Source organism: Artemia sp. Qi Xiang Cuo, chromosome 3 (genome assembly GCF_049724085.1).
Source record: "Artemia sp. Qi Xiang Cuo chromosome 3, ASM4972408v1, whole genome shotgun sequence".
NCBI lineage: Eukaryota > Metazoa > Arthropoda > Branchiopoda > Anostraca > Artemiidae > Artemia > Artemia sp. Qi Xiang Cuo.
In genome coordinates, this window is record NC_142796.1 from 67,728,252 (window position 1) to 67,800,340 (window position 72,089).

General features: G+C 36.1%; 1 protein-coding gene across 1 annotated transcript; it reads left to right on the plus strand.

The window, feature by feature from the left end:
- The first annotated feature begins 3,020 nt into the window (after positions 1-3,020).
- Positions 3,021-53,067, plus strand: LOC148954450 (GATOR1 complex protein DEPDC5-like). Its single transcript, XM_089087097.1, has 7 exons — positions 3,021-3,107; positions 24,711-24,828; positions 35,764-35,943; positions 41,004-41,164; positions 42,957-43,113; positions 50,056-50,348; positions 52,765-53,067. Exons 2-7 carry the CDS (start codon positions 24,771-24,773, stop codon positions 52,927-52,929), a joined length of 1,014 nt encoding a protein of 337 aa, XP_088943223.1. The 5' UTR covers positions 3,021-3,107; positions 24,711-24,770; the 3' UTR covers positions 52,930-53,067.
- Positions 53,068-72,089: the final 19,022 nt, after the last annotated feature.

Below are 72,089 nucleotides of genomic sequence, written 5' to 3' on the forward strand. Positions count from 1 at the left end.
ACCAAACTTTCCCCATTTTTTTTTAAAATAAAATGGGAAGTACACTGAAGAAGTACTGCTTAATGCTTAATTAATTAGCTGTCTTGTTATTGAACTGCTGAACTGGATAATAAAGCAATTATTACTATTGCTTGACGATACTTGTTTTGTTTTTTCATTTGTTAAGAAAGATCATTACTCAAATTACTAATGAATGATCATTACTAATCAAAGATTTCATTACTCAACAAAGATCGGTTGTAGTTTCGACATTTAGTGTGCAGAATATTGTTAATAAATAGAATATCTTCTATTTATTAAAGTGAGTTCCTGAACAATTTTTTGTCAGGCAAGTTTTTCGTCTTTGCTTGGTTTACAAAGTTCCCTTTCCTCAATCCATCAATGAAGTTAGGGTAATATCTTCATTCAATTTCGCAGTATCCTCATCTTTACTCAATTAAATGAAAAAAACAATTTTTTTTTAACTGAAAGTAAGGAGCGACATTAAAACTTAAAACGAACAGAAATTATTCCGTATATGAAAGGGCCTGTCTCCTCCTCAACGCCTCGCTCTTTGCGCTAAAGTTTTTATTGTTTTAAAAAGATAAAGTTGTGAGACAGAGTCAAACTTTGGAATTTCACATATAGTGAAAGTGGCTGGAACGGCCGTATCATATCTTCTACATGAAAGGAGATTTAGGGTAAAAACCCCCCAGTGCTTGGACAGTGTGTGATTTGGACAAATGTGTTGACTTAAATGTATCTTCCCTAAACTAGGACAGCAGGTTCTTAATCTTGGAACTGACGCAGATAGTTGAGCTTGGCTGACTACAATCTTATAGCCAAGCCTATTTAAATATGATTACTCTTTTTCACAACACATGTTAGTGATCGAATCTGTCCATGAAATACTTCAATTTTGATATTCTTTGTCCAAGATTGGGCTCAAGATAAAATTTGCAGTTACAATTAGGCCTCTACTATTAACTGTCTGTGCATTGAAAATAGTTACCATTGTATATTGGTGAAATATTCAAACTAATGATGTGCTTATTAAGAAAGTTTAGACAGAGTAAGTAGAGAAAGATTACCTTTCCATGTATAAATAGATATAACTATTGAGATGGTGATTAGGGAAACTTTAGACAGAGTAAGTAGAGAAAGATTACCTTTCCATGTATAAATAGATATAACTATTGAGATGGTGATTAGGGAAACCTGCATTTATAGTTTCCTTCCTAATCATTACTGTTGATGTCTTAAATAGCTCCTGTAATTAGATACCTCCTAGTCAGCTCCTAGTTATTTCACCTCCAGTGGTTTGATGATAAACAAGGAAACACATTAATTGTCATCGATGTTAAATTCAGAATTTATCAGTTAGGAATTTGAGAATTTTCAAAACCTCCCGTTTCAAGTAATGCTGCTATGTCACGGAATCAAAACCTCCGTATTTAAAAACAACTGCCTATGGCAAGGAGTCAAGAAATCTTGATTCTTTGCTATACAAAGGTGTTTTGAAATAGAGAGGTCCTTAAATCTCATGTTCCTACCTGGAATTTAATCTGGTGTCTTTTTGAAAGACAATCATCTATTCAATCGATAAGATACAAGAACTAGTGCTGAATAAAAACTCACCCTGGAAACACAAGACAATTCTTGCAAACTATTTGTGTGCGCACTTGTTTGTTTAATTTTGAAAACCGCACTTAATTTAACATTATTGCTCCTTGGACAATCCTTATACCAACTGGCCATCTAAATGTGATATATTATTATTAAACCCTTAACCTTGTTATTAATGCTTCTCCACCATTCTCCAATGGCTTGACTTACTTACTTTGACTTAAGGCTCCTGCCGAGGGTTCGGCGTAGAGAACGATGAGAGTAGGCACCACCACGTTGACCTATTGCTTGCCAAGCTCACTTCTTCCACCTGGATGAGGGCATGGGTGAGTAATTCAGCGGCTTTGCCTTTCCACCTAGTGGGTGGGCGTCCTCTGGGTCGTTTACAAAACTTTATTGTTGGGTAAAAGTCAAATTCAAACCCTGCTGGGGCGTCGCGTGGCATTCGAAGGAGGTGGCCGTACCACCGAAGAGTAAGCTGGGCAAGCGGCGTTGAGAAAGGAGTTTGAGCCGTACGTGATAGGAGAGTCTGGTTGCTAACGAGGTCAGTCCAGTGAAGTCTTTCGATTCTTCGGAGATGTTTCGTCTGAGCGACATCGACGGCGCTGAGGATAGATTTGGCAGCTGGCCACGTCTCCGCTCCATACAGTAGGACGGTGCTGACTGACGCATTGTAGATGCGCATTTTGGTAAAGCGGCTTATGTTTGGCTTTCGCCAGATGCTACTAAGCCTCCCAACAAGTGCTGAAACCTTGGCAATTCGAGATGTAAGCTCTTTTGTGATCAAGCCATCATTCGACAGAATAGATCCCAGGTAAGTGAAGTCTTCAACCACATCTACTCGGTTGCTTCCGATGTTGACTTCCTTTACAGTAGACCGGGACGTGGGGGGCTCAAGGAGCATAACTTTGGTTTTCTGCCAGTTGATCTTCAGTCCAACTTTCGAGGCTTCTTCTGAGAGCACCTGGAGAGCTTCGGTCATCTTATCGACAGTGCTCGCAACTAGCGCTATGTCGTCGGCGAAGTCAGCATCAGAGAGTACCCGGTCTCCGAACTGAAGACCGACTGGAAGGCGAGTCATCGTGCTGGCCATACCATGGTCTATGACGCAGTTGAAAAGCTCGGGAGCGGCGGCACAACCTTGGCGGACGCCAAGGTTGATACGCTGAATTCGGTAATGTACTTTACCGAATTACATTGAGAATCAAGATTCTCCAATGGGGGAAAAGTTTAATATGAAATTTTTGTACAGATGTTCCGTACATCCTTTGGTGATTTTAATAGTTTGCTTTCTTATTTACAGGTCGTCGAGTGAGCCCCCATAGAAGATAAGTACAGATTCGCCTCTATCAGAAGTTGCGGAGATACTCAAATGTTCGTTGTCATTTTTGGAAAAATTTGAAGATTTACTCCCACCTACTACATTTTTAAGCTATGAAGCCATACATTATTTAGTTGATGATCATGGTTTATCTAGAGCCTGTGCTGGGGAAATCTTGCAGGTATTTTAACTATTATCGATCTCACTTTAAAATTTGACTTCAACAATTTTTAGTTCGACTTCAAGACTTGAAAACACTCAAGAATCACTTCTGAAACGAGCTGTGTCTTCGATTGTTATGTTGCATTCGGAACACTAACCTGCCTCTTTAACCAACCATGTCATGGTGACAATTAAAAGGAACATTTCCTGGAACGAACTGTAAGTAAGGAACACCTGATACTAACAGTAACTGAAACTCTAAAAAAAGAATATGGTTAACTGTATATGCATCAACAGAATTTCCTTTCTATTTTGATTCTAAATATGTAAAATTTAGTAAGTTCAAAGTTGTACGCCTAAAGTTGTGACTAGAGAAATTTAACTACTTTTCGAAAAAAAGGGAAAAACACACCCCACAACGCGTAATGACCCTCATAAAAAGTACATTACCGAATTCAGCGTATCAAAGAACCTTATTGCCGTAGATTTCATACATCTATCTAAAAGTTGTGAAATTATATATATATATATATATATATATATATATATATATATATATATATATATATATATATATATATATATATATATATATATATATATATATTTTAAAAAGGATGAAAAGGCCGAGAAAGTCGGACTTGCGGTGAATGTCAATAAGACAAAGAGCATGGCCACATCTGACTCCCCGCTGATACTAAAAGGCATAGATAAAGCAATTGACCAGGTCAAAGAATTTAAGTATCTTGGGAGCTGGATTGAATATGATGGTGAAATAGCTAATGAAATTAAGAGGAGAATTGGACAGGCGACATCGGCTTTTAATAAATTGAAACCAGTTTGGCACAGTAGTAAATACTCTCTGTGCTTAAAACTAAGACTCCTAAATAGCAATGTGATGTCCATCCTCCTCTATGCTAGCGAATACTGGAAATTAAACGTCCAACTGGAGAAACGTGTTCTAGCTTTTGAGAACATGTGCCTTAGAAGGATCCTGAACATATCGTGGCAGGAAAAGGTCACCAACATAGAAGTCCGTCGGCGAACCGGTAAACCATTAGTTACTGACCTCTTGATGCGTAGGAGATGGACGTATCTTGGTCACGTCCTTCGTATGCCAGAGGATCGACTCCCAAGAACAATATATGAGTGGCGTCTCGTGAGGAGGCGGAAAAGAGGTCAACAAAGAGGCACCCTAAGACGGCAGTACGACCGGGATCTGAGAAGCGCAGAGTAGTCTTTTAAACCGCAGTTGGAGGATGTCACTGCTGCAGCTCAGTTCTGAGATGTCTGGAGAGGCTTCGTAGACGCCCTATGAGCCATTCCTGGCTCTGGAAGATCTAAGGTCAGGTCACGGATGTGTGTATATTTGCTTCTTTTTGTGTGTGTGTGTTTTTTCCTGGGGGTAATGGTATTAAACCAGCGGTCCGAGAATATCAGAATCTTATTTGAACGGAAATAAAAAGTTATAGCGCTATTTTTAAGTTTCAAAAGAGATTGCACCGCAGCACTAATATTTCTTGCGCAAATCAACAATTTCGGGCCAAGAAGGGCCAAAATGATTTAAAATTTTGAGATAGCCGATTGTAGCGATAAAAGAATTTATTTTGTGGTAATGGGAAGATTCGCTACTGTGGTGATAGAAATTTCTCCTATAGCGCCGCTTATAGTGCTGGAGATTGTGTCAACTAGGCTAGCGCCGCTCTCAATTAATGAGAGAAAATTGAATATGTAGAAATACAAATGTGGCTTCTTCTTTCTTGAGCTATCTGGAGATCAGATTCCTTTGGGAGCGTTTACATTGGAGACTTGCGAACTAATTACCCACTATCGGACTAGACTCAGACATATAAATGAAACAAACACATACAAAAAGGGACAACAGATTTATTGAACTTACATACTTAGTTGCACAGGAACAAGTCACTTCTATGACAATAACGGTGACCAAAATAATTTCGTACTAATTGTATCAGAGCTGAATAGAGATTAAAATTAAAAAGGCACATTTACCCCACTCCCAAACGCAGTTCTTTCGTCCTGCGCCCTAGGGACTGCCTGCCATTGGCTTACGTGGCCCAAGGACGCGAACCCTCGTCCAATAATCTCTTAAAGATTTTTCAGATGATTCAGGATTTCACACTGTTTTTTGCATTTTAAACTTCCTTGTAAATTTTATGCATTGCATTTTTTTTTGCTACAATTATCTTAGCGAAATTCGAACGACTATCGCCGTTGTCTGACTGAAGCTAGAAATGCAATTTCTCTTTTTGCTGATTAAGGACTTTTCATTTTTGCGACTAGATTTAGCTTAATTATAAGAAATCGGAATTATATTTATAAAGGAACTCTATTTTGGTATTTCAAATACATCGTTTTTTACTTCCGGTAAGTAACACCCTTCCCAAAAATTAATGACGGCCCGTAATTTTTAAAGGCTCGCCTTTGGGCTTTTTTTTTTTTTTAAATGTTCGCCATTTATTAACTATTTTTTTTTTTTTTTTTTTTACATAATTATTTTATATATATGTTATGACTTAATAAGGATTGCTAAAAATTTTATCTATTAATTTTATTATTTTATTATAAATCCCTATATAAAATTAATCTACCGTACTAATATTCTTCATGGTTCAAGTCTAGGTAATATACTAAATATTTTTTTTTTTTTTTAACTCAATTTTTAAAAGGCTTTTTTTTTATTTTTCTGTCTATATTGCATTCTAAATTATATATACGCAAAATTAAATTAATTAAATGATAATAATACACCAAATTATAATTGTGGTAAATAAATGAATGATTTATAACATACAATATTTGGTTCATCCTTTTCACTGATGACATTAAAACACTTTCACTATTTGGATTTTTGAATTGTCAAAGTTATTAGGAAGTAAAACCAGTAGATTCACATCTGTTCATCCCCTTTCGTGTCCTTAGTGTACTAAAACCTTTTGTTGTAAATTACTGTCCTTCATTCCTTTTGTCCTGGCAAAAATTTCGAAGCACTTACGTTATGGTTTCTTCATGGAACCGTTCGAGTCTAGTTGTCTTTACACGGTAAGTTTTCCCCAATAGTCAACTGGGAAATGACCGTTAAATATCATTCTAATAGTCAACTGAGAAAGGATTCTTCCCACTGCAGGTGTTGGTGTTTTTCTTCTCAGCATATCATTTTTTAGGATTTTAGAGGCACATAGAGAATGTATTCTCGCGTAAAATTGTTCATTTGTGCCTTTTGAAACGGGTTGTCGTCCTACTATAGTGACTATCTTAATATATTGTCTTTAAATTCAACTTCGAACCTCTTCAACTATCATTTAACTTCAAATATTGTTAAATATCGTTTATCTTGTACTGCTCGATGGGGTTCTCAGAGTTAAAGTTCAAATTGTCTTTAATTTCTGCTTCAAATATCTTCAAATGTCTTTAAGTGTCATTTAACTTCTAGTATTTTCTATCGTGTGCTTATCGATGGAGTTCTCAGACTTAAGCTTCAACTTGTATTTAATTTTTTCTTAATATATCTTCAATTGTCATTAATTATTTTTAATATTAAAGTATCTTTAGATATCTTCTATCTTGTTCTGATAGAGGGGTTTATAAGAATTAAATTTCAAAGAGTCTATAACTTAATTTTCAAATATCTTCAAATGTCTTTGAGTGTCTTTTAACTTCAAATATTTTTAAATATCGTTAATCTTGTACTGATTGATGTTTTTCTCGGAGTTTATCTGATTATATATTTCTTTAAAGCACTTTATACTGAGTTTCAAATATAGTGTCACCTGATATATAATATGGTTCATGGTCGAAGAGATAATAGTCGGAGGCAACTGTTGTTTTCGCAGACGAAGTTGGGATGAAGTTGCCTGGAGTTATGGTGAGTACTCTTCGTTGGTTGAGATATGATGAAACTAGATGTTACTGGGTCGTATCTGTACTGGGCAGCTTATTCTAATACTCAATGACCAAAGTGTCCATTTACTTTCCTGTAATAAAAATAGCGGGGCAGAATCATATGTTCTTTGAATTAATTAAATATTCAATAATTCACGCATTAATTGGGTTATAAGTTCTTAGCTATGAGACAGAATTAAATAAATACACTGATATTAGTACTCACAATTAAAATTTTAAAAATTTAAAGTAGAGAGGTTTTCAAATTTAATTTGAGAACGGAGACATTGATAAAGGGCTTATATACGTCTCCAATACTTATTAAATAAACTCTATTTACCCTACATTATTAAGTTTGAGGTCTAATTTTAAAACTTATTTCATGCCTGCATTGGTCGCGCAAGTCCGTGCTGTTTAAGAAACGCATGTGCAGCGTCATAACCACACGGTTTTACGCAAACGATACTACAATGGGGGAACAAGACATAACAAGGACTAGTGGAGACCTCTATACCCACTAGTTTTCTGATGTCTTCCCTATTTCTTGGCTTAGACGTTCTCATGGGGTTCCGGGTTTAACGGCTGAAATGCCGAGGTTCTTAGTCTCAGGATTTTTCCGTAATTGCAAGTCAACATTGGTGCCTCGTATTCGCCTTTTGAATAAGGTCATTAGATGCAGGATTCCAAGCTTGCCCGCGTAGATTCCAGTTGATGCTTGGCAAAGAATATAAGCGTAATGAAGAACTGACATCAATATCTTTTTAGAAGGCTATTGTTTAAGCAAATCCTTCAGCACTAAATAAATAAATATTATATTAAAGTCTTATTAGAATCCGTTAAGTGAAAGACACCTTAACATTAAAAGGGAATTCCTTGTGGGTTTTACTTAGTCGCCATTGGACATACACAGGGTTCCAATCCACATATCTTAACTGATTAAATGGTTTTAAAATTTTACGTATTATTATTGAGATATAATTTCACATCCGCCGTGAAATTCTACATATAAACGTACCATAGGTTGTTTGGTTATAGTTACCAATAGTTGGCTATTGGTACATATATTTCTCGAGTAAGAAACACATGAATAAGCAAACTTGCGGCGCATAATTACACTGGTAGGCCTAAAATAATTATAATCTGCACTAAGATAAAATATTTAATATAATTAGACGCTTCTGTACTGATAATTTCTTTTTTTTTTTTTTTGATAATTTCCATCTTGGTTAGGACATGGGTCGATTTTTCATAGAAAATCTGAGGGGACCTGAGTCAGTATAGGTAAGATATAACGTAACTGACTTGCGACAAAATTTAAAAAAAATTAGAGCACAATATATGTAATATTTAAAACAATGAAATTTAAGGACATTTTTGTCACAGAACTATAGAACGGTGATCTCTCTGCTATTGTGTACTTCATAGATATAAACTAATGAAATTAAATTTTTTCGCCAAGGAGCTAAAGACATTAATGACTTTGTTTCTCTTTGGAAGTAATGTTTAACACAGAGCTGTAGGACATCATACATAATTCATATAATATAATGAAATTAAAAAGCTTTTCTCTCTTTTTTTTTTTTTGCCACGGAGCTATAAGAAATTAAAATATGTTTTTAAATTTAAAATCATTATTATCAAAAAAAATAAAAATTATATAGATAAAAGAAGTTTATATTAAAACTTTAATTATTTTATTGACTAGCCCTGATTGGCATAAAAATAATAATTTCTTACACTTGAAGGACTGACAAATATCCCTTCCTACGTTCATTTACACACACAAAAATTACAAAACAATCATGGGCCTTGAGGTCCTCCTCAGGCGTCCCACAAGACGTCGTCCAACGCGAGTTGTCGTTCTCAGTAGACCACTAGCTTCCTACCTTTGGTTATTTTCTGTGATCGTCAACGTTTTGACATTACTCGTATTATTTTATTTTATTTTTTTTTTCATTAATATTGACTTTGTTAACTTCAATTTCAAAATTTTGAATTTATTAGTGTTTTAAATTAATATATTTTTAATTTTTATTTTAATTAATTATGGATATTTACATATGTAATGTTTTTTAACCGTTCTACCTGAGTGTGTCGTTCTTGTTTCCTCTGTTTCTTGTGGTTTTCTCTTTTTCGGGTGTCCTAACAAATTAGGGTCAAGTTTCCTGTATTGTTTTTTATAATTCAAGATCCATATTTATATCGCTTGTCACCAAGTTTCTGCGACTGAGGTTAGCCTAGATTTCCTTATGTATTGAGATTAGCGATGATACGATTTACAATCATAATTTTCTGAACAAGTTTCCGAAGAATCCGGATTAGACGTGTTAGAGGTGTCACTTTTTGAGGTATCACCTGCCATCCCTTTGTATATTTACACTCCTCTGGACGTAGAAGGTTTATTCCCTAAGTCCTCGCCTTGAGTTCTCAACTCGGGGGATTTGAAAGATTCTTGAGAGCTTTGGGAGGAATCAAAAGTTTTTGCGGGGTTCCTCCATTGTTTGAAGGCCATGTCTTCAGGGGGATGGGGCATTCTTTGCACAAAGGTTTCCTTCCATGAAGTCCACCTTTTAGGTTTGACCTTGGACACAGTTATATCATGATGTTGACCTTGCTGGTCATCCTTGGGAGTTTTAATCTCGGGCAATGTACTTTGACTCTTTTTTATGGGGAAATTAATTAAATCCAGAGCTTCTAGCAGTTTTGCTTTAATTAAATCTTTGATAGGAGTTTTCTTTACAGCAATGACGGGGGTTTCAACAGCTCTGTTTAATTCCTCCTGTAAATACAGGGGCCTTTCTATCGGTGTTGTAGGGGAAACCATATCGTCTGGAAATCTTTTGGGGGGACATGGGGTCGAGATTCTATCGGGTAATAATTTGGTTTTTGGAGATATTGTATAATCTAAATCTCCTGCGTTTGCCGATGAATAACTTTTTGGGCTTTTTGGCGTTCTTGTTCTTACTGGTGTTAGGGATTTTTTCTCTGGAATAACTAGATTTTCCATAGCTAAAAATTCTTCAAAGTTTTGTTCATCACTCTCATTTTCAAAATAATCTTGTTTAAAATTGAAAGGTTTTAGCTCTGCCAATCTTGACCTAGGGGGTTCATTTTCCGAATCTGACGAATCAGTAGAGGAGGGCTGTGATACCCATCTCTCTGGAAATTTGGCTCTTTTTATTCGGCTGACATGCGCCTTGTAAGTTCTTCCACTATCGGGGTTTTCCATTTTAAAGGTATATTCATTATCGTACTTTTTGACTATTCTGTACGGTCCAGAATATTTGTTGGAAAGTTTTTTTCCTTGCGTTTTCGCCTCGTTCCTTAGGTAAACGAAGTCTCCTACTTTGAAATCTATATTTCCCTTAACTTTTGGGTGGTATCTTAGTTCTTGGTTTATTTTACATTTTTCCAAATCTTGCCTAACTATTTTATAAGTTTTCCTCATTCTATTTATGAATTCTTGTTTATAATCCTCCGAGTCGTTATAACGCTGCCGAGACTCAATAATCTCATCATATGGGACTCTAAAATCTCGACCAAAAAGTAAATAAAATGGATTGTCTTTGGTTGCTTCGGAATAAGCAGTGTTGATTACGTTAGTTAAGTAAGGTAAGAATTTATCCCAGTCACTCCTATTGTCTTTATTATAAATAATTATAACGTTAGAAAAAATTTTATTCCTGTTTTCTATTTTTCACTTATCTTGTGGGTGGTAAGGCACTGTCACCAATTTATCTATATTAAGGAAAATCCTTAAATCTTTTGTTACTTTTGCAACAAAATTGCTCCCGTTGTCGCTCAAAATTTTATTAGGAATGCCAAATTGTAAAAATATTTTTGCTAATGCCTTACTTGTGGCATAAGCACCTTGATTTTTTAATGCTTTTGCAAAAGTAAATCCGGAAAAATGATCTACAACCGAAAGAATACAAGTATGGCCTCTGCTAGAAACAGGTAAACCTCCACTTGTCCCGTATAGGTCAAATGAGACAATATCGAAGGGGTACTTTGCTACTGGGACCCTTCGCATTGGAGGATTTGGATAAGCTGGGGGGATTTCTCTCAACTTACATGGTTCGTATGTACTTACAAATTCTTTAAGTTTTTTCAGTGGCGATTGTACGTAAAAGTATTGTTTTAGCTTATGTAACGTTTTCATAATTCCTGGATGTCCACCTGTGTCCGAATGAAAATATTCAAATGCAGGCCCTATCAAGTTTTGTGGTAATAGAGGTATTATCGAGGTTTGGTTTCTATTTGTCTCAGCAGTCACAATCCTACACAGTATTTCTTCATCAAGGTCGTAGTAAAAATTATCTATCTCTTTTCTAAGATTTTTGAATTTATCCGGTAACGCCTCATCATTCACAAAATAATTAATTAGTGCTACACACATTTCGTCCTTTTTTTGTTTTCTTTTTATATTTTCCAAAGATAAGGGACAATATTTAATCTTATTTTCTTCTATTTCGTCCTTGACTTTGTTTTTCTTAAATCCGTTTTTGCTTTAAGCATTAATAGTATTAACTTCATTTTCTTCGGTTTCCGGTGGAGTATTTTCTTGATATCTACTAAAAAAGTCGCAAGCTACGTTTTGTTTTCCCTTTAAATGTTCTAATGCATAATCTTTGTCTTGGACTTTCATAGTCCATCTAGATAAAATGCCCATGAGATTTTTAAATGTGCGCAGGTACTGCAAGCTTTTATGGTCTGATCGTAGTATAAATTTTCTACCAATTAAATAATGCCTAAATTTGTCCAGGTGGTAGATAATAGATAGTAATTCTAAGTTTGTGGCGGAATAACTACTTTCGCCTTTTGATAAAGTTTTACTTGAATAGCATATAACTTTTTCTATGTGTTTAGGCGTTCCCTGTAGAGGGTTAGAGTTTTCTACTGGGATTGTTTGAGAAAGGATAGCGCCTATGCCCTTTGAGCTAGCATCAGTGGTAACGATGAATTTTCCGTTTTCGAAATCAGGGAGCGATAAAATTGGTTCAGAAGTGAGCGCCTTTTTGAGTTGGTCTAGGGAAGTTTGAGCTTCCTGAGACCAGGTAACATTATGGGAGTTTCCTTTGGTTAATTCCGTGAGGGGTTTCGCAATTTGGGCATAATTGCGTACGAATTTTCTAAAGTAGCCAGTAAGTCCTAAAATTCCCCTTAATTCTTTCATAGTTCTGGGGGGCTTGAGGTTTTCAACACATCTTATTTTATCAGGGTCTGGGGATATCTCTCCCTGGGTTACTACTACTCCTAAAAATTTAATTTTAGATTGAAATAAATTTACTTTCTCAGGTCGGCATTTTAAATTGCCTTGCCTGAACTTCTCGAACACCTTAGGTAAAGTTGCTAAGTGTTGCTCAGTGTTTTCCCCCACTCATATAATATCATCAACAAAATGAATTATATTCCTTAATCCTATTAACAGGTGCAACAGGGGTCTACATAACGCGCTTGAACTAGTTTTAAGCCCAAATGGCACCCTTAAGTATTTATAAGATCTATATTCGGATGCTCAAAATGCAGTTTTATGGACGTCCTTTTTGGCTATTTTCACTTGGTGGTAGCCTTGGGTAAGGTCCAAAGAAGTAAAAATTTTGTTTCTGCTTGAAATTGAGTCAAGAATTTTGTCTATTCTTGGTAGAGGACATTTATCGCTAACTACTTGTTTGTTGAGAGCCCTATACTCCACCACGAGTCTAAGATCTCCATTCTTTTTTGGTACCAAGATCACTGGTGCACTATACGGACTTATACTTGGGCGTATGATTTCGTTTCTTTCTAATTCATGGATTTTATTTTTTAACCACTCTTTGTGCTTATATGGCACACGATATGGCTGTTTTGCTACGGGATTACCAGTCGTTAAAATTGAATTCTGATAAAATGGAATAAGCCCGAAATCATTTTCAGATGCAGAAAATACAAACTTAAAATTCCATAATAATTAGCATAATTTTTTATTAAGTTCCATATCCGTAATATGATACATTTTAAATTAGTTTAAAAACTGCGATTTAGTTAAGGGATATTCGTTATTTGAAGTTTTGATACAGTTAACTAGGTTTATTTTAGATTTTTACCATTTATTTAAATCATTTTCAGTTAAAACCTGGATTTGGACTAAACACTTCCCCCTTTTAATCGTAATTGTATCATTTTCATGGTTATTGACTACCCAAATAAAAACCTCACCTATGTCATAGGATATAATCTGTTCCTCACATAACCGATTTTCAGGTATTTCAGACGGTGTCGCAGACCATATTTCTGATTTGCTAATTATTGGCTCGATCAGTTGTGATATTTGGATTTTTTGCATCGTTTTGGGAGGGATTTTTGTTTTCCTTATCGCAATTCCGTAATATTTCTCTTTATTTTCATTGTTTATTAGATTCATGGTGGCGCGATTATGTGCCATTGTGGTATCTTGTGTCGTGATGTTGGGTGTTACTATGTTTTTCCACAATTCCACTATATTCTTAATTTAATTTGATATGTACTGTTTCATATCTACTATTTTTATTTCTTCGGCTTCAATACTGTTATTATTTAAATTTACTTCATTTCTGCGATATCTCTCAGGATAATTGAACAAATTTCAAATTATGCCATGTCTTTGCGAGACATGGGGTTCAAAATACTTCGACATTATACCACTAGAAATTTTGTTTACTGTTATGTTATCTTCGTAACCTCTGTTACGATTTTTTAAGGTAGAAATTTCTTCCCCCACCTTAGCTGGGTATACCAGCTTCTCGTTGGCCACGTCTAATAGTATTCTATTAGACCTTAGAAAATTTGCCCCTATAATAGCTTCATATGGGATATTATCACATACAATAAAATTTGTCATGAAGGTTCTGTTGTCTCTTTTTACGTTTAGGCAAATTGACCCTTTTGCATTTAATTTATGGCCTGTAACACTTGTTAAATTGGGATTATTTGGGTTCTTTTGTCGCCTAATGTGCAGAGGTAACGTATTAAATACGCAAGAGTTTATGATATTTACAGTAGCTCCACTGTCAACTAAGGCCGTAACGTAAACGTTTTCTACACAAAAACCATTAAATATAGGTAACTTGTTAATAATATCACTACAAGAAGGCACTAGTATTGTTTTGGACCTATTAAATATCCCTGGCACCCTCCGGGTCCAACCTATGTTTCTGAGGGGCCTGAAGCGTTTCCCTGAGAATTTATTTCATTTGTCGGTGCCTGTAATAGATATCTTTATCTACAACTCTTATTTCTTGGGGACGGGATGTGTCTTTTCTTGCATATGCTGATGATATTATCCTATTGAGCCGTTCTAAAGCTAGTCTAATTAAGAATTTTAATTCCCTTTCTAATCTGCTTAATGTTCGTGGCCTTTCTATTAGTATTAACAAATGTCAATATTTTCCCGTTAATGTTAATGACCGAGCTGAATTCATTTGCGATAGAAATATATCATTTCCGGTTTCTGATGCTGTTGTTTATCTTGGGTTACCTTATTCTGCTTCAGCTCGTGATTCTAAGTCGATGCTAATTTTACATATTCAAGAAAAAATTAGAAAGGCGTTTGGTTCCATAATACGGCTACGTGGTGTGTATCGTCGTGAAATTATAGGTTCTCTTTTTAATGCAGTTGCCCTCCCGCATGTTCTTTATCCTTCCCGTCTTCTTCGAGATTTTAAAATTTGTGATTTTTCAGCAATTCGCGTTTGTTATTTTAAATATTGTAAGTTTTTACTTGGTTTTCCACTTTCCTTTAGTAATACTGAATTAGTTTCAAAATTTAAAGTTAAAGAGCCGTTGGAAATAGCCAAGGTAAAAATAAATAATTTTTACCATAAATCTGAAAATATACTTTATGTTCATAATCTTTTTCCTTTTTTTCTATAGTTTAAAAAGTGCATGATTTCAGTATTATTATTTGTTGCATTTGATTAAGTTATCTTTTGGGCAACTTGTAAATTGTTGCTATGTTTGATGGTGTGTTATTTGGATTTTTGATGATTTATTTAATTATCTTTTATACTCCTCGTTTTTGAGGGAAATAAATAAATAAATATTCAGACGTATTAGGTTCCGTAGGCATATTTAAATGATTTACGTCTGCCTGTCTTTGCCATGTATTATTATGGCAACGTGGATGTCTCGTGTCAGTGCCGTTTGCTGGCGCTGACTGCCAGTGCCGTTGGCTTGTAGAGTTTTCGTGTTTCCTTAGCAATTCGTCAATATTTTCATAGTGCAGTCTCGCCTTATATTGTCCTTGGAGAGGCTTTGTGTTTTCAGACCGGTAATCCATGTGAAGGTTGGGGACCGGGTTGTACAAATTAGGTTGGTGCGCAGTATAAAGTACTGATTGGCGCAATCCCCCTGGCTATAGTCTATTGCACGACCGGTGCTAAAATTTGTTCTTCTGAACAAATGGTTACCGTAATTTTGCGTATTACCGACAGCATTTCTTGGTATGGGATTGGTGACGTAGTGGCACTCTCTTGCTATGTAGCCAACACGATTGCAGTTATAACACCTTATTATTGTAGGGTTAAAGGGTTGAAAACGTCCTGTTTTCTGCCTAGCGGGTTCTGGTGTTTTTTTTCTTTGTGTTACTGGGGAGTTATCCCTTGGAAAGAAATTGGGGGATGCTTGATCGCCCTTGAAGATTATGTTCGTGGTTCAGTTGCCTAAGTTATTTATTTTTTCATTAGTATGATTAGCACCCATTTTATCAGCTTCAATTAGTCGTTCTGCCTCTTGGACTGCAAGATCCAACGTCTGAATATTTTTGGATATTACTACTCTATATAGTTTTGGGGGTAACCCTTGAAAAAAGGTATTTAGTATGACTTTTTCATACAGTTGCCCCGAGCCACTTCCGTATTTTGCTTCTACAGAAATGCGTATATTATCCAGATATTCCCTTATATTTTGTGAAAACTCAAAGTTCACTACTCCATGTTTTAATTTATTTATTGAACTGGTTTCTATAAATATCTCTTTGAATGCTTTTAACAAGTCATCAACCGTATTTATTGGCAAGTTGGCGTTATTTCCTATGGTATGTTCGACCTGTTTTAGAAAGGTTAAGGCCTGGCCTCTTAATCGTAGAAGCATCATGTCTTTTAATGCTCCAACGTCTGTTTTTGTTAATTGTACAAACTGGGTCAATTGGATATTAAATTCGTCAATATCTGATTGACCATTGTATTCCGGGATAGATTTTGCAATCTCTATATTTTTGGCGACTAACTTTTGCACTATTAATAACTCACTGATTTCTTCCATCTTTTTTTTGCGTTTATATCAACTTAAAATTTTACTTAACCTATTTTGGGGGACTCTATTATCTCCTATGAGATATTCTAAAGGGTTTCCCTGTAGTAGCTTAGCGGCAATAGTCCTAATCACTTTATTTATATGTCTGTATCTCTCCAACAATTAAATTTAAGTTACAAAGTTTCTATAGCCCAACCAGTTCGCAGTTTTCCTCCAATTTCCGACACGCGCCATTTGTACCGATAAAAGAATTTATTTTTGTGGTAATGGGAGATTCGCTACTGTGGTGATAGAAATTTCTCCTATAGCGCCGCTTATAGCGCTGGAGACTGTGTCAACTAGGCTAGCGCCGCCCTCAATTAATGAGAGAAAATTGAATATGTAGACATACAAATGTGGCTTCTTCTTTCTTGAGCTATCTGGAGATCAGATTCCTTTGGGAGCGTTTACCTTGGAGACCTGCGAACTAATTACCCACTATCGGACTAGACGCAGACATACAAATGAAACAAACACATATAAAAAGGGACAACAGATTTATTGAACTTACATGCTTAGTTGCACAGGAACAAGTCACTTCTATGACAATAACGGTGACCAAAATAATTTCGTACTAATCGTTTCAGAGCTGGATAGAGATTAAAATTAAAAAGGCACATTTACCCCACTCCCAAACGCAGTTCTTTCGTCCTGTGCCCTAGGGACTGCCTGCCATTGGCTCACGTGCCCCAAGGACGCGAATCCTCGTCCAATAATCTCTTAAATATTTTTCAGATGATTTAGGCGTTCACACGGTTCTTTGCCTTTTAAACTTCCTTGGAAATTTTATGCATTGCATTTTTTTTGCTACAATTATCTTAGCGAAGTTCGAACGACTAGCGCAGTTGTCTGACTGAAGCTAGAAATGCAATTTCTCTTTTTGCTGATTAAGGACTTTTCATTTTTTGCGACTAGATTTAGCTTAATTATAAGAAATCAGAATTATCTTTAGAAAGGAACTTTATTTTGGTATTTCAAATACGTCGTGTTTTACTCCCGGTACACGATCAACTTGGAATTATCGGAAAACTCCATTACGAACTCCCCACTTTCAGAGGCCATAATACCACGCGGGGTGCACTAGTTCCTTCAGATGTATCCAGTCTGTAAAATAAACATTTGATAGAAAACTATTTCAAACTTTTATTTAACTGACTTGATGCATTTGAGACTTCGTAAAATTAAACGCAGTTGTATATAGTTGTGGATTGCCTTTTATGGAGGAGTGTCATTGGATATTTACTTGTGTGGGGGAGGGGGAACCTGATACTTCAAAAGGCATTTTTCTAACTTTCAGCGAACCTTCAGATAAATATAGAAGGAGAGACGGGGCGGCAAGAATTTAATCTCTTATCTTTGTTCGTTCTGAGGAACATTTTGGTTTACTCCTGCAATATGAGAGCCAAGGCTGATAACTCCCCTCTTAATGCAGAAATATTTTAACCAGAGGCAACGCTATTGCGTTGTCTTTAGTAAAAGCCTATTAGGCTTCAATGTTTTTTGTTGTTGTTTTTTTTTTCCAGAGGCGCTTCATATGGAAGAGGTTACTGTATAAACTTTAGAGGGGACTCATTTGATTGAAAAGTTCTAGTACCCTTTTCAAGAGTCAAAAGTAGTTTGAGGGCATATGCACCACATCCCCCCTCCCCCGCCCTGTTTTCCTAAAATTCACCTGGGCAAAATTTTGAGATAGCAATTTTGTTGGAAATAGTCCAAAGATCAAATAACTAGGTCTCCGGGTTTTAAAAAAAAAAATCACAGCCCCCAGGACAAGGGCCGTAAGTTATGCAAGTTGCCCATTGTTAACGTGTAAGGTTTTTATGGAAAGGGTCGTCGTATAAACTTTTGAGGAGGCTCATTCGATTTGAAATCGATAGTTCTAGTTCAATTTTAAAGAGTAAAAATTGACCGGAGGGCAACCGCCCACACCATTTTTTCCCCAAATGCATCCGATCAAAATTTTGAAATAGTCATTTTGTTCGAAATAGTCCAAAGGTCAAACAAGTAGGCCTCTAAGGTTCACATTCTTGGCCCCAGCCTCCGTTGCAAGGGCTGTAAGCTATGCAAGTTGCCCATTGTTAACATATAAGGTTTTTTATTAAGAAAAGAGGGCATTTTTGATCCTGGATGTCCAAAAAAGCTTAGATTATTTAGGTGAAACTTCAAGGAAATGTTGAGAGGGATGCCAAACACAATCATAACACACTTTGTCCTTGCTAGTTGTGAAAAGGGAATTAAAACAATATCTAAGAAACGGCTGATAGTACTAGGTTGAAACTCTCAAAATATGTTGATATTGAAGAGAGATAGCAGAGCCACCAGCCCCCCTCCTTTCCCTTTTTATGTGTCCCTTCTCCTCAACAATGGTCAAAATTGTGCAATTGTTATTTTGTTAAAACTAGTCAAAAGGTCTAATTGCTATACTTCCAGGGATGATATGCCCCCCACAACTTCGGGGCATTTGTGGTAAATTATGAAATTTTTTTATTGTTTACATGCAAAGTGTATTAAGTTGAAACTTTGTAGATTTTTTAGATATATCTGAAGCTAAACCAAACGACACTATGTGCATCCAGTTTATCAAAAAGGTGGATCTGCAATGTCTTAAGAACGGCTGTGGGTATTAAGTGGAAACTTTCAGGATATGTTTTCTGGGGGAAAGTTTTAAACTGTTCCAAGAGCTACCAGCCCCCTCTAATGTCCTCTTTAGCTGCCCTCTCTCTAAAAACATTCGATCAGAATTTTGAAACAGCGTTCTTGTTCAAAAAAGTCTAAAGGTCAAAAAACTATGCCCATGAGGATAAAATAACACTCTGTAGCTTTGGAGAGGAAAACCAAACACAATCAAAACGTATTATGTGTATGCTGATTGTCCAAAGGTCGTACCAGCAATGTCTAAGGAACGGCTGGGGGTATTAATTTGAAACTTACTGAGTATGTTAAGGGGGATGTTGAAAAGTGATTGTATGTCTACAGGCCCCTTTGCCCTTGTTGTGTCCAGGCCAAACTTTAGGGAATGTTGAGGGGCATGTTTAACTAAGTTAAAAGATAATACGTAAATCTAGTTTTTCAAAAAGGTGTATCTGCAATATTTCAAGAAATGCCGATGGTATTAAGTTTAAACTTTCAGGCCATGTTAATGGATAAGTTTTAAAATGATCGTAAGGTAACCAGCCCCCCTTTCATGCCCTTTTTAGGTGTAGTCTCTCTAAAGACATTTGATCAAAATTTTGGAATAGCCAGCTAGTTAAAATAGTCGAAAAGTCAAGTAAATATGTTCCAGGGATGACAAAACCCCCACAGCTCCTGGGGCAAGTGTTGTACGTTATATAAGTTGCCCATTGTGTAAAAGGGGAAAGGGGCATGTTTGATACTGAGTCTCCAAGAAGGCTAAGGGTACTAAGGTACAAAACTTTATAAAATGTTGAGGGGGGTGATAAACAAAATCAAAACACACTATATGCAGGAAGGCTGTCAAAAGACTACAATAGTAATATCTAAGGAATGGCTAAGGAATAAGCTTAAACTTAAAATCATGTTGTGAGGGAAGTTTAAAAAGGAACAGAGGGCAACCAGCCCCCCTCTTCCTTCCCTTTAGACGCCGCCCTTTGCACTGATATAAATCTTAAAAAGCTTTTTTATTCAAAATCGTCGCAAGCTCTAATAGCTATGCCTCCGTGGATGCCATGCCCCCACAGTTCCCGCGGCAAGAATTTTAAATTATCCAATTTTTCCATTTTTAACATCCAGAATTTATCATTAGGAAAGGGGGGAATGTTTGATCCTGGGTGTGTCCGAAAGGGTTAAGGATATTGAGGTGAAATATCAGAGAATGTTGAGGGGTATGTTAAACTAAATTAAAAGACACTATCTGCATCCAAGTTATCAAAAATTCGTATCTCAAATATCTTAGGAACGGGTAAGGTTATTTACTTAAAACTTTCAGGGCCACTATTACTGCAATTACTATTACTGTGGCTGCAAATGCAACTGATTGCAACTGCGATAGTGACTACTTCTGACTGCGACAGCTAGTGACTGTGACTGCTTGCATCTGGTACTACATTTACTTGTAGCTATTTTCGCGGAATGCTGATGGTTTAAAGAACGCATCAGCAATATCTCAAGAATGGTTGAGAGCATTATGTTGAAACTTTCAGGGCATGTTGAACAGTGCTTGAACCTTCAGTGATTGCTGAGGGAGATATCAAACTAAATCAAAAGACACTACATGCACCCAGGTTATTAAAAGGGTATATCTGTAATATCTTAGGAGCAGCTAAGGATAAGAATATTCAATCAAGCGATATTATTTGCATTCCAGCAGTCAGAAGGATGTATTTGAAGAATACCAGGAACGGTTAATGGCATTTAGTTGAATTTTTTAGGGGATTTTGAAGAGGGTGTTGAATTAAATCAAAAGCCACCAATTAGAACTACTAAATTATAGTCGAATGTTTTAATTCTTACGCCAAGTACATGAAAAACGGGAGAAAAATAAAGCTTTGGCAATCAAAAACAATAAAAATTGATTGCAAAAACTATCCGAAAAAGAAGTTTTTCAAAGAAAAGTAAAGTGCCATATTAAACTTAAGACCAGCAGAAATAAGTTCATATAATAATTCAAACTCGAAACGACCGGAATTTACTATTAAAAAATAAATGAAACCCAAGACGAATAGAAATTAAAATAATCCATCATAGAAAACATAGAGATATAAGGTTCTATTAGATATGAATAAATATATTATTAAAACAAGTAAAAATGAAATTGTATGTTCAAGTCAAACCTAAAACGACAAACAGAAATTTGGCTACTGCTCTTTTCCCTCTCCCCTGACCGTAATAGTCCAAAGCTTGTTGCGTCATTTGCGCTTTACTGAAAGAGGATGTCTTGGCCATACTCTCACTCTTATATTAATAATTCAGAAGTGTGAGTCATCAAACTCCTTTAGTTTTTAGTTTTATAAATTAGGAGGAAGCGTTTGGTTCAGCTGATAGAAGAGCTTTTGTGAAATTTCCATCATCGTATACCAGACAAATACATTCAAGTGATTAGTGCTATGTACGAGAATAACACTGCTGCAACTAAGGTAGGAAATGAGGTTAGTAACTTGTTTCTTATTAAATCAGGAGTTAATTAGAGTCGTGGTCCATCCCCGTTTATGTGGATCGTTTTGATGGACTTTAACCCAAGGAGCACAGCAAAGGAAATGGGAGAACATGGAATCAAATCAGGAAGTAAAACTCTACTAGAATTAGATTATGTTGATGATTTAGGCATCCTAGATGAAAATGATGGCAAAATGAATGAACTTTTGAGGTTTTGCAAGTTCAGGGTTCAAGAATAGATTTGAAAATTAATTTCAAGAAGATTAATTCGCTAAACTAGGAATAACGGCGGGCGAAGAAATGATGTTGTGTAGCGAGAACATCGATCAAATGGACAGGTTCATTTATTTAGCTAGTATTATTAGTAAAACCGTGGGTGCAGTGAAGATGTAAAAAGTAGAATAGCCAAGGCACAGGGTGTTTTTTCACATTTGAAAAAAGTATGGAAGAATAGGAAGATCAGTCTGCGAACCAAGATTAGAATATTTGAAGCTACAGTAATGACAGTGGTCAAGTGACAGAAGAGGAGTTGCTAGATGTTTTCCAGAAAAATTGCCTATGGATCGTTTTAAGTACACGACTGACTGACCGTATCTGAAATAGAAAGCTGTACAAAAAATATGGCTCAATCCCACTTTCTAAGGCTATAATTAGAGAAAGGATGAGATGGCTAGGACACTCTATGCGGATGAAGGATGTCAGATTGCCAAATATTGTCCTTGTCGGTCAACCATCCAAGGCCATACGAAAAGCGGGTCGTCCCCAAATGGGGAGGAGGATGTTGCAAGGAAATGTTTAAGGGAAATGGGAACTTCTTGGGAGGTGTAAAGAGGGATGCTTTTAAAAGATTGGATAGAGGAGGAGTATGTGTAGCTGTGTTGAATTCAGGCGGCTTGGTGCTGCAGTGAGTTGTTAGTAGTTGTAGTAGTAGTAGTTGTATTGGTATTGTCTTTTCTATTTTCTTAGAATATTTTTTTTTTTCGTAAGTTTGGTGTAATTCATTGTTCAAAATACTGTTTCAGAACGTATTTTTTTCTTTTTCTGTTTTTTAGTCGTAAGATGGATTTGATTCATGCTCAAAACACTTTTCAGAATTTAAATTCTAGAAAAACAGCACTAGAAAACAGAAAAAACAGTACTTGAAAAACAGACAAGCATTACAAAATCAGGGAAAGAAAAAATTCAGATTTAAACTTACCATATTAAATTATTCCAGTTTCAATAGTTAAGCACGCATATAAATTTTTCATCATAATGTGAATTAAACGCTTTTTTTAATAATACCAACAGATTTACCAAGTTTTGAGGTTCTTCTTTTGAAGAACCTTCTTTTGAACATTGTAAAATTTGTTTCAAACAGTTCGTGGTAACGAACTGTAAGTAAGGAGCGACCCGGCTCAATGGTAACCGAAACTGTAGAAAACGGAAATTTGATACCAATAGATACATCAAAAGGATCAGATTTTAATGTTGATCTCAAATATACATGCCTAACTCTCATCAAGTTTAGTCATACCGATCAAAATTTACGTGCAAGAGAAAATTTGCACGATTTTCGAAAAAAGGGGAAAACTCAACTTAAAAGTTATAGAATACTAATGAAAATCATACCATCAGATTCAGCGTATCAGAGACCCTACTGCAGATGTTTCAAGCTTCTATCTGCAAAAGTGAGGAGTTGTTCATTTTATTGCCAGAAGAAAGATCACGGATGTGTGTTTATTTGTTTGTTTGTTTTTTTGTTTTTTGTTGTTTTTTTTTCCAAGGGGTGATCGTATAGACCCAGTGGTTCTATAATATCGTGGGAGGGCTCATTAGAACGGACATTAAAATTCCTAGTGCTCTTTTTAATTCACCAAAAAAATGGAGGGCAACTAGGCCCCCTCCAACGCTCATTTTTCCCCACAGTCACCCGATCAAAATTTTGAGATAGCCATTTTGTCCAGTATGGTCGAAAATATGATAACTATGTCTTTGAGGATGACTTAATCCCCCGAAGTCCTCGGGGGGAGGGCTGAAAGTTATGAACTTTACCCAATGTTAACATATAGTATTGGTTATTGGGAAGTATACAGACGTTTTCAGGGGGATTTTTTTCTGGTAGTGGGGGGGGAGTGGGTCGGGGGTTATGTGGGAGGATCTTTCCATGAAGGAAGTTCTCATGGGGGAAGAGCAATGCTATGAAGGGGGCGCCGGATTTCCCAGCATTATTAAAAAAAAGATCATAAATTATATATAAAAAAAAAAACAAGTTTTTCAAATGAAAGTAAGGAGCAACATCAAAACTTAAAACAACAGGAAACATTACGTGTATGATTGGGTTCACTCCCTAGTCAATACCTCGCTCTTTAAGCGAAAGATTATTTAGTACTTTTATAATAGCTATTTATTCTAATTAACGGCCGTTGTGATTAAGGGGTCATTTTTTAAAGAATTGGAACAAAATTCGAACTTTAGCTTAAAGAGCAAGGTATTGACTGGGGGGCGAACCCTCTAATATACTTATTAAAAATATATGAATATAGAAGTTCGTTACTTAAGTTAATTCGTAACTTACGTATATTTATTACTAATAAAAACGTCCGTAAATAAAATTAAACAGGTTTCGAGAAAGCCATTTAACCAAATAAAAGTAAAATTAATATTCAAATTTTGTTTTAATTATTCATGTACGGTGAGTCAAAACCAAAACCTGCATTAATACAAAAACGTTCAAAATTAAATATAAAAAAAACAAGTTTTTTTAACTGAAAGTAAGGAACGACGTTAAAACTTAAAACGAACAGAAATTATTCCGTATATGAAAGGGGCTGTCCCCTCCTCAACGCCTCGCTCTTTACGCTAAATTTTGACTTTCTCACAAATCTATTTTTTTTAAACAATGGAAAACTTTAGCGTAAAGAGCGAGGCGTTGAGGAGGGGACAGCCCCTTTCATATACGGAATAATTTCTGTTCGTTTTAAGTTTTAACGTCGTCCCTTACTTTCAGTTAAAAAAACTTGGCTTTTTTTTTATTTAATATGAATAAAAGATCTATATTATGTATTGCTGGCTTAAATCTCTAGTGTTCCATTTGGCTATCTAGTGCTGTTGAAGTCTTTTGTTGAAAAGTTTTATTTTCTTTCTATTTTTGATTGTTTTTCACTTGCTAGTGAAGAAACTTGAATTGGAATGGCCACTTCAACACATGATTAGTATTTTAAATCAATACATATTGGTATATTTGAAGGATTCATTCCGGATCTTTTAGCGTAAATTTCTTTCTTCCTTGTTGTAAAATAAATGTCAATAATTTTAGAAACTTTTGAGCGAAGGATATATTATCCATGCTTCTGGCTCAAAAACTTTGCTGCATTTTATGCCTGGATTTCATTTATACTGCTTCAGTAAAATTGGTAGTCCGGCTCGTGGCAAAGGTAAGCAAACTTGATCTCGTTTGCTCTCTCTTTCTTTTAATCTCTGACTCTCTCTCTCTCTCTCTCTCTCTCTCTCTCTCTCTCTCTCTCTCTCTCTCTCTCTCTCTCTCTCTCTCTCTCTCTCTCTCTCTCTCTCTCTCTCTCTCTCTCTCTCTCTCTCTCTCTCTCTCTCTCTCTCTCTCTCTCTCTCTCTCTCTCTCTCTCTCTCTCCCCCTCTCTCACAGAAATGGAAACTGGTTTTAGTTGTAGTAGTAGTAGTATTGGTCCGATATGATCACCCCTGGGGAAAAAAAAGGTTTCCTGATGCACCGAATCTGTGATTTTTATGGAAATTCCTACACTTTTAGGGGATGTTTGCCCCTTCTCCTTTTTCGAAAATTGGGCAAAGTTTGTCTGGATCGTAGTCTTTGATGGGTAAAATTGAACTTAACGAATTTTATTTATTTTGAATTAGAATAATAAGCCTTTAATAATAATAATTCCTTTTATGTATATCTATGTCACTACTGGCAACTCACCACAGCACCAAGCCACCTGAGACCAACACGTCTACGCATGTTCCTCCTACATCCAATCTATTCAAAGCCTCCCTCTTTAAATCCTCCCAGGAATTTCTCATTTCCCTTTAATCTTTCTTACGACATCCTCTCACTTTAACCGCAGACGACCTGTTTTTCTGTTTAGCCCTAGACGGTTGGCCAAAAAGGAGAATCTTAGGCAATCTGTCATCCTTCACCCGTAGAACGTGCCTTAGCCATCTCAACCTTTCTCTCATTGTAGCTCTAGAAAGCGGGATTGAACCACACTTTTCGTACAACCTATTGTTTGGAACACGGTGAGTCAGCCAGATACCCAGAACAATCCGTAGGCAATTTCTCTGGAAAACATTTAGCAAATCTTCCTCCGTTTTTCGGAGCGCCCATGCTTCATAACCATATTTGACGACTTTCATCACTGTAGCTTCCTATATTCTAATCTCGGTTCGCTGTTTTATCTTCCTATTCTTCCGATTTAGAACTGTGAAAAAACATCCTGAACCTTGGCTATTCTACTTTAACATCTTCACTCCTCCCGCCAATGCTACCACAATGCTACCAAGGTAATCTAAGCTGTCCGCTTGATCGACCTTCGTTACCCAACGTCACCTTTTTGTCTTCACTTATTCCTATTCTTAGTGACTTAGTTTAATACGAAATTTAATACGAAACTAGCTACTAACATCATTTCCTACCTTAACCGCAGCAATGTTATTCTTGTACACAGCACTAACCACTTTAATACATTTGTCTGGTATACAAGGATAAGATCGTTGCTAAAGGTTAGCTGAATTAACCGCTTGCTTATAATCTATAAAACTGAGGACTAAAGGTGTTTGATGATTCAGGCACTTCTCAATTATTAACCTAAGAGTGAAAATTTGATCTACATATTGTCTACCCTTCCTAAAACCACACTGCTCTTCTTTTAAAACTTTTTCCACAGTATCTATAAGTCTAAAAAGTATCACCATACTAAGTAATTTGCTACCTAGAGAAAAAATACCTCTATAATTACCACACTCATTCTTATCATCTTTCTTACACAGGAGTTTAATTAGGATTCTTCCTAAAATCGCTAAGTACTTCCACTCTTTCAAAAATCATATTCATAATCTTCAGAAACTTATTTCTAATCTCATAGCCACTATATTTAAGAAACTCATTGACCTCCCTATCGACACCTGGGGCCTTATTATTTCTTTATTTTATTTTTTTAGTGCTGTCACTAAGTCTTCCTCACAAAATAAATCTTCCTTCACATCCACGGTTTCACAAACTTTTTCATTTTCCAATATATCTTTCTCTGTAACTCTATCCTACTATTATACCGTCTAGCTGCATCTTTCAGATCCTCTGCAATTTTATCCATGGTGTCGACTTCACACCTCCTTAGTTGAAATTTTAATGGTTTTCCACTTTCATTACACTCCTTATTTTCCTATGATTTATCACTCAGATAATTCATGTACAAGCCCCTTCTCCTATCTATTACACATAGCACATTTTCACTAATATTCCTGGCTGCGTTCCTAACTTTCTTTCCTAAGACACCATCAACAACTTCAAAAATTGTTTTCCTAAAATTATTCCATCCATCTCCTATATGGTCAAATTTTAAACTCTCAAGTTTAACATTCAACTGTTCTTAGAAAGTTTCTCTCAAATTTTCATCCTAGAGTCTAAGAACGTCATAGCTTTCTGGAAGGTAGTTACTCTTCCTAAATTTCAGCTTTAAATTAACCCTGGACACTACTAGATGGAGATTTTTTTTAACATCAATAACGGCACTCCTATATACTTTAGTATCTTGCATTGATCGTGCCATAACGTAATCAATAAGATTAGCTCTCTTACCATCATGTGAATACCATGTTAGCTTATGGGCCATTTTATGGCCTAATACTGTATTAATTATAACTAGATTTAGACTAATATCAGATTTAGACTAATAAGAAATGACCTTTTAATTCCATAAATACTGCACAAATTAGAATTATGATTTTCCATACCCATCTGGCCTCGTTTAGAGTGGAAAACGGGTGCTAATTGACGGAATTTTCCAATCCTAATGTTAGTTTCGGTCTCCCTGGACTTTAATTTATAGGAGACGACCTTTCAATTCAGGAATTATTGTTGAAATTTAAATTTGAGATCCCCCCCTCCCCGATTTTGAATATACTATTAAACAGATTTTTCTGAATATTTCGGTGCCAAAAAATTTCTGTTGCTCAAATGCTGAGGCTTGGCCTTTTTTCTGTAGTTTTACTTGACTATATTGGTTAAGACTAGATTGGTATGTGTCCAAAATTGTAGCAGTCAGTAACCGTTGCTTTTTTTCCTTTTCCAGAGTTTACCTAGGTTAGAATGCTACTTGCCCTTGTTACGACTGGCTTAGGAATTTGTAGTACAAAATTACTACATTTTTACCAAAGATCCTGTCTATTTATTCCCTTTAAATGTAAATGGAACTAATCTCTTTCACTACTGTTTTTGCTTATACTGTTTATGCTAATACTATATTACCAACTTCTAACAAAAGTTTTTCTTGAAACCTAATTTATAACGATAAGAGCAGGGTTGCCAACTGGACACGTTTTATGTCAAAACACTCATTCCCAGTTGCTGGGACACATTTGCACTGTTTGTGTAAGTTTTATATGGATTTCCTTTTTGTTTTCATTATATATATTGTAAACTGGCTGCTTTCAAAAAGCTTTACTAGACGTCTTATCGTCATTAATGCAACTGATTCGAGTATTCAAGATGGGCACATTTTACCTGGGCATGACACATTGGATGTCCAGGGAACGACAGGGGTGGCTCGAAGGGGCGGGGGGGGGGAGAGTGGGTTTCTGTGAAGTCGTATAAGTCGTTTATCTTTACCCTATTGCGGTTGCCAGTGCTCAATTCTGAGACATTCTATGTTATATTTTCTTCTCCCGGAAAGACTTGCATTTTCAGACTTCTCGGCAAAGAAATGGCTGATTTTGAAAAATCAGCTTCAGTCGTAGATACCAAAAACGATTTCGTATGTAAATAGAATAGAGTCGTGTTATATCATATCGTCTAATTTTTATTTTCTAATTTCGTTTTAAATAGAGTCGTGTAAATTAAACCAGATTTAAAGGGACTGGAATGGTAGCAACTCATGCCTGAAAAACCTGCTTATGCTCGCGTGTTATTTGTTTTTGTCTGGTCGGTCAGATCTAGTCACTTTTTGCAAAGTCAAATCAGTTGTTTATTTTAGACCCATCTAGTTCCCAGACGCTCAATTCAGTCAGAGACAGTCCACGTTGTGTTCTCCTTCTCCTGAAAACACTTTGGGATTTTCAGACTTCTCAGTAGAGAAATGGTTGATTGAACTGCCTAGCTTCAGTCGTAGATACCGAAAACTGAATTAGAATAGAAATAGAATAGAGTCGTTTTATTTTGTCGTTTAAATCTTATTTTTTATAGTTCCAGATTTAAACAGAGTCGTTTAAATTAGACCAGGTTTAATGGTATCGGACTGGTAGCCTAAGCAACTTGCATTAAAATCTTGTTTATGCTCATATATGGATTTTCAAAATAGTATTTTCAAAAATATGGCTGCCTAATGCAGAATCAAATGAAACTGTGGAAATATTAGAATTTAGAGCTTTGACTATATCATCTTTTTGCTGTTATATGCGCTTTTCTAAATTCTGGTGTGTTCTACCTACATTATATTTGCCACAATCGCATGGTATTTGATAGACCCCTCTTTGGCGAGTAACTGGGCTTTTATCTTTACCAGAATTTAGAAAATTTATGACTGTAAAATTATTTGTGAATACTACATACAAATTATTTTTTGTGCAAAATTTTTTAAGATTTGTAGTGATTTTTAGGATGTAGGGGAGGTAAATTATGTTTAAGGGCTTGTCAGAAATCTCACGTCGTAAACTATCATTAATTTTACGGGAATGTCTTTTCAGTCTACAGTTAATTACACTATTAATAAATAAAATAGGATACCCATTTCCAAAACGTATGCCCTTGATAAAGTTTAATTCTGCTGTGATGTGGGAATCAGAATAAATATTTAGGGCACGATCGACGAGGGATATTACGACTGATCTTTTAACTTGTGGGGGGTGGTTTGATTTAAAATGCCAATATCTATTATTTTGTGTTGGTTTTCTATAAATAGTAAAATTTAGTTTATCGAAGCTACGACTAACTAACACATCTAGGAATAGGATTTGATTTGCGATTTCGATTTCTAAAGTAAACTGTAAATTTTTATCGTATGTATTAAGGTGATCTAAAAAACCCTTAAGCTCATTTTCCCCATAGTTCCGGAGTGAAATTACGTCATCCATGTAGGGTCCCAAAAGATATGTTTCGAAAAAGACGAATCTAATGCCCAATTTTCAATATTTTCCTCATAAATATTCGCCAGTAGCCTGGAGAGAGGCGCGCCCATCGCTAAACCAATGATTTGCTGGAAAAAAGAATTACGGAATTGGAAATAGATTGAGTACTTGTTACAAAGTTTAACCACGGTCATTAAGACTTCACAATCTATTCCTGCTGCCGAAGCTTCTATTAAGTGATAATTTTTTTTCGCTTCTATTTTCTAATAACTGTTCAGATACTGCGACATCAATATTTGTCAAAGCTACTTATAATTGTATTTTCTGAGATATTTACGTTTTTGGGTTTTTCAACTAAATCTACCGAATTACATATATATGATTTGTTAGGGTAAAGCAAAGGTTTAAAGACTGTACATAACCATTTCCCAATATTGGATGTGGGGGCTTTCTTACAAGCTACTATGGGCCTTAAAGGAATGCCTTGCTTATGTAATTTTGGTAGACCAGAGAACTTTGAGCAAAAGTTACTGTGGGGGAACAATTTATTATATAGTTGTGGATTAATTTTACTATTTTGTTTTAAACTTTTTAATTCATTTATAATTTTGTTAGTAAATTGATAAGTATGATCGTGGGTTATAGTTCTATATGTTGTCTCGTCATTTAGATGAGAATAAATTTTTGTGTCGTAATCTGTCGTATCCATGACAACTAGAGAATTGCTTTTATCTGCTTTATTTATAATTATGCATGAATACTCACGGAGATAAGATAGTATATTTATGCCATTCAAATTGTCGGGTATTTTAGTGGCGGGAGAATCAACCTTTTTTTGATTGTTATAAAGGGTATCTATAAGACTAGCCCTAACTTCATCTGGGTTGGAAATAGATGTATAAAATTTGTGCACAGAGGACTCTACGAGAGGAAATTAAATCTGCCACAGGGACATGTCTTGGAAGAAAAGAGAATTTTGGACCTTTTTCGAGAATTTGAATTTCTTTTGGTTCAAGCGTTCTAGAGGATAAATTAACAACAGCTGGTCTAGGAGTGTAAGTAGGGCTATTCCTCGAAAATTCCGCTTATAAAAGGAACGACTTATTAAGAAATTGGAAAATCTACGATATGAATTTTCGAGGAATACCCATACTTAAACTCCAAGACTCACTCCTGGACCGGCTGGTAAAGATAAAAGCCCAGTTGCTCGCCAAAGAGGGGTCTATCAAATACCATGCGATTGTGGCAAATATTATGTAGGTAGAACACACCAGAATTTAGAAAAGCGCATACAACAGCATAAAGATGATATAGTCAAAGCTCTAAATTCTAAAATTTCCACTGTTTCATTTGATTCTGCATTAGGCAGCCATATTTTTGAAAATCCTAGCCACAATTTACTTTTTGATGAATCCGCCCTTATTAGCAATGACCTAGGCATAAAGCAGGTAGTCCGAGAATCAATTGAAATCAGACTTGAGATTAATAATAACATTTCCTTAAATAGGGACTTGGGGGAATATACACTGAATGCTCTATACCCAAATTTAATTAAAAATGATCTTACAAAATATTTTTAAAAACCAATAGACATTAACACAGAACCGGTCACAAAAAGACCTTTGAGGTTAGCTGCCAAAAAGGCTGGATTAGCAATAAGAACGTGTTTCTAATTTTTTTTTTTTTTTCATCTAATTGAATCGCCTTGTTTTACCTTACTTTTTATCAGTCCTGGTTGACTTTGCTGAAGTAAGGATGCTAGGACTGCTTTAAAAATTTTTTGTTTCAATTGGTCGCATGTTGTTGTGAGTCTTTTTTCTTTTATATATTTTTGTCTTGCTGAGGTAGGCCCTTGGACATAGGGCCGAAATATTCAATCAAATTATCTCCACTATCTTGTAAAAAGATTTCCCTACTGTTCTTCGTGCTTTTGTTGTTTGTTATAGAAAGGCAGTGCGGTCTTCGTCGCTATTTTCGTCTAGCTCTTGATACCTGATATAGACCATACAAATTTACCCTATTTACGCACAATTCCTCACAACGCGTTAACGAGTCCATTGACTTTCTTTCTGCAAAAGTGAGGGAGAAGATTCTTGACGAAGTCTTGTTCAGAATTTTATTTTGTGTTGGTGGATACGATACCCGTTGTTTCACATTCTGATGTGAAATTGTGGTCGTAATCCGCAATACCAGCTCGAAAAGGACATCTAGAAAGAGACTATTAGATGTTAGCGAGGCTAATGACAAAGCCGGGCAGGTATCACAGAAATTATCATAGGAACATTGTCAAGGAGAGGAATTCATCTGGATAAACTAGCATTCCAGTCTTATGACTATGAAAAAAGAGGTCTGGTCAATTTAATGGAGCCCAATAAAAAATATTTGAGGTTCTTGATCGCCGTGTGCCTTATATTCTCTGCCTGGCCTACAGACTAAATATTGTTATATAACATAGTTGCCATTCATCTCTTTTGATAGTCGAGCTTTCAACATCCTTGACGACATATATATGTTCTTCTCTTCATCACAAAGCATTTTTCCACCCTTAAAGAAAAACTCTTCGATTGGAAACGGCCTTAATCTCCGTAATTTATGACGGACTTGGGTGAACTGCAAGGACTGAAACCACACAAGCAGTTGTTACTTCGTGTGAAGCAATAGTTTCAACCATTTACTACCCAAAATAGATAAAGAAAATCAACTCCAAGACGAACGCACAAGTTAGCGGACTTCTGAAAAGGATTCTAAGCTTCAAATTTATCGCTTGCCTCATGTTTGTGAAAAAAACATGTACAAGATAAGGATAGTAAGAGAAAAACTTGAAGAAGAGGAAATCTATCCTTGAAGAAGAGGATAGTTGAGCTTTTCAACATCCTTGATGAAATGTACGTCTTCTTCTCTTCATCTACAAAGCATTTTGCCACCCTTAAAGGAAAGTTCTCTTCGATTGAAAACAGCCTTAAGCTCCAAAACTTATCACAGAATCGACAAATTGCTAGGGATAAAACCATAAAGACATTAACTACTTCGTTTGATGCAATAGTTTCAGCCATTTACGAAACAAAACAGCTGAAGAACACCGGTGTAATCGAAGACACAAGCTAGTGGTCTTCTGGAAAGGATTCCAAAATTAAAATTTATCGCTTGCCTCAACTTTATGAAAAAAATTTATGTACAAGATTAGGATAGCAGTAGAAAAATTTGAAGAAGAGGAGATAAACATCATCGACGCAATCGAGATGCTTGAAGCTATGAAGAAACTTTTGGAAAGATATCGGAGGAGGAAGTGAACGATTTTGTTGACAGCGTAAAAGTGTTTGCCAGAATGAGAGAAGTCGATCCAGAGGCTAATTTTGTCAAACATCATCGTCGGCGACTTGAACCATCTCGTTTTGACAGCCAAGCTCAGAGTCAAGCCGATATCTCAATGTATCAGTTCTATAGACAACATTTTAGAATTCTGCTTGAATGGTTGACTACAAGGAAGGGAGATAATCTCAGAGCTTGCCTTGTTTATTTTCAGCAATTTTGCTAAAAACCAAGAAAGAAATCCGGATTTTACTTCTTTTTAAGTCGAGCCTGAAGTTCTGTTTCAGTTTTGCCACGGCGATTGTTGCTTCAGTGAAATCCTAGGTAGAGAAAATTGCCGATAACATTAGCTTAAGCATCCTAATCGCCTTTGCAATTTGGCCGTGACAGCAACTGTTGCAGTTACTGCTGTCGAAAGAGCATTAACCAAGCTCAATTTTGTTAAGAATTTGCTGAGAATTGCCATGGTTGATTCTTGACCAGATTCCCTCTCATGTTGTTAGCGAATGAGAAAGACCTCACCGATGCCATTGAGTTAAATGATTTTGTCCAGCGGTGGTCTCCTTTGAAGAATAGGTGACTACAAATATAGCTGTTCTTAGTTTAAACATGAGGTATTCCGTTTTAGCTTCTTATTTGTCTCCGTAGATAAGTATAGATGATAAAGGATTAAGGTATAATAAATTTTCACGAGTCGTATAATGTGAAATAGGAGTTGTTTAAATGAAGATACCTCAACCCCTGGCCTGGGTTCTTCTAGCCATCCCTGGGCTGGGGGACGACCAAGAAGTTGACAATCCTGTATAAACAAGTATTGCCGAGTCTTCGGTTTTAACTAAAGCAGGTTCAACCCTTCAAAAATTGTTTAAGACAAGATAAACATAAACTCAAAGATTTCATCAGTTACAACTACAACTTTTACAAGAGCTCACGTAGATGTATTTATTGGATTCTTAGGCAACAAAGTAGTCAAATTGAAATTTTATAAGGTGCATAAAGTTTTGCAAGTTATTTTGATTTATGATTTAGAATTTGTCACAATATATTGCAAAATATTTGCCATTATAAAACATCTTGAAAATAGAAAAGTTTTATTCTATACTAGGCTACAAAATCCAAAAATTATTTCAAATTTTACCAATGACAGGCCTTTGTATCTTCCCATGTTAAACCGTTCAAAATCTAATAGTGCGGTAAAAATACGGTTGACCCGACAATTGCATAACAGAAATGTTTTCGGCACCAAAATGTTCTGAAAAAGTCTTTGATTATATATCCAAAATCGACTGTGCAGAAATACCCCTTTTCCAGGGAAAAGAAGGGGAAAGGGGGGAATCTAGAATTTCAATTTCTGAATTGATTTCTGGATTGAAAGGCCATTTCCTATTAATTCGAGTCTGAAGAGACTGAAAATGACATCACACTTATAAAATTCCATCACCTAGTACACTATTCTCACCCAAGCAAGGTCAGAGGGGGACGAAAAGTCAGAATCTTAATTTTTACAGCATTTGGTGAAAAAAAGGTCGTTTCCTTTTAGTTCAAGTCTGGGGAGATCGGAAATGACATCATAGTTGAAAAATTCTATCATAATATAATTCGTAATTGAATATATATATATATATATATATATATATATATATATATATATATATATATATATATATATATATATATATATATATATATATATATATATATATATATATATATATATATATATATATATATATATATATATATATATATATATATATATATATACCCACTTCACCCCAAGCAAGGCCAGAGGGGGATGAAAAATTAGAATCTTAATTTGTGCAGTATTTGGTGGATTGAAAGGTTGTTTTCTATGTTAAGTTCGCTCTTTGCTTCATTGAAGAATTTGTATTTTATAATTAATTCCTCCCAAAAAAGTAGACGAATATGCCTATTGTATTCATTTGGCTCAAGCGGTTCTTTTATTTTTGAGCCAATGTAAGGCGAAACATAAAAATTGATGTTATTTATGGCTTTTTTTGGTTTATTATAAAATAATTATGAATTTGCCTAGTAGGGCTTTATGGCACTCTCCAGCATTTAATGCGTTTTGTACCTTTTTAATGAATCTTGTTTACTTTTTTTTATCTAACACCCAAATTCTTGGGCGAAGTAGGTCATTCTAAACATGTTGCATTTCCAACATAATCTTAAGAATAATTTTAAGAATTACGATGTCTGGTAGACTTCTTTTAAGTTCCATGGGTGGTTTAGACGCTGAATTCCTTAATTCCACCAAACAAACAGCGGAGAAAAAGGGGCTGATAATGCATATGGCTGGCTCAACCATTTGCAGTGGCGGACCGAGGGGGGCGTGTGCCCGCCTAACATAGTATAAAGTAGTGTAATTTACATATTTGTAATACATTTGTAACAAATGTGTACACATTTCCAACATTTGTGATACATTTTCTTAATGCTATTTGTAATGCTGTTTATTGGAAAGTTAGTAAAAGACCATATAAAATAAGGATTATTATTAATTCATAGTTTTCTGTTTTCTATTTTAATTGTTCGTATAAGAGCAAATAAACATATTCAGCTTGCTACAATTTTTTAATCAGCTTTAAAGAACCCCACAAATGAATATTAGTTCTTTAGACATACTTCTAACAACACAGCTAACTATTTTTGGTATTTTTGGGTAACTAAATTTTTGGTATTTAGTGAATAATTAAGTAACTTTTTTTAATGGCATTGTTATATTTCAGAAGAGGCAATAGGAACTGGGATGGCCGGTGATTATTCCGCTTTTGAGGAGGAATTCGTTGAGGTTAACTATGACAGATATTTTGAAAATGATTTGTGCCAACTTATAAATTGTTTTAAGGCTGACGATGAAGAACTTTTAACTGACGCTTCAAAGAAATACAGAAATGATCTACACAAATGTGAGTTTTCCTCTTTATGATCTGATGTGAATGTTAATGTACGTGTATTTTATTTATACCAACAAATTAAAAAGTATGTAGAATGGGGTGTCGAAGATCATAGGGAACCTGAGATTACCTAAAAGTTAAATTGATTTGTTTAAATGTTTATAAATTCAAAAAAATAAGTAAAATATAAAAATATTTCGAAAGGAAAATACACATATACAGAAGCTGTGAAATCCAAGGATTACCCATATCCATAATTGTTTAGTGACCCGACGAGATGGAAGAGCTGGTGTTGTCAATGGAGTCCTGGCTTCAAAGAAGCCTTGTACATAGTTTCATATAACTCTGGCATTATTATTTTTCGCTGGTTGTCTATCAATGAATGTTTGAAACTTCGTGAAACAGAACCTAAAATAAAGGAAGAATTAATTTTGAAAGTAAGTATTAGCATAAAACTCTGAAGGCGTAGAAGATGTAAAATATGACAGTTGATAGGAAGCTGCGAAACTTAGTCCTCAGATCCTTGGCTTGGGTCTCAGTAGCCTTTACCGTGTGTCTGTCTGGGGGGGCTGAGGGATGTATTTTACATAAGGTGGAAAAAAATAATAATAGACGTACATTCTGGGGGGTAAATTAACTTGAATCGCTAATACACTAAAAAGACTTTAAACGAGCGATAAAGATAGCATATACAAATAAAAAGAGTCGTAGCCAATATTTCTCTTGTAGCCTTGGCAAACGGTGATACATAGAGAGAAAGTGCCTCTGTTTTTTTTTTTTTTTTTTTTTTTTTTTTTTTTTTTTTTTTTTGGCAAAAATCAGCTTTTCACTAAATCAATTATAAAAGCAAGCACGTTATAACTCCAGCTAAAAAAAATTAAGTTCGGAATATTTTACTGGTCGGTTTTTCTGGTCGATGCCGCGTAATCCCGAGAAAAATAAATTAAAGGTTTTAACATGATCTGAACTTCTAGTTTAACCCAACATCTAAATAATCGAATTATAATCTTAACAGTCAAAGCAAATGATTATAATTACTTTGTTTACGGGGTATATTAAAATTATTTAATTACAAATTTTTAAAGGGTTTTTTCATAAATGTGGGTAGCGTTTGCTTTTTTTTTCTTCTGTTTGCGGTAAGTTTAAAGTTTAGAATCACTTCTTTTGATTCTTTGTGAATATCTTTCATTAGTTGCATGTCGCTTCCGGCCAGTACTATTGGGTACTTTGAAATCCTCTTAACAATTAACAATCGTGAATAGACGAACATCGGCACGAAATACCAGTTGTTAATTTGCATTTACGCTAGAATTCGGGGAGATTCGCAGAGCCTAATGTTCTTTTTGAAAAATTCGTAAAGCACTGTTCTCCGTCGTGTCGTCAATAATTTTCTATATTTTTACGAAACTTTTATTTCGTACAATTTTCAATTTTTACAATTTGTAAGTAGTTTTTACTGCTTTTAAAGGCAGTAAAAAAAAAAGGTGAAAAACCGAATCTAAGAGTGTCTAAAGGCTTTTAAGTCATCAAATATGCTTACCAGGAATAGTTTGGCTACCTTAACAACTGTGCGTCAAGTGAGTTGAGAATACAGAGTTGCTTATTTGTTATGCATAAATTTTGTCAAGTGGATTATTTCATTTAATTAAATAGCTTTGTTGGTAAGAAAAGTGGATGCAATGTAAAGAGATGAAAATGAAGGAGTGCGTACTGCATTACATGCCTCAAGCCTCATAGTATCGCGGTGATTTGTAAGAAGTAAGAGGAGTTTGATTGTAACAGAGGTTTTTTTCACATGACTAGATATTAAAATCAAAGTAGAAAGTATTTTGGTAGCTATATGATTATATACGAGCATTTGGAAATCATAGTGGATTTTATATTATCATAAATATTTGTTGTGTTCGATCTGTAAGAGATGTCAGATAAATAGAAGACTAAAATCAATTACGAACAAAAAGTGTTTTGTTTGGAAAACCAAAATATTTTTAGTTTTCCAAATAAGAGAAAATTTAAAATTGTTGGGTTTAGTAGAAAGGTTTCTTGTACTTACCCTAAAATTGCGAATGATCAGCAATAAAAAGATGCCTTTTTTACTAAAGTGAATGGCAAACCACTAGGGTAATCTAGCTTTTCAAACTTTGCATTAACAACCCCACCTTATTTTCTCTCTCTCTCTCTTTTCTTTTAAAAAACATATAAAAAAAATTCCACTAATTTAAGATTGATTCCAAACAATCATTAAAAAAAATTACATTAAATTTAAAATCCATAATCTAAAAATTCATAAAAATCCTATACTATTTCTACATGCCCTAAAAATATATTCAATCTTTAGTTTTTTCGATTTGTTGAGTTTAACAACCCCATTTTAGTTGTCTAATGTCTAAATATGTTTTTTAAAGTTTGGTGGCAGTATCATTAATACTAAAAAAAAGTTAACTGCATTTTATTGGGAAAGTTAACTGCATTCTATTGGGAAAGAAGAAAGAAGCTCCACCCAATTCGCTGCTGATTCAAGGAGAAGCAGTGAGTGATGAAACGATTATTACTAATAAATTTGCTGAGTTCTTTTCAAGTATTGGTCAAAATGTGCAGGCGGAAGGGTTAGTGAATTTTAATAATGGGTCCTTGGAGGACGAATTTTTGGATGAAAGAGGAATTGGAAATGAAATTGAGTTTCAACCGTGTACTGGAGATGAAATTCTGAAGGTTGTGAAAACAATCAAATCTAATTCAGCAGGGACAGATGGAATTAATTTGAAGGCTTTTAAATCAGTGATGTGTTATTTAATACCATGTCTCGTTCACATAATCAATTTTTCCCTGGAAACTGGGGTATTCCCCGATGCGCTTAAAAGGGCAAAAGTCATCCCTCTCCATAAAGGTGGGTCTAAACTAGATATCGAACATTATAGACCTATATCAATCCTTCCCCTGTTTTCAAAAATATTTGAAAAAATCGTGCATAAAAGGCTATATGATTACCTTACGAAAACAGGGATGTTAAGTGAAACTCAGTTTGGCTTTAGGAAAGGTCACTCGACATCGGACGCCGTTCATTCCCTCTGTGATATTGTAAATAGATGCTTTGAACGCGGTGAAATCTCTTTTACTGTTTCTATTGATTTTAGAAAGGCGTTTGATACAGTAGATTTTAAAATTTTACTCATACGTTTATAGTCCCTTGGAGTTCGTGGTAATTATCTGAAAAGGTTTGATAGTTTTTTAAGCGGAATATCTATTCAAGCTGTTTTAAATTATGTATTTTCTTCTACCTATCAAGTGAAGTGTGGTGTACCTCAGGGATCTTTCTTGGGACCACTTCTGTACCTTGTGTATGTTGATTCAATGCGTTTTTACTTACCGGAGTGTTTTATCACGACTTTCGCGGATGATACTGCTTTAACTATGTCTAGTCGAGTGATTGATGATCTATTGTTGAAAGTAAATAGGGTTTTAAAGTCATTTTATGTATTTACAAGTTTCAGCCTTTTGTCAGTGAATGTTAAAAAAACTAATTTTATGATTTCTAGGAGAGTTGGTAAGTCTCCGAGTGTTGATGGAGAGATATTTTTTAATGGTAAGCCTTTGTCACAGGTGCATGAGTGTATTATTTGGGCTTCCAGCTTGATTGTAATTTGTCTTGGAAGCACCATAGTGATCTTGTTGCAGCTAAAATTCCTAGAGGTCTGGGAATTTTGCGTCGTTTGAAGCATTTTTTACCATTATCGGTTCTTTTATTATTGTATCATAGTATTGTTTCGCCTTATATTTCTTATGGTTGTGTCATTTGGTCTAGCAATTTTCATGCAAATTTCAAAAGAGTGCAGATTTTACAAAATAAAACAGTAAGTCTTCTTGGGAATTATATAGAAAATGTGAATGATACCGCGTCATGTTTTAAAAAATTAAGAGTGCTAAACATTGGTCAGATTCGCAATTACCAAGCTGCTATTTTTGCCTATAGATGTTGGAATGATGTATGTCCTCCAGTTTTTACAAATTTTTTTCGCGTAAATAGTTCACTCCACAGGTATGCGACTAGAGAGGCGGAAAATTTTACGGTTGAGTATCGAGACACCACACGTGCAGGTTTCGGGATTCGGTATTTGGAATGATATCCCAGTTGGCGTTCAGGAAGCTGAACACATTGGGTCGTTTAAATTAAAAATAAAAAAAAATTTTTTTGGAGAGGGGCGGTAATTTATTATTATTTTAATAATTAATGTCTTAATTTTTTTTTTCTTTTCTTAATAGTTTTTGGTATTATTTTTTAAATTGATAGAGTGTTCAGGTCTTTTTTAAGGTCTTTTTTTTTTTGAGAATTAGAATTTTGAGAGGTTGAGAATTAGAGGATTGCAGCCGTCTTTCATCAGGCTTTTTGAGCCTTACCCGGGCGGTTGCTTGTATATAGTTTATTTTGTGATTAGTAGTAAATAAAGCAAGTCAACTCAAGTCAAGTGATATATATATATATATATATATATATATATATATATATATATATATATATATATATATATATATATATATATATATATATATATATATATATATATATATATATATATATATATATATATATATATATATATATATATATATATATATATATATATATATATATATATATATATATATATATATATATATATATATATATATATATATATATATATATATATATATATATATACTATATATATATATATATATTTGTGTTTGATAAATGTGGGATTTTGAATATTGAATATATAAAGTGGCTTCTAATCATCCTATAGTTTTGATTTTTTCAACCACTTAAAGAGCTTTTTTTGAATAAGTAAACGGCTGGAATAATTTTAAATAAACTAATTGTTAAATGAGCAAAAGACAATTTCTTCATGACCCTACTCTGTTCTTTTTATTTTTTTTTTCTTTTTTTCATTTTTTGAAACTGAGTACTACAATTATCTAGGGTGATTTATTTTAACCGCAAAAATAAATGGACAGTCAATCATGATTTTCAAGACACTTTAGCAAGCTTTAATTGATAACCAATTATAAATAACATCAGTTTTTTTTTCTAGTGTCTGTCTTCAAAGAAGCGTACATCGACGTTGATGTCACTGGTCGTAGCGATCGAAAAGAATGGGGACACTTGCTTTATCCGTCTTATTTCACACCCAACGCGTCTTTTGTTGCGGTTTTGAAGTGGGTAGAAGCGACTAGAGTGGTTATATTTGATTTGGTAACTTTCAAAAATAATCACTTATATACCAAATTGATTTACTGCACTTGTAAAGACTGGATGATATTTTTGAAGAACATATATTGGTTGAATGTACTAATGTCCTGGTGGAGTAATGATTCGCCAATTTTTAAGTGAAATTTAGGGGGGAATTTGCTAATTTCCCATTTAATCTCTGAGTTGCCCTTCGTTTTAAAATGATTTATTTTGGTTTTATAGTGTTTTTAGAAGATCTTCTAGAGTTCTAGACACTTTCTAGGGAAGAAATTACTTATATCCCTATTGCAGAGGATTTATTGACAAAAATAAGTTTAACATGTGCAAGACCTTATCCAGCGGGGTGGGGATGGGGGGCTAGTGAGTTTAACCCCCCTCCTCCCCTACCGACACAAAATGTAAATTAACAAACCAAAAGTCGACTTTGCCCCTCCCGTAAAACGCAACAAAAATGCATATAAACAAATTTTTGATCCGTTTTAAAAGTAAGTCCTGGTTGTGCTCTTGAACATGTCCTAAGAATTTTCCTAGGGGCTAAGTCGACATTGTCTTTAAGATGTAACTTTTATTGCATGTCCTTCACAAATAGTGTCTAGCAGATTTTTTTTTCCTTCATAATCACTAAAACCCAAGTTTAAAATTTTGTTTGACAAAAAAAAATTTGATTTGTATACCATATCCCTTTTTGGTAGCTAATTTTCTATGGTTGTTAGAAATTTTTATCAGTTTAGTTGCATCGGCCAGGGTGAAGGACAGACGAAGATTGCTTTCTTGATATCTTGACCTCTCTTTTATCCTCTCTCCAACAATGTGCATCGTTATTTACTGTTCTTAGTTTATTTTTGTTCTTTACAAGTCTGAAACAGTTTAAGTAGGCCTACTCTTACTTAATTTTACTCGTTTTTGTTTCTCTTTTATCTTTTCTTTTTTCCTGATTTCATTTAATTTTTTCTCTTCTTTTTTTCGTATTTAATTATTCTCTGCGGTGTGCGTGTAATTCAGCACTTGTTCAACTCAACCTCTGTTTAGCTCAACTCTTGTACAACTCAACCCTCATCGAACTCAATCCCCGTTTAACTTAATCCCCCTTCGGTAAATTTACTTTCGTTGACCACATCTAAAGGAAACACGCTAATAAAATGAAAGTAGTACTATTAGATTCCTTATTTTGTGCTCTTCCCAAATATTTTGGTGACATTTCTAGCAATGCCCCTCTCCCCCTGATGGGCCAAGATATAGCCTTAATAGTATATTTCTCCGTTGTTTTTTTTTGTTCTTTACAAGCCTGAAAAGATTTAAGTAGGCCTACTCTTACTTAATTTTATTCGTCTTTGTTTCTCTTTTTCTTTTCTTTTTTCCTGACTTTATTTACTTTTTTCTCTCCTTTGTTTCGTATTAAACTATTTCATGCGGTGTGCGTGTAATTCAGCAGTATTAGAATCCTTATTTTGTGCTCTTCCCAAATATTTTGGTGATATTTCTAGCAGTGCCCCCTCTCCCCCTGATGGGCCAAGATATAGCCTTAATAGTATATTTTTCCATTGTTTTGTATCTGGTAACAGGTTATGTCCTCTTTGTTAATCTGTATTCTCACATTCTTGATCCGGTATAAAGTTTTGCTCCAAGAGATCTCAACACGATTGTTGGATAAAAATATTATTTGAAGTGATTAAAAAGTAGGCTTAATTACGATTATAGAGTAAGAGTTTAATTGTTTTACTGTTTTTGTATATTCAGAATTTTCTTGAATTAGGTTTTTTTTAGCATTTGTTTTCTTTATTTTTTATTTTTCAAGGTTTTGGGCTGGGTTAGAAAAGCACAAATGAATGGCTTCCTTTTGGTTCCTATGCCAATGGATCCACTTTTTGTTGGCAACAGTGGGCGGTGTGATCCTTTTCGTGCGCCTTTGACTATACCAATGAATGTCAAAGTTATAGAAGAATGTCTTGAAAGTAAGTAGTTATTTCTTTGGAGATTTTTCATTAGTATATGAACAGTTCATAGGCAAACAGGATCAATCCCTATAACAGACAAAGAAAAAAAATTCAGTTTAAATATCAGATTCTGGCTTCATACACCAATCATCAGGTGATAAAAATCTCCAGAATTTGTGTGGATCATATATTTTTCAGTTTTATTTATTTAATTTAATATCAATTATTTACAATAAAATTTTGCATAAACATATTCCCTCCAAATGCCACAGCATGATATGGAGGTAGGATAATCAAATAAATCCACAAAAAAATATGTTAATCACAGAACGGGTTTAAGACACATTCCTTGATTACAACATCATGTACCCTGCTACCACTAACATAACACTCAACTCCTTTCATGTCACACATTAATCAAAATAAAAATACTAATATTAACGATTTAAATTTTGTTCTATAAACTATGTATCCTGTTAATTTATTCATTAAAATCATGCATAGAAAACAATCCATTTTTCAACAGCCTTTTAAATTCACTTAAAACGCAACTAGTTTTAATATCCCTTATCTAACGAATTCTATACCTTAGCCCCTCTAAAAACACAAGAAAAACCAGACCTAGACGTAATCAAATTATTAACAAAATTTTATTCAATGACCTTGTGTCATGGAAATAAACCTCATTAACGTGTTTGAATACACTAGTAAAAGAAGCAGACTTACCTTTGACTCATCTATACATGAAAACACCAGTATAAAAATCCCGGAAAGTAGCCGCTGGAAGTATTTTGAACTTGACGTAAGCCTGACGACACGGTTCAGAACAGTTTATGCTATAAAATATTCTAATAACTATATTTTCCAAACTCGGACCGGGCGAAGAATTGAGACAGTCCCCAGCCATATTGAACACCAGTGAAAAAATATAGAGATGTATTAAACTAAAATTATGTCCTTCGAGGAACAATTTTAAGTTTTCAAATTATACCAATATTTCTAGCTAATATATTTGAAACTTTCTCAATGTGACCTTTAAATGAGAGTGATTCATCCACAATAATACTAATATATCAAACACTTGACATCCTCCATATTGAAAGGCCCCCATCTTCAACTGAACATATCCATGGATAACAATTACCAGACCAATCAATAACAATAAAATTAGACTTATTGTAATTAATAGCAATCTTATTACGCCTCATCCAGATAGATATCTTCTGAATAGTACTAGACAGAGAAGTAACCAACGATTCAGTCGTTTTCGCACTCACAATTCGAGCTGTGTAACCGGCAAACATCAGAAGAGAAGCATTAATCTCTTGATTTGTAAGGTCTGAAACCTGATCAATATTATTGGTTTATTTTTGTGATAAAAGTCAAAAGTGACATTATTATTTTTTATTTTTGGCACTAACCCTTAATTTTACGGAATTGCTTTTTTATTACAAAAACTTGAATTGCTATTATATTATTATATAAATTATGTATTACTCAGTGACAAATATCTTTTTTTAAGCATTAACCCTTTATTTAGGTAACTATCTTACATAAAATTAAGACTCAACCTAGTTCTTTGACAGAGGCTAAGAATAAAAGTAAAATGTCAAAAGTAGATTGAGTCACATCGACCTCTGAAAGGTTGAGCAATGCCTAAATTGCAATTTGTGTTTAAGTCGTTTTACCTTCTCTGTCTTTTTTTCTTGATATTTAAACTCCAACGGTTCATTTACCTTATTGCATTTAATATTAAAATTTCATAAAAATTTGAATGTATTGAAAATGGGCAAGGCTTTTAAAAAGACGATGAACTTTCCAAGGAAAATAAGAATAGACCTTTTTGTGCAAATATTTATAAAAGCCCAAATATTTTGGCTTCACATCGGTAAAACCAAAGTAGTTGCTTTGCCAACCGGATTGGCAACCGGGCTTGACTCTATAAATCAAAAGTGGGATCAATTTTGGGACCCAAGAGCTTGAAGCTATCTAAAATTGGATATGCCGATTGCTAATAAAGTCCTCAGGAAAATCATTAAAATAATTTAGGTACCGAAGGGACTCTTACATTTTAAAACCATTTTCCTCAGGAAACATTGTCGATAATGTTGATGGAAAAAAACAGGGACAAAATATTCGTTTATGCCAGCCTCTACCGCGCCCCTCCCCCCCCCCCTCTCTCTGCTCCTAGGATAAAAAAATATAAAGTCATCAGAAAGAAATGTTTATGTCTGATATAAAGTATCCTTGGTTGTTCTAACCAAAGAAAACTAAAGGACAAACTTCCTAAGGGCCCCATCCCTCGGATTAATCCCGCCTGTTAGGATAGTGAGGGAGGACTCACAATTTTTCCTCTACCCTTCATTTCGACAAATACCTTTGTTGTTTTTTTTTCTATTCGCAAATTCAACATTCTAAAATAACTTTGTTGTGTCTTTTTTTAAAAAAAAAAAAAAATCGAAAAATTCTATCCTTCTACGTTTTCGCGAACTTGGGCTATTGTATCAGAACCAACTTAAACAAAAAAAAAATTGGAATAGAAACTAGATTCATTGGGTTTACTAAGGTACCCGGATGAGCAAACCGCTGTACCAACATTAGATGCTTTTTGGCCTCGAAATACGGAAATTACTGTCCCAACTTCAGACCCCAAAGAGCACCGACCTGGGCACCGAAGATCCGATTTTAGTGAGAACCTTTTCACACCCTTTATCAACGGGCGAAAAGTAAAATGAAGTTAAAAACTATAAGTCAAACTTAATTATTCACGCACTAACACTAGGCAGCGTGATTGTCTTCTCATATCTGAAGCCAACTTAGACATTCGCAATAGTACATATCACTTATTGCTTGTGTTTGTGCTTTGATTGTCATATTCGACATGTTTAAGCTAGCTGTGTTGCAGGAGCAACACTTTGGTGTTGTCTTTTTTTTTTTTTCCTAGTCCATCAATTTCAGCTTATTGCTAGAAAGTAATAAGGGTCTTACGTCCGCTGTTTTTACGGAATATGTGGACTTCAGGTCGGATTGATGAACATGACATTACATTTGGAAAACTGCGTATAATTCTGGCCTGGGGCCAAATAGGGTATTTTTCGCTAATAATTGAGCCACAGCCTATAGCTTGTGAGTTGAAGGGGGATTCTATAGTGCAGGTCGGAGAAGATTACCTGAAATTACGCGCATAAGCTTTCGTTACATTCAGCCATGTTTTTGCTTTCCACTGAAAAGCTCTACTCCAGTAGGCAAGCAGCCAGTTACCTGTTTCAAATTGAAGCTTGACTAAAATCGAAAAGTGCTTAAAATGTCCGATTGTTACCTGATCCAGTCGCCAAAGAATTTAAAGCTTTCCTTATTCTCCTTTCTAAGAAGTGATATTAGAAAGTTTGGCCGTGGCAATAAAATATATTTTTAAACCAACACAGGTAGATTTTTTTCAACGCTGACTTATAGTGTTGATGGGCTGTTTAAAGTATATTATATCCTTTTTCTCGTACAAAACATTCATGCGATGCACAATTTTAAAATCTTAGTAGGGTTGACGATTTCAGAACTGTGGTAAACACTAAGAAAAACATCTTGTTCAAATTTTAAGACGAGGGAGGGACATATATTAACAATCGGCTGTTGCACCTTGTTCATCATCGAAATGAGTAGTTGGCATCTTTTGCAAGTCGGTTATTGCTTCCTATTTGCTTCTGGTGCATTTGAGGGCATAAAAACTTCGGTTTCATGTCTGCTATAGGTTTGTTATTGTATGGTTGTCTTCTTGGTTAAGGGTTTAGATACGCCATTTCAAAAATTTCAAGGGATTGCCAACTTCAGTGCTGTGTGGTCCAAATTCTAAGACCAGAGTGGGACTTGTAAGTAATGATAACCTGTTACTCCTTGGTCATCTTTGTAACGAGGCGCTGACTTCTTTTACTAGTTGGTGTACCTATTATTGCTTCTGACGCGTTTGAGGTACGGAAAATTTGGTTTCATGTCCACTACGGAGAGGGACGTGCAATTAAGATTAGATTGTTAAAGTGCAGTCTTCTTCGTTAAGGTTTTATGTACACCATTTAAAATTCCGATGGATTGTCAACTTTGATGTTGTGATACACATTAAAAAAAAAGGGCAAAATCTTCAAATTCTAAGACAAGGGAGGCACTTGGTTCGAGGGGTTAACGACTAAAATTTTGATCTACACATTAAAAGAAAAAATCGGAAATAAAATTCTGAGCTGTTTTAGAAACTTGAAACTAATATCTGGCATTTAGACCGTTATCATCTTTATCATCTTTTTCAGTCGGGAAATTGGGCCTTTCTAGCTGGTGTACTTATTCTTGGTTCCTAATATGAATTTTAGGCTATGACAAATAATTCATCTACATATCCTCTGTTTCTGACACAAACGAGGGCAAGGAAATTTGTCTCCATGTGGTTACACAGAGATTATAAATAGAAATTATCGCAATTATGTAGTCCCCAATTATTATAGAAAAGAAAAGTTGCAGCAGTATGATTATGTAAAAAGCTAAGGATAGATACATAGTACTAATCACACTCTATAGGCTGATGTTGTAAGTTTTAATCCGTAAAGATGCCGATGATTAAAAAGGATAAGGTACAACTGGCAAAAATTCAATATATACTTCCTTTTCCTTATTGTGGTAACCTGCTAGCCCTGACAGAAAAAAAAAAATAGGAACAAATAATAAGATACATGCTGACCATGCAAAAAATAGCAAGTTTTGTCCTTTTCAAGATTAAATAAAAAAAAACAAGTTTTTTTAACTGAAAGTAAGTAGCGACATTAAAACTTAAAACGAACAGAAATTATTCCGTATATGAAAGAGGCTGTCCCCTCCTCAATGCCTCGCTCTTTACGCTAAAGTTTTTTATTGTTTTAAAAAATTAAGTTGTGAGACAGAGTCAAACTTTAGCCTAAAGAGCGAGGCGTTGAGGAGGGGACAGCCCCTTTCATATACGGAATAATTTCTGTTCGTTCCAAGTTTTAATGTCGCTCCTTACTTTCAGTTAAAACAACTTGTTTTTTTTTATTTAATTTCTGAACGTTTTATAATTAATGCAGCTATGATTTTGGCTCGCCGTGCATGAATAATTAAAACGAAATTCGCATATTAATTTTCCTTTTTTTGGCTAAATGACTTTCTCGAAATTTTGTTCTGACGTAACTTACGAATTAACTTAACGTAACGAATTCCCATATTCGTATGTTTTTATTACGTATATTAGAGAGTCCGCCTCTAGTCAATACCTCGCTCTTTACGCTAAGGTTCGAATTTTGTTCGAATCACAAACCCCTCAATCACAAAGGCCGGTTAATTAGAATAGAAAGCTCTTTTGAAAGTACTGAAAAAACTTCAGCGGAAAGAGCTAGGTATTGACTAGGGGGCGAACCCCCTGATATACGTAATCATTTCTGTTCGTTTTAAGTTTTAATGTTGCTCCTTACTTTCAGTTGAAAAAAAAAACTTTTTTTTTATTTAATTTCTGATCGTTTTTTTTTTTAATAATCCTGGGAAATCCGGCGCCCCCTTCATAGAAGTGTCCCTTCCCCCCAGGAAACATCCACCAAAGAAAGATTTTCCCCCTTAACCCCTATTCTGAACCCCCCCCCCCCCCGAGAAAAATTCCTCCTGAAAACGCCTGTATACTTCCCAATAACCAATACTATATGTAAACAGTAGGCAAAGCTTATAACTTGCAGCCCTTCCCCCGGGAACTGTGTGGGATTATATCATCCTCAAAGACATATTAATTTGATTTTCGACTATGCTGAGGAACAAAGTTATCTCAAAATTGTTATTGGATTACTTCGGGAAAAAAATGAGCCTGGCAGGGGGCTAAGTTGCCTTCCAATTTTTTGAATCGTTTAAAAATGGCACTAGAACTTTTAATTTCTGTCTGAATGAGCCCTTTCACAATATTCTAGGACTACTGAATCGATACGATCACCCCTGGGGAAATAAAAAAAAAAAAATAAAATAAAATAAACACGCATCCGTGATCTTTCTTCTGGCAAAAAATACAAAATTTACATTTTTGTTCATAGGAGCTTGAATTTTCTATTGCGGGGTTCTCTGATACGCTGAATCTGATGGTGTGATTTTCATTAAAGTTATATGATCTTCGGGGGGTGTTTTCTCCTTTTTCGAAAATATGGCAAATTTTCTCAGGCTCATAGCTTTTGATCCGTAAGACTAAACTTGATGAAACTTATATATTGGAAATCAGCATAAAAATTTAATTTTTTGATGTATCTATTGGTATCAAAAGTCCGTTTTTTAGAGTTTCGGTTACTATTGAGCCGGGTCACTCCTTACTTACAGTTCGTTACCACGAACTGTTTGATAGGGTACTCGGAACAGGAGCTTAGAACATGACATATTGATTGGATATCTTAGAATCTGTACTCCCCGACGTTTTAAATTTTGTCACAAAATGACAGAAAACGACACTTTGCCGTGGCACCATCTCTTTTGTTACTTAAAAAGGTTATGTTCTGTTGATGACTGATCAACATCGTATCACCCCAGCATCCATATGATTATCAGCTGGCAATTTGCGAATAAAGACGGAAATCACTACCACATTTATATCATATTGTAAGGGTGTGTGTGTAATTGAACCCTAGGCAACTGAACCGATGTAACTGAACTCTCGTTCATCTGACTCAATGTGCATCTCAACCCCGCTTAACTTAACCCTGGTGTAACCGAATCCCCGTGCAAGTGAACCCCATTTAGTTGAGCCCAACTAAACCCTTGTGCAATTGAATCCCGTGTATGTATAGGATAAAGTTGACCTTAATAAAGAGAAATGGATAGCAATTTCGAACATGTTATTTTTCTGCGTTCTTTTGTTGGCTGTTTTTTGTTTTTTGTTTTTTTTTGTCTTGGAGATTTATTCTTTCTGAGAATATTCTTATCGGTATTTTGTTTAAATTTTAGAATTTCCGGTTAGTCATTGGCTCCACCGATTGTGGCTACTTCATGATGCTATTGCCCGACGATTTAGCTACATACCTTCAATATTTGAGAATACTCGTCGCTTTCAAGTGCAGTATGTACATGCCACCGGGTACTCATTCTTAGTGATGCCAATTGCTCCAGAAAAAGATTCTACGGTGTCCATATCCAATAGACTGTCACATTTCTCAAAAGATGGCTCTTTGTGTGCCGACAGGAACTTTGGCTCTGATTATGGTCTTCCTTTAATCGAAAAAAATGGACTTAGGATGCCGGTATGCGTTTTTACTAAAATAGCTTTGAATATTTTAGAATATTTTCCTTTGTTCCTGTGACAAGTTATGTAATATCTGTAATGAACCTGAAACCTATTGCGTGCGTCCTAAAACTACCTAAAACCTGATTGATTGGTCCAAACTCCTTCTGCAGGTTCTACTTTCCTTTCAAGAAACTTAGTAGTATTTTTATGCGTTATGTCTTCTTTCTGACTTGCAACGTAGTATTAAAAAAAAAGCTTCCGACATCAAAATTGCTTCTGTCGGGTCTTAAAGCCAGGGAAGTATCTTCTTGTTCAGACAGTTAACCAATAGATAGCAGTAAAAAAAGTGTCATTTTTCTGTTTTTCCCCTATCCTGTTTTTTTTTTTTTTTTTTTTTTTTTTTTTTTACGCAACGCCCTTCAGTCACCTATTCCTCACAATTCGTCATTTTAGCTGATTTATTTGACAAAGGAATAATGACTAAAAATCAAGCACAAGATAAACATGTTTTTCTTTCTCCTTACAGGATTCGTGAAATTTAACCATGAGGATCAGCGGAATTATAACTCCTATGATATTAGATTTTGTAACTATTTTATTATTGTCTTTGTCTTCTGGAAAAATTTCTGTTCTAAAATATGTGCTAAGTCGAAGTAAGTAACTGGAAAAATTGTCTACATGTATTTTGAACATATAGATGATTATCTATAATTTTTCGCTTCTATACTACAGGTAAAAATGTATACAAAGGGGCTTACAAGGCTACAGGGTATGAACATATTCTGAAAGCATAATTCTTTTTTTGGAACGGATTGTTATGGGTCTTCATTTTCAAAAGAAAAGCACGTGAAAACGTGACAAATGAAATATCTGAAGAGGGACTTACTGTAGCCGCCGGGCTTTGTCTCGTGTATTCATCATTTATTTTCTTATTTTAATTTTTTCTGTAAGTCTATTTAACCACTTTGGTTTTATATCTTCAGTTTATAAAGAACTCCGTATATAGCGAACACTTTGCTCCTAGTTTCAAAAACATCTGTGAAGAGGTTTGCCCAAGATATTGGCATGGGAGAGGGCCAAACCTTAAATATTATTTTAGGTCGGTTAAGTTAGCAGAGGCTGCTCTATGTTGCACATAGACATACTGAATGAATGATTCAAGATCAAAATTTATAACTAACCATTACAAAATGTGTGTTCTCCAAACTACATTCTCGACTTGAAATATTTTGCCTTTTCTACAAAATCTGACCAAGTTCATCTGTGATACAATCGACAAGGGGCAATTGAATCATAGGAACAATACGAATACTCATAATGTAGCTCTAAGAATAAACGTTTCATGGTTTTGCCCTATATACCTGTTCTAAGTAAAAAAAAAAAGGAAGAAAAATCTGTTGAAAGGTAATATTACACCTTACTTTCAGACAATACAACTTTTATCAAATTTTCTTGACTCAGAAAATAAAAAACGCTTAGAAAGTTAGGAGTAACTGTACAGTATTCCATGCTATTGTGGCAAATTTTACATTGGACTCAAACTCAGAAATTTCAGGGACGGCTTATTGAGTTCCGAAAGAAAGCTCCTTTAATGTTTATTTCTAGTCTGGGTGAATATCTTTTTAATTTCTAGAGTAAATTGAGTGGCCAGTATTCTTTTTAAGGAGAAAGTAATTGCACAATGGTCAAGGGAGCCAATAAAAATAATTGTGTTTTTTAGATTCAGCAATAAAAAGAGAGGCATAGGAAACCCACAGTTACAATAATTTTTGGAAATGAAAAAACGATGGAATCTGTGCAAATCAAGGAATTATTTAAAGACTGAACCGGTCAATTATATTTCTGTTGTTAAATAGATAATTGATTTTAGCTATATTCTAGATTGAACGCGAGTAATTTGGATTTTTTGCCGCTCGGCTTTTATTTTTTACTTCCTTTTTGCTCTTCAGTGTTTTTTTTTGTATTGAGCCTCGCGATTTTTTTTTAATTTCACATTGCATTTTTTTTTTTTTTTTTTTTTTTTTTTTTTTTTTTTCTGGCTAGGATAGGCTAGGTATAAAAGGTTGGAGCTGTTCCGGTGCTATGAGATGTTTTGGGTCAAACAGACGGATCCTATCACCGTGCACTTGTCTAGTTTCTGGCTCTTATCTTCAAATGTTATTTTAAACCTAGCATTAGAGCCTTATTTAATTTTTGAAAAGAAAATATAGGTTTTTCTTCTTGATATAAAACATTCTCTTTTATGTTTTCTATTTTTAAAGTCATTCAGTACCAAAACAGGGCTCAACTTTAGACAGTTCCAGAAGCTTGATTTTAACAAGTTATTTATGGTCATGTGCTAGTAAAGTTGACTTGAAACATATACTATATTTTAAACTTCTTAGATTAGTTTAGTCTGACATGGCACGTACTAAGCTGATTCTTCTTTTTAGTGTGGCTTCCTCTGGGTTGCAAATTATCTATTAACAAAGAAGTGGAAAGTGTCTCAGACGAAGGAATCACAGATTGTTGACGAAAACGCTCATAGTAAGTGCTTCCAGGACCTGGCCAAGTTCTGCCAAGATGAGACCTTTTTACGTGATTTCTTTAGACTCTGATACCGGTGCTGTTTTGTCTGACATTTTGTTATAATTTTGGTAAATTTTGGTAAATTTGGTAATTTTGGTAAATTTGGTAATTTTGGTAAATCACATTTATCCATATAATGTAAAGTTATGATTTGTATATTTGCATTCTTGAAGTAAAAAAATTTTAGAACACAATAGAATATCTTTATTCACTAAAATAGCTGATAGCTACCAAAAGTGTTGAAAATAAATAAATCAAGCCCAGTAGTCAGTTTCTTGTCAATCAAAGTGAAGCTAATAGCCAATTGACATTTGGTATTCTTAGCAAATTTACAAACTTACATTTTCTGGATCACCATACGCTTGTTTAGCTTTATCGAACATTACGGAGAAAAAAATGTCTTTGATAAATTTTTTCTACCAAACCGAAAAATAATGTCGGTCTCCATTTCGGAAACGAATGGGATTTTTGTTTTGTTAATTCCGAAAATGTCAAATGTAGATTGGCCTCAAGGTTCAAACCTTAAATTTCTTCAGTTACTGAAAATAGTGTCCATTGTGCTATTTACTTCTGAACATCAAACCAGTGGTTAATAGGACGAAAAGTAATAATACTTATTATAAAGAGAGTCCGGTATGGAGGGCTCTGTTAATTAATGTACCTTGGGAAGGACGATTCTTTTTTTGCGCTTGTTACAACTACTAATAACTCGTTGTAGTCCCAAGCCACATGAAGCCTAAACAGCTGTGAAGGCTCCTCAGTCACAATCCTTTTGAAGGTTCACTCTCCTCTCCCTCCCATGGAATTTCCTTCACATCCTTTCTTATGGCCTCTTCCCACTCTATTTTGCGACGGTCTGCTTTTCGTTTGGCCCCAAATGGACTGTCAAAAATTAGAAATTTCGGCAATTATCACTCATCCGTAGAACTTGGCATAAAATCTTAACATTTCCTGCATTATAGCCCTCTAAAGTGGAAACGAACCATATTTGTCGCACAGCTTTTACGGTTAATCAAGTTAGTACCTATAATTATCCTTGGGCAACTCGTTTTTAAAACATCTAGCATGTCCTCCTCAACTTTTCAAAGTGCCCATGTTTTGGACCAACACCTGTTTACCGTGGCTTCCAATATTATAATCTTAGCTCAAAGCCACATCTTCCTTTTCTTCGCAAAATAAAATACCCTGCCCATTGGCTCTTCTACTTTTTACATTCTCACTGCATCCACCATCCATACTAGTAATGTCACTCTTGTAAGTATTCAATTAAAAAAACAAGTTTTTTTTTTAACTGAAAGTAAGGAGCGACATTAAAACTTAAAACAAACAGAAATTATTCCGTATATGAAAGGGGCTGTCCCTTTCTCGACGCCTCGCTCTTTACGTTAAAGTTTTTTATTGTTTAAAAAAATAGAGTTGTGAGAAATGGTCAAACTTTAGCGTACAGAGCGAGGCGTTGAGGAGGGGACAGCCTCTTGCATATACGGAATAATTTCTGTTCGTTTTAAGTTTTAATGTCGCTCCTTACTTTCAGTTAAAAAAAATCTTTTTTGTTTTTTTTAAATCTTTGAACTTTTTTGAATGCAGGTTTTGATTTTGGCTCACCGTACATGAATAATTAAAATAAAATGTGCTTATTAATTTTACTTTTATTTGGTTAAATGGCTTTCTTGAAAGTTGTTTCATTTTATTTACGAACCTTTTTATTAGTAATAGATATACCGTATGTAACTTACGAATTAACTTACGTAACGAACTTCTATATTCATATATTTTTTAATACGTATATTAGGGGGTTCGACCACACGTCAATACCTCGCTCTTTACGCTAAAGTTCGAATTTTGTTCCAATTCTTTAAAAATGACCACTTACTCGCAAAGGCCATTAATTAGAATAAATAGCTCTTATGAGATTACTAGAAAATCTTTGGTTAAAGAGGGAGGTACTGACTAGGGGGCAAACCCCATCATATACGTAATATTTTCTGTTCGTTTTAAGTTTTGACGTTGCTCCTTACTTTCAGTTGAAAAACTTGATTTTTTTTTAATTTAATTTCTGATTCTTTTTTTTAAATAATGCTGGGAAATCCAGCGCCCCCTTCATAGCAATGTCCCTTCCCCTATGAAAACTTCCTCCATGGAAATATCCTCCTACATAACCGAGGTCGCTCCTTACTTGCAGTTCGTTATCACGAACTGTTTGAAAGCTATCCACTTGATCAGTTTTCTCATTATCTAACATCACCTCTTTCCTCATCTATTCATAGTCTAAGGGAGTTGGTCTTCATAATGTAAATTTTGCTGACTGTTATGATTACAGTGATCCAGATAAATATTCCTATTTGTACGGAGTGCTTGCCTAACGCCTGGCTTCATAAGTATTTATTATTATTTAATGCTGATAACGTCAGAGAAAGCTGATATTTTTCGGCTAAGCAGCTTATCAGGGTCTCAACACCGTAAATGATGAAGAGATTGAAAACGTTATGTGCTGCACCGCTAGAGTAGAGATAGCTGACTTGAGAGTATTTCACGACTACTGGAATATATTGAAGAAGAAGCGTAATTACATTCTGGTACTTTATCAATTTAGACCTACAGCTTTGTACAGCCTATTCCGATTTCAAAATCATCATTTTAGCAGGCGTCTTTGAGAAGGAGTTACTTCAAAACTTACGATCAATTATTACAGTGATACTAAACATTTACTGAAGATATTACCAACTAGCCTTTAACTTGTGAAGACATAAAATGTATTTCATTGGATTGCATTACAAGTGACAGTAAGTGAAATTATTGCGTAATTTTAGCTTTCAACTGTGATTAGTTTTATTGCTAATGATAATGGAATTTGACTTGGATCCAGTTGGAAATTTAAGTTAATTAAAGAGTTATTTAAGCAGTGAAGATCTAAGCCCCGTTTAGTTAGGCAGAAGAGGGTGGCTACCTGCCGCAAGTGCCAATGTGCCTACCACCTGTGGCTTCCCTTAAATTTTGGGGATTAGGGGAGTGGGAACAGACACTTTCTCTTCTAATCGTAATTTAGTCCGTTTTTTTATTAGCTGTAAATATAATAATCCGTCACATTACGGATAGAATTGACGCTTTAGCTCCGCTAAATTTTCTCAGTCTGATACTGTCCGAAACGTATACTCTACTGACCAACTAGTATGGTACCAATTGGACTTTTATGTCGCTTTTGGACTGCTGGGAATGCCCATAGCTGATATAGCCAAAGCTATGTCTGACTTTTTCTGAAAATCAAAAAAAATTCAAAGTCTAAGAAAATGTTCCGGGCTTTTGCAAAAGCTACGAACTGTCTTACCGGAAGGCAGAAAGCCGTGGATAAGTGTTTTGATATCTTGAAAATGCTTGAGAAGTGAATGAAAAAAAAATTTCATTGCATGGAGTCGTAATTTTTGAACCATATTAAGTAGTCATTATCCCCATTAAAGTGAGTGCTACACTGTCTCTCAAAGAGAACGAATTATGCGCAAAATTTCACAATTTTTTTTTCAACGGAATTCAGCCTCTCTCAATACCCTATACCTATTCCAGTGTTTCCTTAAAAGCCTTCTTACTCAGTCACTCTGAGACAGCCGCCAAAACAAATGAGTGACCTTGAAAAGGAGAAAGAGAAAGAAGGTAGCCTGGGGACAGCAATTAGAGCATGTAAAAAGACCTAGTAAAAATCCGTGGCGACTCAATTATCAGCGTCAAGACCACAACGACCACCATAGCGGATACCATTAAGGCCAATATGAATCTTTGAAGTCCTGGTTGAAAGCTTTAAGAAACAAGTGACCAATTGCATGAACGCCGTCTGCATCGGAAATGACAGACCTTTTAAAGCTAGTTTTCATGGCATGATGATTTGATTAATGCCATTTCGAGTTCGGTCGTTATTAAACGCGAGCCGATTAACGTCAGAGAGGACATACCCCTGCATCCAGTGGCAGATCCAGGAGGATGGGGGGACACCGGGCCCCAAAAATTTTTTCTACCGCCCTCATTCCTTGTTTTTTCCTGGTTTTCACTCTTTTTGAAAATTGATTTGTTAATTTGGTCAATTATTGGCATCCCTGTCACATTGGTCTCCCGCCAAGATTTTACTTGTTGGTGCCATTGTCACCCCCCCCCCCCAAAATTTTGCTCTAGGTCGGCCCTTGCCTGCATCCTCGGTGCTACAAATGTCAGGCCTATTCAAATATGTCTTCTACCTGTAAAGTTCCTTTTCACTGCTCCCGCTGTAGACGGCAAGAGCATTCGAGTAACTGCGAATCCTAATCATGGGCAGCGAGCTAGCGCTGCTTAAGTAAAGAACGATGTGGGCAAAATGTGTTTTTTTTTTTTTTTTGGTTCTCCATACCCGGGCACTTCGTATCGAAGGAGTCGTCGTAGAAACTTCGAAAAGGGCTCATTGTATTGGAAATTGGAGTGGCTTGTGTCCGTTTGAACAGTCAAAATTGATTGGAGGGTAACTAGCCCCCCCCCCCCCACGCCTATCATTCCCCCAAACACATCCAAACAAAATTTTAAGATAACCATTTTGGTCAGCATAGTTGATTTACAAATAGAAAAAGTGTTTTTGAGGAGGACACTCCCCCACAACCCTCAATGCAAGGGTTTTAAGTTCTGCCCTAGGGGCATATAAGGTTTTTATAGAAGGCGTTGTTGTAGAAACTTCAAAACAGGCTCATTCGATGGGAAATTCAAAGGGCTAGCACTCTTTTTAATAGTCGAAAGTGATTGGAGGGCAACTAGCCCCCCCCCCCCACGCCCATCATTCTCCCAAATACATCCAGTCAAAATTTTTAAATAGCCATTTTGTTCAGCATAGTTGATTTCCAGATAGAAAATATGTTTTTAAGGAGGACACTCCCCCACATCCCTCAGGGCAAGGGTTTTAAGCTATGCCCTGGGGGCATATAAGATTTTAAAGAAGGCATTGTCATAGAAACTTCAGTAAAAGCTCATTCGACTGGAAATTCAAAGGGCTAGTGCTCTTTTTAATAGTCAAGAGTGATTGGAGGGGAACTAGCCCCCCCCCCCCCCACCCATCATTCCCCCAAACACATCCAATAAACATTTTGAGATAGCCATTTTGTTCAGGATAGTTGATTTCCAGATATAAAACATGTTTTTGAGGAGGACACTCCCCCACAACCCTCCTTTTCCCCAAACACATCCAACCCTTTTCCCCAAGCACATCCAATAAAAAATTTTAGATAGCCATTTTATTCAACGTAGTTGAAAGTTTTGGGAATTAGGTGAATCAGGATGGCAGTCCCTCCCCTCAACGTCGTGAAGGCAGTGGATGTCATTTATACACTTGGGGCGCACAAAGCTGTTATTTAAACCGCTGTTGTCGAGATTTCAAAAGAAATCATTTAACTGGACATTCAAATGACAAGTACCTTTTTTTAACAGTTGAAAGTGATTGGATAGGGACTAACGCTCCTCTCACGCCCACCAATTCCCCAAACACATAGAATTAAAATTTTGTGATATCGATTTGGTTCAAGGTAGTTGAAAGTTCTGGAAATTTTGTCTTTAACGATTATACCCCCCCCAAAGCCCTCAGTTCACGTGTGGTAAGTTATGCCATGGGGGCATATAAAATTTTTATTGAAAGCGTTGTCGTAGAAATTTCAAAAGGGTTCATTCGATTGGAAATTCAAAGGGCTAGTACCCTTTTGAATAGTCGAAAGTGATTGGAGGGCAACTTAGCCCCCCCCCCACGCCCATCGTTATTCCAAACAAATCCAATCAAAATTTTGAGATAGCCATCTTATTCAGCGTAGTTGTTTTCCAGATAGAAAATACGTTTTTGAGGAGGACACTCCCCCACAACCTCAGGGCAAGGGTTTTAAGCTATGCCCTGGGGGCATATAAGGTTTTTATAGAAGGCGTTGTCGTAGAAACTTCAAAACAGGCTGATTCGATTGGAAATTCAAAGGGCTAGTACCCTTTTTATTGGCGAAAGTGATTGGAGGGCAACTAGGCCCCCCCACGCCCCTCATTCCCCCAAACACGTCCAATCAAAATTTTTAAATAGCCATTTTGTTCAGCAAACTTGATTTCCAGATAGAAAATATGTTTTTAAGGAGGATACTCCCCCACAACCATCCGGGCAAGGGTATTAAGCTATGCCCTTGGGGTATATAAGGTTTTTATAGAAGGCGTTGTCGTATAAACTTCAAAACAGACTAATTTGATTGAAAATTCAAAGGGCTAGTACCCTTTTTAATAGTTGAAAGTGATTGGAGGGCAACTAGCCCCCCCACCCCCGTCATTCCCCCAAACACATCCAATCAAAATTTTGAGATCGCCCTTTTGTTGAGTGTAGGTGATTTCCGGATAGAAAATCTGTTTTTGAGGTGGACACTCCCCCACATCACCCAGGGCAAGGGTTTTAAGTTATGCCCTGGGAGTATATAAGGTTCTTAAAGAAGGGGTTGTCGTAGAAACTTCAATAAAAGCTCTTTCGGCAGGAAATTCAAAGGGCTAGTGCCCTTTTTAATAGTCGAAAGTGATTGGAGGGCAACTAACCCCCTCCCACACTCATCATTCCCCCAAACACATCCAATAAAAATTTTGATATAGCTATTTTTTTCAGGGTAGTTGATTTCCAGATAGAAAACATATTTTGAGGAGGACACTCCCCCACAACCCTCAGGGCAAGGATTATAAGTTATGCCCTGGGGGCATATAAGGTTTTTATTGAAATCTTTGTCGTAGAAACTTGAAGAAGCGCTCATTCGATTTGAAATTCAAAGGCTAGTACCCTTTTTAAAAGTCTAAAGTGATTTGAGGACAACTAGCCCCCCTTTCACGCCCATTATTTACCAAAAAACATCGAGTCAAAAATTTGAGATATCCAGTTTATTCAAATGAGTTGAAAGTTTTGGAAATTAGGTCTTTAAAAATGACAACCCTTCCCCCCACAGCCCTCAGGACAGGTGTTGTAAGTTATACCCTGGGGGCATATAAAGTTTTTATTGAAAGCATTTTCGTAGAAACTTCAAAAGGGCTCATTCAATTGGAAATTGAAAGGGCTAGTGCCCTTTTTAATAGTTGAAAGTGATTGGATAGTAACTAACGCCCCTCTCACGCCCACCATTTCCCCAAACACATCCAATCAAAATTTTTAGATAGCCATTTTATTCAACGTAGTTGAAAGTTCTGGAGATTTTGTCTTTTAGTATGATAACCCCTTTAGAGCCCTCAATTCAAGGGTTGTAAGTTATGGCCAAGGGACAAATAAAGTTTTTATTTAAAGCGTAGTCGTAACAACTTCAAAAGGGCTCATTCGGTTGGAAATTCAAAGGGATAGTACCCTTTTTAATCTTCAAAAATGATTGGAGGACAACTAGCCCCCCCCCCCTCCCCTCCCATCATTCCCCCAAACACATCCAATCAAAATTTTGAGATAGCCATTTTATTCAGCGTAGTTGTTTTCCAGATAGAAAATACGTTTTTGAAGAGGACACTCCCCCACAACCCTCAGGGCAAGGGTTTTCAGCTATGCCCTGGGGGCATATAAGGTTTTTATAGAAGGTGTTGTCGTAGAAACTTCAAAACAGGCTGATTCGATTGGAAATTCAAAGGGCTAGTACACTTTTTAATAGTCGAAAATGATTGGAGGGCAAGTAGCCCCCCCCCGCCCATCATTCCCCCAAACACGTCCAATCAAAATTAGTAAATAGCCATTTTGCTCAGCGCACTTGATTTCCAGATAGAAAATATGTTTTTAAGGAGGATACTCCCCCACAACCATCCGGGCAAGGGTATTAAGCTATGCCCTTGGGGTATATAAGGTTTTTATAGAAGGCGTTGTCGTATAAACTTCAAAACAGACTCATTCGATTGGAAATTCAAAGGGCTCGTATCCTTTTCAATAGTCGAAAGTGACTGGAGGGCAACTAGCCCCCCCACGCCCTTCATCCCCCCACAAACAACCCATCAAAATTGAGAGATAGCCATTTTGTTCAGCGTACTTGATTTCCAGATAGAAAATATGTTTTTGAGGAGGACACTCCCCCACATCCCTCAGGGCAAGGGTTTTAAGTTATGCCCTGGGGGTATATAATGCTTTTAAAGAATGCGTTGTCGTAGAAACTTCAATGAGATAGCTACTTTGTTCAGGGTAGTTGATTTCCGGATATAAAACATATTTTTGAGGAGGACACTCCCCCACAACCCTCAGGGCAAGGATTATAAGTTATGCCCTGGGGGCATATAAGGTTTTTATTGAAATCTTTGTCGTAGAAACTTGAAAAAGGGCTCATTCGATTTGAAATTCAAAGGACTAGTACCCTTTTTAATAGTCGAAAGTGATTTGAGGGCAACTATCCCCCCTCTCACGCCCACTTTTTCCCCAAACACATCCAATCAAAATTTTTAGATAGCCATTTTATTCAACGTAGTTGAAAGTTCTGGAAATATTGTCTTTTAGAATGATAATCCCCTCAGAGTCCTCACGGCAAGGGTTGTAAGTTATGCCCAGGAGGCATATAAAGTTTTTATTTAAAGTGTTGTTGTAGGAACTTCAAAAGGGCTCATTTGACAAGATTTTCAAAGAGCTATTACCCTTTTTAATAGTCAGAAGTTAGGGGAAGGCAACTAGCCCCCCCCCCCTCCACCCCCATCATTCCCCCAAATACATCCAATAAAAATTTTGGGATAGCCATTTTGTTCAGAGTAGTTGATTTCCAGATAGAAATTTTTTTTGAGGAGGACACTCCCCCACAACCCTCAGGGCAAGGGTTTCAAGTTATGCCCTGGGGGCTTATAAGGTTTTTATAGAAGGCGTTGTTGTAGAAACTTAAAGGGCTCATTCGATTGGAAATTGGAGTGGCTAGTGCCCATTTTAGTAGTCGAAAGCGATTGGAGGGCAGCTAGCCCCCCCCCATACGCCCATCATTCCTCCAAACAAATCCAATCAAAATTTTGACAACAAACGACTAGCAGATATAGATTTTTACCAACAACGCCGCTCTGATAGAGGACAAGAAGAGAAGGATTTAGGGTCTTTTCACTGCAATCATAGAGATCAACTCAAGGTCCTTAAGATCAACTCGAAAAATAATCAAATCAGTGACTGGCTAACCAAAGGGCATAATATGCAGTGACAAAGCAATAGAGCAGGTGGCAGAGCTGAAATACCTTGAAAGTTCAGTCTAGCAAATAGGATGCAGTAAGAAGGAGGAGCAGTCTAGAATTTGACAGGCCAATGGAGCTTCTAATCAACTAAAGCCAATTTGACAACTGAAAAGTTCTCTCAGAAATTGAATATGGGGCTGTTCTAAACCATCCTCTCCCATTTCTTTACAGCTAGTATTGCTGAAATCTATACCAGTAGCAGGTAAAGAGGGGTCCTATGTTTTGAGAAGAACTGTCTTTGCAGGATATTCAACAATAGCCAGAGAAACCATGTTACCAGCTAGACAGTTTGCCCAATATCATGTCTGCCCCTAATAGCAGATGTCATACGCCAGCAAAGATGGGCTAGTTGGGGCATGTTATTCATACGGTAAAATACAGACTCTGGAGAATGGTACTGAAGTGGTAGCAAGAGAAAAATTGAAGGAAGAGGAAGACCAAGAATTAGCTTTGGTGAACCAACTAGCAGGATTTAAAGCCATCCAGTACAATAGTCTAGCCCTATGGGCAAAATATATGAGTACCAAAACGTTAGAGGGAGTACTGTCGACTCTCTGTGTATATCCAGGGTCCCTCTGGTGAAACAAGAGGAGGCAAAGCCTAATATACCCCCCCCCCCCTTTGTTTAGTAGACTGAATAGAAAAAAGAATTCATTACTTCTACTCTGGTTGTTTTCTAATGAACCAGCAAAAGATACAAACCATCTGTTATTAAACTTGCGTTTTTCTTCTGTTCCTACTTTTATGCATTCAAAGAAAAAAGAACAACAGAAACATGATATATGCCTTTATTCTGTCTTTTTTCTTTACTGTCTATTCAAAAGAAGAACAAAACTAAGAAGAGGGTTTTATGTTTTAATACTGATTATTGGAGTTAAGGTGAGGAGGCTTGGCACCAGGGCCTTACTTTTAGTTTTCTTCTTATATTCCCTGAATGATCCTTGATCGATCAGGAGTAGAAATAGGTACAATACCTTGGTATTTATGAAGCATAAAAAGCCAAATTATGAGGACTGATCCCGCTTTGCAGTCGCAAGGAGGACATGCTACACTATGTCGAAACTAGCATAAAGAATTCAGTCTTAGTAATTAAGGGTCCAAAAGTGAGGCATCGGCCACACACTCCCTTCAACGTCAATTATTATTTAGAAACACTCCTCCACAAGCAACAAAGCAAGAAGATGTTGGGCCACAAGAAACCCAATGCAGGTAAAAAAAAACTACACTAAATAAGGAGTTAAACCAAGAACAGGGGTTAAAAACCCCTTTTTTCCCAAACAGCTAGAAAACCAAATCAACAAGTCCTTGCACCAAAAGGACCCTTGCGTGGAAAGACATTTTCTGGACGAGGGAAGTAGCAGGCCTAAAAAGGGGCCAGAAAACTATTTGGCTCTCATTGATTTTAAACTTACACCAATCAGTCCATTGGGCGAGGGAATCTCAATATTATCAGGTCAGATTGAAGCTTATGCCTTTAAGTTCCTGGACCAAAGGGACCCTACTACACAAGAAACAATTATAGGCATACTCGTTTGCCCAAAAAACTAACAATTTTTTCTTAAAACTGTGCCTTAATTTTTTATCCATAAATTACTGGGCCCGGTGGCCGCTGACGCACAAATAGAAAATCTAAATTGATGCAAGCCCCCCCCCCTGTCCAAAAAAGGGAAGATATAAAAAACTGTTTTTTTCTGAAAGGATTCGCACTTAGGCCTACATCTGTAAGCCCTGGGCCAAAAGGACCCCAATGCAAAAAATAAATAAATAAATAAAAACTACTGCTTAGCCCAAAAAGAGTTAACTTGTTTTCTCCAAATGGGCTGAAACATGAACCTGTAAGTTCCTGAGCAAAAGTAACCCTAGTGTAAAGAAATAAACTTTAAATTAGAGACACAAGCCCCTGAAAATGAAGCAAAACACTTTTCTGATTGGCTTGAAACTTTTATCCCTAAGTATTGGTTCAAGAAAAATCCAGGGAAAAAAAAACTAATTAGTTTGTCTACGATTGGGACCTGAAATAAGCTACAAGAGTTTTTTTGTGAAATGGGCTAAAACAGATTTTCGTGAAATGGGCTAAACCTCATCCTCTGGAATGAGATAATTGTGACGGAAGCAATAAGTAGCCTATATTCAGAAAAAAGCATACAAAATGAACCAACCAATGTAATTATTTGATTATAGCTAAATAATGCACAACATTTAAATTTAACGGTTTTGAGTTTAAATAAAGACAGTAAGGTTCATAGTATACTGAAATCTATAACAACAATTTTAATGTGCCCACAATAAAGTTAGTCCTAATTAAGATCTAGAATTACTATCAGTGCCGTCACGCAGGGGGGTGGAGAGAGGCCCCCTGAATGTTTTTGGCCACTAGGTAAAAAAATAAGTCGGTAAAATCATGGCATGAAGCGTCACGATTCTTTCGACGCCGCCAAAAATCTTCGTTCGGTTAAATAAAGACCGCGAAAATACTCACATGTCATCTACAAAAATCTCAATCTTGGTCAGTAACCAACGCAATTTTACCAACTCATGCCCTGATTTTATGGATGGTGCCACAATTTCCCATTTAGTTAAGTAAATCGCATAAAAATACTGACATGAACAATACCATAATCTTCATCTCGGTCGATAAATACAGCGGTTTTACCGACTCGTACAGTGATTTTACGGATTCCACCACAATTTTTATTCAGTTAAATGAAGGACCTGAAAATACTGACATGACATCTCAATCAAATGTAGACAATCGAGGCGTGCGTCCTGAAAATCAGATCATTTGCCCCTCTTCTTTCTAGGTTGGGTTGACAATCCCAATCTTTGATTTTTTTTTTCTTTTGTCGTGAAAAATTCGTAGGCTTCTTCTTGGGACAATTCGCTTGCGGCTGAATGAGATGTTGCCTACATCTAATGAAATCTCAATCTTGGTCGGTAAATGCAACAGTTTTACTGACTCGAGTCGTGACTTTACAGACGGTGCCCAAATTGTTCATTTGGTTAAATAAAGAACATGAAAATACTGACATGATGTGTACCACAACCTCGATCGGTAAATGTAGCGGTTGTACCGACTCGCGTCGTGACTTTACGGACAGTGCCAAAATTTTTCATCCAGTTAAGTAAAGAACATGAAAATACTGACATGACGTATACCGTAATCTCGATTGCTAAATGTAGCGGTTGTACGGACTTGTTCAGTGATTTTACACACAGCACTACAATTTTCCATTCAGTTAAATGAAGAAAATGACAATAATGAAATCAAATCTACCAAAATCTTAATCTTGGTTAGTAAACACAGCGGTTTTACCAACACATGCTCTGATTTTATAGATGGTGTTGTAATTTTTCATTCGATTAAATAAAGAACATGAAAATACTGATTTCAGTCAGCAAATCCAGAGATTTTCATGACTGTAAAAACGGGTGAAAACCCCATTCAGTAGCAATCCCTACCAGTTACTTGTAAGGCGGCAAGGCTACAGCCATGTTTTATAACAAGTTAGGCGGTTAGTAAATGATGAGCTTTGGGTGTAGATTGGTATAGATCTCAAGTGCAAAGGAATAGATTTATGCACAAGAAGTAGGTATGTAGGTATGTCAAATTTAGGAACGAGTCGAGTAAAATAAAGTATGGGGGTGCATGAATATATTCAACAAAGACAATTGTAAACGGATAACTACTATTTTTTCACAGAAAAAACAAGCCTAAATGGATTTTAGCTGTCAAGTAGGTTGTTTGCAGTCTGTTTGCCACATAAGCAACCAAGAGAATCAAATTGGCCATGAATTGATGGCGAATTCTTTTTAGAAGTCTTAGAAAAGAAAGGCGTAAGCAGAGAGGTGCTTATATTTTAAAGCTACGATTATGCAAGCAATATGTCTGGTATCCGACAGGGTGTCTAGGAACACATATGAGCCGAACTGGGAAGACAAGTGCGCTAAATTCGATACATAGCTCACAGAGAGAATCTCACGTGGAACGCGATTCCAGCAAAACGTCCAAAGTTCAAAAAAATATTTGAAATCTTACTGGAACTGTATGTCTTCTTTGCGGGTCAAACGAAACGAGTTATCATAGGCAGCGCAATAGCACTTCCTAAGTAAAGAACGATGTTGGCACAATGTATTATTTTTTTTTCCATACCTGGGCACTTTGTATCGAAGGAGTTGTCATAGAAACTTCGAAAAGGGCTCATTCGATTGGAAATTTGAGTGAATAGTGCCCTTTTTAATAGTCGAAAGTGATTAAAGGGCAACTAGTCCCCCCCCCTACGCCCATCAGTCCCCCAGAAACATCCACTTCAAATTTCGTGATGGCTATTTTGGTCATCGTAGTTGATTTCTAAATAGAAAATATGATTTTGAGGAGGAGACTCTCCCACAACCCTCGGGGCAAGGTAGTTATGCCCTGAGGGCATATAAGAACGATGTTGGCACAATGTATTATTTATTATTTTTTCCCTTTAGAGCAGGGCAGTTCGTATCGAAGAAGAAAAGGGCTCATTCAACTGGAAATTGGAGAGGCTTGTGCCCTTTTTAATAGTCGAAAGTGATTGGAAGGCAACTAACACCCCTTCCACGCCCACCAATTCCCGAAAGACATCCAGTCAAAATTTTTCAGATACCCATTTTGTTCAGCGTAGTTGATTTCCGGACAGAAATTATATTTTTCCGGAGTAAACTCCCCCACAGCCTTCAGGGCAAGGGCTGTAAGTTATGCCCTGGGGGCGTATAAGGTTTTTGTAGAAGGCGGTGTCCGTAGAAACTTCAAAAAAGGCTCATTCGATTGTAAATTCAAAGGGCTAGTGCCCTTTTTAATAGTCGAAAGTGATCGGAGGGAAACTAGCCCCCCCCCTCCACCCATCATTCCCCCTCACACCTCCAATCAAAATTTTGAGATAGCTATTTTGTTCAGCATAGTTGATTTCCAGATAGAAAATATGTTGTTTTTTTTTAGGATACTCCCCCAGAACCCTCGGGGCAAGGGTTGTAAATTATGCCCTGGGGGCATATAAGATTTTTTATAGAACGCGTTGTCGTAGAAACTTCCAAAAGGGTTCATTCGATTGGAAATTGAAAAGTGCTATTGCCCTTTTTAATAGTCGAAAGTGATTGGAAGGACAACAAACATCCCTTCCACGCCCACCATTTCCCAAAACACATAAAATAAAAATTTTGAGATACCCAATTTGTCCCACAACGTTCAAATTTCAGGAAATTAAACCTTTGAGCAGGACACTCCCTCCACAGTCTTCAAGGCAATTATAAGTTATGCCCTGGGGGCATACAATGTTTTTATTGAAATCTTTGTCGCAGAAACTTGAAAAAGGGCTCATTCGATTTGAAATTCAAAGGGCTAGTGCCCCTCTTAATAGTCGAAAGTGATTTGAGGGCAACTAACCCGCCGCTCATGCCCACCTTCTCCCCAAACACATCCAATCAAAATTTTTAGATAGACTTCTAGTCAACGTAGTTGGAAGTTTTGGAAATTAGGCCTTTAAGGATGACAACCCCTCCCCCCACAGCCCTCAGGGCAAGGGTTGTAAGTTATGCCCTGGGGGCATATAAGGTGTTTATTTAAACCGCAGTCGTAAAAAACTTCAAATGGGCTCATTTAATTAGAAATTGCAAGGAAATTGCTAGTGCCTTTTTTAACAGTTGAAAGTGATACGATAGCGACTAACGCCCCTCTCAGGCCCACCATTTTCCTAAACACATCCAATCAAAATTTTGAGATATCCAACGTAGTTGAAAGGTCTGGAAATTATGTCTTTTAGGATGGTAACCCCCTCAGAGCCCTCAGTGCAAGCGTTGTAAGTTATTCCCTGGGGCATGAAACGTTTTTATTGTAAGCGTTTTATTATAAACTTAAAAATTTATAAATCAATTTGAACTTGAAAGGGATAGTGCCTATTTTAATAGTTGACAGCGATTCGATAGCGACTAACGCCCCTCTCACGCCCACCACTTCCCAAAACACAGCCAATCAAAATTTTGAGGTATCCATTTTGTTCAACGTAGTTGAACGTTCTGGAAATTAGGTCTTAGGATGTTAACCCCATCAGAGCCCTCAGTGCAAGGGTTGTAAGCTATGCCTTGGAGACAAATAAGGTTAATGTAGAAAGTTGTTTCATAAATCATAGGAAGCGCGATCGCACAGCCGAGTAAAGAACGATGTTGGCACAATGTATTATCTTTTTTTCATTTCGTTCCACGCAGTTTAAAGTTCAGGAAATTATACATTTGAGCAGGACACTCCCCTCACAGTCCTCAGGGCAAGGGTTATATGTTATGCCCTGGGGGCATATAAGTTTTTATTGAAATCTGTCGTAGAAACTTCAAAGAGGGCCCATTCGATTGGAAATTCAAAGGGCTAGTGCCCTTTTTAATAGTCGAAAGTCATTGGAGGGCAACTAGCCCCCCCCCCCACGCCTATCATTTCCCCAAACACATTCAATCAAAATTTTGAGATAACCATTTTGTTCAGCGTAGTTGATTTCCAGATACAAAATATGTTTTTGAGGAGGAAACTCCCCCACACCCCTCGGGGCAAGGGTTTTAAGTTATGCCCTGAGGGAATATAAGGTTTTTTAGAACGCGGTCTAGAAACTTCAAAAAGGGCTCATTCGATCGGAAATTGAAATGGCTAGTGCCCTTTTTAATAGTCGAAATTGATTGGAAGGCAACTAACACCCCCTCCTAGCCTACCATTTCCCCAAACATATCCAATCTAAATTTTGAGATAGCCATTTTGTTCCACGCAGTTTAAAGTTCAGGAAATTATACATTTTAGCAGGACACCCCCCCCCCAAATCTTCAGGGCAAGGGTTATAAGTTAATGCCCTGGGGGCATATAATGTTTTTATTGAAATCTTTGTCGTAGAAACTTGAAAGAGATCTTTCGATTGGAAATTCAAAGGGCTAGTCCCTTTTTTAACAGTTTCAAAAATGATTTGAAGGCAACAGACTCCCCTCTGACGCGCACTTGTTCCTAAACCACATCCAATCAAATTTTTTAAATATCCATTTTATTTAATGCCTTTGAAAGCCTTGGTTTTTATGCCTTTTAGGGTGAAAACCTTTCCCCCTCCAACCCTATGGGCATGGGTTGTAAGTTATAACATTGGGGCATGTAAGGTTTTTATAGAAAGTGATGTTGTAAAAACATTTAAAATGGCTCATTGAATTGGAAATTGAAAGGACTAGTGCCCTTTTAATAGTCGAAAGTGATTGAAGGGCAACTAATCCCCCTCTCACGCCTACCATTTCCCCAAACACATCCAATCAAAATTTTGAGATATCTGTTGGCTTCAACGTAGTCGAAAGTTCTTGATATTATGTATTTTATGATGAGAACCCCCACAGAGCCCTCAGTGCAAGGGTTGTAAGTTATGCCCTGGGGGCATATAAGGTGTTTATAGTTAGAGTTGTCGTAAAAACTTCAAAAGGGGCTCATTCAATTGGGAATTGAGATGGTTAGAGCCCTTTTCAATAGTCGAAGGTGATTGGAGGGTAACTAACCACCCTGTCACGCGCACCCTTCCCCTAAACACATCCAATTAAATTTTCAGATAGCCATTGTGTTCAACGTAGTAGAAAGTTCTGGAAATTAGGTCTTTGAGGGTGACAATCCCCCCCCTAGCCCTAAGGGCAAGGGTTGTAAGTTATGAGCTGGGGGTATATAAGGTTTTTATTGAAAGTGTTGTCGTAGAAACTTCAAAAGGGCTCATTTGATTGGAAATTGAAAGGGCTAGTACCTATTTTAATAGTTGAAAGTGATGGGAGAGTGACTAACCATTTTCCCAAACATGTCCAATCAAAATTTTGAGATAGCCATTTCGTTTAACGTAGTTGAAAGCTCTGGGAATGATGTCCTAGAGGGTGACAACCACCATCACAACACTTAGGGTCAGGGGTACAATTTATGCCCTGGGGGCATATAAGGTGTTTATAGAAAGCTTTGTCGTAGAAACTCAAAAAGGGTTCATTCGACTTAAAATCGAAAGGCATAGTGCCCTCTTTAACAGTCGAAAGTGATTGGAAGGCTTGAAATTTTCATAGGCAGCGCGCTAGCGCTGCCCAAGTAAAGAACGATGTGGACATAATGTGTTTTTTTCAGCCGGGTACTTCGTATCGAAGGAGTTGTCGTAGAACTTCAAAAAGGGCTCATTCGATTGGAAATTGGAGTGGCTAGTACCCTTTTTAATAGTCGAAAGTGATTCGATGGCAACTAGCCCCCTTCCCCATGCCCATCATTCCCTCAAACACATCCAATCAAAATTTTGAGATAGCCATTTTGCTCAGCGTATTTGATTTTCAGATGGAAAATATGTTTTGAGGAGGACACTCCCCCACAAACCTCAGGGCAAGGGTTTTAAGTTATGCCCTGAGGGCATATAGGCCTAAGAACAATGTTGGCACAATGTACTATGTATTATTTTTTTCCTTTAGAGCAGGGCACTGCATATGGAAGGGGTCGTCATAGAAACTTCAAAAGGGGCTCATTCGATTGGAAATTGTGAGTTCGAGTGCCCTTTTTAATAGTCGAAAGTGATTGGAGGACCACTAGCCCCCCCCACGCCCATCATTTCCCCAAACACATCCAATCAAAATTTTGAGATAGCTATTTTGTTCAGCGTAGTTGATTTCCAGATAGAAAATATTTTTTTGAGGAGGACACCCCCCAGAACCCTCTTGACAAGGGTTTAAAGTTATGCCCTGGGGGAATATAAGGTTTTTATTGAAAGCGTTGTCGTAGAAACTTCAAAAAAGGCTCATTCCATTGGAAATTCAAAGTGCTAGTGCCCTTTTTCATAGTCGAAAGTTATTGGAGGGCATCTAGCCCCCCCACGCCCATCATTCCTCCAAATACATCCAATCAAAATTTTTAGATAGCCATTTTGTTCAGCGTATTGGTTTCCAGATAGAAAATATGTTTTTTAGGAGGATACTCCCCAACAGCCCTCAGGGCAAGGGTTTTAAGTTATGCCCTGGGGGCATATAAGTTTTTTATAGAAGGTGTTGTCGTAGAAACTTTAAAAATACTCATTCGATTGGATATTCAAAGGGCTAGTGCCCTTTTTAATAGTCGAAAGTGATTGAGAGCAACTAGTTCCTCCCCCCACGCCCATCATTCCCCCAAACACATTCAATAAAAATTTTTAGATAGTTATTTTGTTCACCGTAGTTGATTTCCAGATAGAAAGTAAGTTTTGGAGAGGATATCACTCCCCCCCCAGCCCTCAGAGCACGGGTTATAAGTTATGCCCTGGGGGCATATAAGGTTTTTATTGAAATCTTTGTCGTAGAAACTTGAAAAAGGGCTCATTTTATTTGAAATTCAAAGGGCTAGTACCCTTTTTAATAGTCGAAAGTGATTAGTGATATTTTTTGTTGTTGTTGTTGTTTAGACCAGAGCACTTCGCATCGAAGGAGTCGTCGTGGGAACTTCGAAAGCGGCTCATTCGATTGAAAATAGAAAGGGCCGATGCCCTTTCTATTCTATAGAGGGAAACTAATCCCCCTTCCACTTCCACCCTCCCATTTGCCCATTATGTTTTAAAAACTAAATGTTGCCTTAAGATTAAATCAAAATGCATTGTGATAATGCTAATTCCCAATAAGGCATCTTAGCATTATCTAAAGAACGACTGAGGGTATTATGTTCAAACTTTTGGGGCTACTTCTGCTCTTAAAATTTAACCAAATCAAAATAGCGTAAGTGTATCCAAGCTATCAACGAAAGAAAACAGATTTTTTTGCGAGTGGTATCAAGTTTTCCATTTTAGGTCAACTAGAGGAGGTATGAAAGTAAATTCAACAGTACTATTTGTGTCCAGATTTTTAAAAGGGTGTATGTTGTTAAAATTTACTGAAAGTTCTTCTCCAGCATACGAATAGCAGGCCAAACAATAAAATCTTAAAAAAACGAAAATATTTTAACAGTTATTTTCTTTTTCTCTGAAAAGAACTATGTGAATACAAAACGAACAGAAATTAATTAAAAAAAACTTTCCAC

Excerpts from the sequence above, each read along its gene's own strand:
- LOC148954450 (XM_089087097.1), top strand. The coding sequence starts at position 24,771 with ATGCCTGGATTTCATTTATACTGCTTCAGTAAAATTGGTAGTCCGGCT. Across the intron at positions 35,944-41,003 it reads CAGAAATGATCTACACAAAT|TGTCTGTCTTCAAAGAAGCG; the intron begins GTGAGTTTTCCT and ends TTTTTTTTCTAG. Across the intron at positions 43,114-50,055 it reads TATAGAAGAATGTCTTGAAA|AATTTCCGGTTAGTCATTGG; the intron begins GTAAGTAGTTAT and ends TTTAAATTTTAG.